We start from the raw sequence: 72,089 nt of genomic DNA, 5'->3' as shown, positions 1-72,089 counted from the left end.
GACCAGATTTGGGAAATGCCTCTGAGTTTCATAAACTCATTCGCGTTGATGTTCTTGGAGAACCTCCGTCCAGAAATCTGTGTTGCAGTTAGCATGGTGAGATCATATTTGGTTGAGCCTCACTAGATTGGTGCCAAGAATCTTCTAAGATATCTTCAGGGCACAATCTCTCAGGAATTGAGATACACTGCCGGAAATATGAAACCATGATTATTCGAATGATGAGTGGGCAGGCTGTGTGGAGGATCACTAGAGCACTTTTCAGTGTTGGTTCTCTTTGGATTCTGCTTCGATGTAGGAATCAGAAGTCGATCACTATAAGCTCCGCCAAGACCGAATACATGGCTACGAGTATGATCTCGTATGAAGCTGCATGGTTGCGGAATTTCTTATGTTAGCTGTTTTTCTCTGTGACAACCAGAGGTGTGATTCGATAATTGAGGAATCTTGTATTCGACAATTGCTCCAGCAGACAGACATTAGATACTGCCTTATCTGGTATATGGAAAGTCAATGAGCAAGGAGGCTCCATCGCACTAAGATGATATACAGGTCGCTAAAGCCCTGGGGGAAAGATCAAATTTGTGATTTTCCCAAATGACTTGGAGTCATCTAGAGACCTTTGTAAAAGGGTCCTACATGTTGCATACATTGATCTCTGGGAGCTCTGGGGGGCTTGCAGTTCTATTGGAGCAACATACGACCACAGGGTGACTCACCCTCCCCTGGTGGTGCGCACTGAAACAAGATGATTCGCTCTCTTGTGGGACAAGATGATTCGCTCTCTTGTGTAGCAGGATGATTAGTTCTCCTGTGAGGCCTAGATTGATGTGTTCTCCATGGTGATTGTAGCAGGATTGATGTGTTCTCCTGTGAGGCTTGGATTGATGTGTTCTCCATGGCGATTGTAGCAGGATTGATGTGTTCTCCTGTGAGGCCTGGATTGATGTGTTCTCCATGGCAGCCTGGATTGATGTGTTCTCCATGGCGATTGTAGCAGGATTGATGTGTTCTCCTATGAGGACAGGATTGATTAAGTTCTCCTATCGAGGCATTCTACCCATGCAGTTTGGGACTCATGGGAAGTACCTCTCATTTGATCAATGAGCAGGGAAATGAAGTTAGGGACCATAGTAGTACCGATGGACGCATCGTTGTATCTACCATACTCCCTACACTAGGATGTCCTCCATTGATCTGGGATCAATGATACTGGTCTGGGACCAGTGGTAGGAGTTGTGCATGCTATGACGCTGACTTCGGATCGCTGAGATTGGTCTGGGACCAGTGGTACATACTCCGAGACTGACTTCGTGTCAGTGCAGTACTGGTCTGGGACCAGTGAGAGTGGTACATACTATGACGCTAACTTCGGGTCGGTTGAGACTGGTCTGGGACCAATGGTACACTCTCTGAGACTGCGATACTGGTCTGGGACCAGTGGTAGGAGTGGTACTTACTATGAAGCTGACTTCGGCTCAGTTGAGACTGGTTTGGGACTAGTGGTATTCACTCTGAGACTGACTTCAGGTCAGTGGAGAATGATATGACTCAGTCTCAATCAATTCTTCTTCTTCATAGTTCAGCGGAGATGAGCAGAGCCAGCAGAGTAAAGCTAGCAAAGCTGAGCTGAGCTGAGCAGAGCCTGTAGAGATGAGCAGAGCAGAGCCAGCAGCGCTGAGCAGAGCAGAGCCAGCAGAGCTGAGCAGAGCCAACAGAGCTGAGCAAAGCAGAGCAGAGCTAGCAGAGCCAACAGAGCTGAGCAGAGCAGAGCTAGCAGAGCCAGCAGAGTTGAATAGAGCAAAGCAAAGCCAGCAGAGCTGAGAAGAGTAGAGCAGAGCCAGCAGGGCTTAGCAGAGTTGGGCAGAACAGTGCAGGGCACTGATGGCAGAGATAGTACAGTCGGACTTATGGATCAATGGATGGAGTTCTCCCTGGTTGAGAGGGAGTGTTAAATTGGAAACTAGGGCCAAACTCCATGTGGGTCGGCTTATTTATGGCAGCTGATATTTTCATTGGATCCCTCTCGTCGAGAGGTATAGGATTGATCCAAAGATCATCCGATTCCGATAAGTATTTATGGAGATATGAATTTATTTTGTTTATGTAATTATAGTCAAGCCGGCCAGCTCTTATGTAGGCTCTAGAAGCCCAACCGACGTGTCTATTCATCATCCTCATTTTGGTATAAATAGATGAGGATTTGATATCATTTGCACACACGTATTCTTGAGGTGATCTCCTCTCCACGTCTGGGTTTTTGGAGAAGGAGAGAACCAAAAGAATACGCTGGCCTAAGAAGGAGCCCTAGCTGCAGATGATGCCCTAGCTGATCCAATGCAGTCAATTACTTATACGCTGTTCAGGAGGAGACCTTATATGCTGTACACAGAGACTTGTTGACGTAGCTTAAGAAGATAAGGAAAAACTCGCATTCCTCTCTGAATTTTCATGTGATTGAAGGAGCAGAGATCTGCATAAATGGAGAAATAAATCTAGGGTTCAACTGCTACCTCGGATGGGTATAAGGAGCAGAAGAACCCAAGCTAATCTACACTCAGCATACCTGTGATTTGAAGGTGAAGTTATCAAATGGATAGAGCAGAGAAACCTACGGATATAGATACAGTATTGACATGTGTTTTGGCATAGATACTCTCGGCATAGTCATGGCCAGATCTTGATACATTAATAATGACGCAAAATTGATCTAAGTTCTGGAGCAGAGATCTCACCTTGGGATACGTATGAATTGAAGGCACAAAACTCAGATCGATGAGACAGATCTCGGATAAGAATACTGTATTGGCATAAGATCTAAGTGATATTCCTGTAGCAGTCTCGGTATACATTCTCGGCATAATCATGACAACCTCGACATTACAATGAAGGGTATTCAATCTCAGAAGCAACTGCGGATAAAGGTTTGGATTTGCCGCTGATAACCTCGACATTCTCTCCAAACATAACTTTGGTATCGACATATCTTTGGCATAAGTAGATCTAAGTGATATTCCTGTAGCAGTCTTGGTATACATTCTCGGCATCATCATAACAAGTACAGTAGTACAGGAATCTTGAATATCTCTGAAACTTCGGGGTAATTAAAATCACACAGAACTAGGATTCATCTAATATTCTTCAGAGGAAATTACAGTGGTTCAGGACTTCGGACAAGTGTAGTGGTTCAGTACTTCGGATGAGTACAGTGGTCCTATATTTCTCGGATGGGTAACTCAGAAGTAAAGCCTCTCAATGATCCTTGTCTTGGCATAATGAACGATCTCATGAAGATCTCGGTGTAGGAAGAAAACACAGTCATGGTCTCAGTATATATGTAATGATGTTATCCAACAGAGAACACTCTATCTTGGCATACCTCCAGATGCAGTCAAGATCTCAATTATGGTCTCGGTATAGCATATATTGTCTTGACATATTTCAAGGTACAGTAATGATCTAAGCATAGTTATGATCTCGATCTTAAAGGAAAAATAGTCACAAGGAGAAGATCGATGTAAAGGAGCAGCATGGAAATCGTTGTAACAACGTGTTAAATACTATTGTTCTAAGGCATGGATAAGCATAGTGATATACGCAGCATGGTTGGATGCAGCATGGTGAATCAGTTGAAGTATGAGGACTGAGAAGTGTGCCTTCACCTAAGTTCAGATCTATAGTCCTTGTCATCAGAACTATCCTGTCATCTTCATGATGAAATATCTCTGATGTCTGATCTCTTATTTTGGCAAGTCAAAGTGTTGACTTCAAATGTATTTGTACCATCTCTCTCTCTGCTGAACTTTGAAGATAAAAGAATAATTGATCAAGGGTTTCCCCACACATTGTGGGGTTTGTCCCTGGCTTGCGCCATATCTTGTGTCCTCTTGTCTTGGCTTGTCTTCTGCATATTATATTTATGTTCTATCTGCAGTTTATAGTAATGCTGATGTGATTGCTAACTGTGAAAATTTAAATAAATTGCTCTAGCATAGAACATACCTAATCTTAACATGGTATCGGAGCTGAGGTGAAGACAATGCCCAAGCAAGAGTGAAAGAGCAATCACCGAAGACAGTTGGGACAAGACAAAAGGATCAATGGGTTCCTCATAATTCCCCTAGGGTGAAGTCAAAGCAGAGAATGTTATCAGAATGGCGCAGCGGAAGATTCTGATGGTCCATCTTAAGATCACTTCATTCGGAAGTTTGGATGTAAGGGTGGAAGGAAAGGCAGATGCCTTGTTGAAATAAGTTCGGTCGTTATGTGAAGGAGTGTCCGAATGGCAGAGACACATCTCTTGATGAAGATAACAATCATTCCTAGGACATCTTCCATGATCAAAAGAATGACTGGTAATGCAGGTCATCAAGGAAATGGTCGACTCTTCCACGAAAGCAAGGAACCCTAAAATCTCTTTTATGTACATGATCGAACCTGATGTCCATCTCGGAAATGGAAGTCAAAGGTTACAGGGTGGCGCTTATCGATGGAAAGGTACGTGTTTGAAAATAGATCTTCTAAAGATGTTTTTGAGTTCAGGGTTGTATCAAGTTGCAGGAAGTCCACTGGGGACCATGTCCATTGACTCAGCACCGGAGGTTTGTGAGTCAGATGGTGACTAGGATGCCTGAATTCAAAAAGAAGCATGAAGGTACGTGTTTGAAATGCACCGAAGGAAAATATTATAAGGGGACCATTCCCCTCATGCAGCAGGTTCACAGGTTTGGAACAACCCGAGGAGTTTGAGAATCATGATCAAGGAATCTCATGTATACAGGTGGAAGAAAGCCTTCTATGGCTTGAAGAAAAACACCTCGGGCATAGTATGAGAGGATTGATAGCTGTCTAATGCAGCTAAGATTCACTAGGAGTGAAACCGATCCAAACCATTACTCAAAGTTTGTGGATGATAAACCTCTCGTACCGGCACCTATGTTGTTGTATATCTGATCAAATAATATATGATAACAAAAATAAACCCAAGAATAATAAGATTGAAATAGATAGAAATGCTTCTTTATTGATCAAAACCCTTAAGGTAGGGCAACACCATACATTCACTCCTTAAGGAAGGAGAGCACTCCACAAGCCATATGCCTATTCATACAATAATTCTTCACTTCATATCCCTCCATGTGGAGTCTCTAGCCTCTATATAAGCCTCATACATACAATACCATGCATCATTACCATGGTTTCCTCATACCATCAACTAATACCATGGGCCCCTTACATTATTATTAACTACTTGTGGTCCCTTACATGACATGGGTTAACCACCTTATTTATTACTATGGCCCATCCCATTATTACATTATTACCTTGGGTACCTCCCTTGGTACCCCATATTATCCCCCCTAGGTATATAACATATGTCTGACAGATGCAGACCCTCTCATTTATAGGAGACAAAGGGAGTTGGATTCTGAATGTGGGAAGATAAGATGCAAGCTTGTGACTGCCTCGAGGATCTTAACTTTCAGAAGTTATCTGGTAATGATGTCAGACCAGATTTGGGAAATGCCTCTGAGTTTCATAAACTCATTCGCGTTGATGTTCTTGTAGAACCTCCGTCCAGACATCTGTGTTGCAGTTAGAATGGTGAGCTCATATTTGGTTGAGCCTCACTAGATTGGTGCCAAGAATCTTCTAAGGTATCTTCAGGGCACAATCTCTCAGGAATTGAGATACACTGCCGGAAATATGAAACCATGATTATTTGAATGATGAGTGGGCAGGCTGTGTGGAGGATCACTAGAGCACTTTTCAGTGTTGGTTCTCTTTGGATTCTGCTTCGATGTAGGAAGCAGAAGTCGATCACTATAAGCTCCGCCAAGACCAAATACATGGCTATGAGTATGATCTCGTATGAAGCTGCATGGTTGCGGAATTTCTTATGTTAGCTGTTTTTCTCTGTGACAACCAGAGGTGTGATTCGATAATTGAGGAATCTTGTATTCGACAATTGCTCCAGCAGACAGACATCAGATACTGCCTTATCTGGTATATGGAAAGTCGATGAGCAAGGAGGCTCCATCGCACTAAGATGATATACAGGTCGCTAAAGCCCCGGGGGAAAGATCAAATTTGTAATTTTCCCAAATGACTTGGAGTCATCTAGAGACCTTTGTAAAAGGGTCCTACATCTTGCATACATTGAGCTCTGGGAGCTCTGGGGAGCTTGCAGTTCTATTGGAGCAACATACGACCACAGGGTGACTCACTCTCCCCTGGTGGTGCGCACTGAAACAAGATGATTCGCTCTCTTGTGTAGCAGGATGATTAGTTCTCCTGTGAGGCCTGGATTGATGTGTTCTCCATGGGGATTGTAGCAGGATTGATGTGTTCTCCTGTGAGGCCTGGATTGATGTGTTCTCCATGGCGATTGTAGCAGGATTGATGTGTTCTCCTGTGAGGCCTGGATTGGTGTGTTCTCCATGGCAGCCTGGATTGATGTGTTCTCCATGGCGATTGTAGCAGGATTGATGTGTTCTCCTGTGAGGACAGGATTGATTAAGTTCTCCTGTCGAGGCATTCTACCCATGCAGTCTGGGACTCATGGGAAGTACCTCTCATCTGATCAATGAGCAGGGAAATGAAGTTAGGGACCATAGTAGTACCGATGGACGCATCGTTGTATCTACCGTACTCCCTACGCTAGGATGTCCTCCATTGATCTGGGATCAATGATACTGGTCTGGGACCAGTGGTAGGAGTTTTACATGCTATGACGCTGACTTCGAGTCGCCTGAGACTGGTCTGGGACCAGTGGTACATACTCCGAGACTGACTTTGTGTCAGTGCAGTATTGGTCTGGGACCAGTGAGAGTGGTACATACAATGACGCTGACTTCGGGTCGGTTGAGACTGGTCTGGGACCAATGGTACACTCTCTTAGACTGTGATACTGGTCTGGGACCAGTGGTAGGAGTGGTACTTACTATGAAGCTGACTTCGGGTCAGTTGAGACTGGTCTGGGACTAGTGGTATGCACTCTGAGACTGACTTCAGGTCAGTGGAGAATGATATGACTCATTCTCGATCAATTCTTCTTCTTCATAGTTCAGCGGAGATGAGCAGAGCAGAGCAGAGCCGGCAGAGCAAAGCTAGCAGAGCTGAGCTGAGCTGAGCTGAGCCTGTAGGGTTGAGCTGAGCTGAGCCAGCAGTGCTGAGCATAGCAGAGCTAGCAGAGCCAACAGAGCTTAGCAGAGCAGAGCTAGCAGAGCCAGCAGAGCTGAGCAGAGCAGAGCAGAGCCAACAGAGCTGAGCAAAGCAGAGCAGAGCTAGCAGAGCCAACAGAGCTAAGCAGAGCAGAGCTAGCAGAGCCAACAGAGTTGAATAGAGCAAAGCAAAGCCAGCAGAGTAGAGCAGAGCCAGCAGGGCTGAGCAGAGTTGGGCAGAACAGTGCAGGGCACTGATGGCAGAGATAGTACAGTTGGACTTATGGATCAATGGATGGAGTTCTCCCTAGTTGAGAGGGAGTGTTAAATTGGAAACTAGGGCCAAACTCCATGTGGGTCAGCTTATTTATGGCAGCTGATATTTTCATTGGATCCCTCTCGTCGAGAGGTGTAGGATTGATCCAAAGATCATCCGATTCCGATAAGTATTTATGGAGATATGAATTTATTTTGTTTATGTAATTATAGTCAAGCCGACCAGCTCTTATGTAGGCTCTAGAAGCCCAACCGACGTGTCTATTCATCATCCTCATTTTGGTATAAATAGATGAGGATTTGATATCGTTTGCACACACGTATTCTTGAGGTGATCTCCTCTCCACATCTGGGTTTTTGGAGAAGGAGAGAACCAAAAGAATACGCTAGCCTACAAGGAGCCCTAGCTGCAGATGATGCCCTAGTTGATCCAACGCAGTCGATTACTTATACGTTGTTCAGGAGGAGACCTTATACGCTGTACATAGAGACTTGTTGACGTTGCTTAAGAAGATAATGAAAAACTTGCATTCCTCTCTGAATTTTCAGGTGATTGAAGGAGCAGAGATCTGCATAAATGGAGAAATAAATCTAGGGTTCAACTGCTACCTCGGATGGGTATAAGGAGCAGAAGAACCCAAGCTAATCTACACTCGGCATACCTGTGATTTGAAGGTGAAGTTATCAAATGGATAGAGCAGAGAAACCTGCGGATATAGATACAGTATTGACATGCCTTTTGGGATAGATACTCTCGGCATAGTCATGGCCAGATCTTGATACATTAATAATGACACAAAATTGATCTAAGTTCTGGAGCAGAGATATCACCTTGGGATACCTATGAATTGAAGGCACAAAACTCTGATCGATGAGACAGATCTCATATAAGAATATTGTATTGGCATAAGATCTAAGTGATATTCCTGTAGCAGTCTCGATATACATTCTCGGCATAATCATGACAACCTCGACATTACAATGAAGGGTATTCAATCTCAGAAGCAACTGCGGATAAAGGTTTGGATTTGCCGCTGATAACCTCGACATTCTCTCCAAACATAACTTTGGTATCGACATATCTTTGGCATAAGTAGATCTAAGTGATATTCCTATCGCAGTCACGGTATACATTCTCGGCATAATCATAACAAGTACAGTAGTACAGGAATCTCGAATATCTCTGAAACTTCGGGTTAATTACAATCACACAGAACTAGGATTCATCTTATATTCTTCAGAGGAAATTACAGTGGTTCAAGACTTCGTACAAGTGTAGTGGTTCAGTACTTCGGATGAGTACAGTGGTCCTATATTTCTCGGATGGGTAACTCAGAAGTAAAGCCTCTCAATGATCCTTGTCTTGGCATAATGAACGATCTCATGAAGATCTCGGTGTAGGAAGAAAACACAGTCATGGTCTCAGTATATATGTAATGATGTTATCCAACAGAGAACACTCTGTCTTGGCATACCTCCAGATGCAGTCAAGATCTCAATTATGGTCTCGGTATAGCATATACTGTCTTGACATATTTCAAGGTACAGTAATGATCTTAGCATAGTTATGATCTCGATCTTAAAGGAAAAATAGTCACAAGGAGAAGATCGATGTAAAGGAGCAGCATGGAAATCGCTGTAACAACGTGTTAAATATTGTTGTTCTAAGGCATGGATAAGCATAGTGATGGACGCAGCATGGTTGGATGCAGCATGGTGAATCAGTTGAAGTATGAGGACTGAGAAGTGTGCCTTCACCTGAGTTCAGATCTGTAGTCCTTGTCATCAGAACTATCATGTCATCTTCATGATGAAATATCTATGATGTCTAATCTCTTATTTTGGCAAGTCAAAGTGTTGACTTCAAATGTATTTGTACCATCTCTCTCTCTGCTGAACTTTGAAGATAAAAGAAGAATTGATCAAGGGTTTCCCCACACATTGTGGGGTTTGTCCGTGGCTTGTGCCATATCTTGTGTCCTCTTGTCTTGGCTTGTCTTCTGCATATTATATTTATGTTCTATCTGCAGTTTATAGTAATGCTGATGTGATTGCTAACTGTGAAAATTTAAATTAATTGCTCTAGCATAGAACATACCTAATCTTAACAACTGCAAGGCCCGTGCTTCTCTATGTCTGTTACATATCTTTTAGCCTGCTCTAAATGGTCTATGAAAATTGTCTTGCCTCGTCGACCCATGGTTGCATCCTTTAGAAAATAATAGAGGCCTTTTAACGTAGCTCATCAATCTAGGTTTGTATGAATTTCCCTTCTTGGAGTCTGTTCAACCTCTGCATAAGATCTAAGGTCTGTGTTGTCGCCCTCATCTCATCAAACTGCAATTTGTTTCCACGAATTTCTTCTTTGATCATCTACAAGTGTGCATCCTCCTGCAGTGAGGTCCACATCTCCATTGTCTGATCAAAAAATTGGTTGCAGTCCTTGACTGCAGCGGCTAGAGTGGTCATATCTGCTTTAATAACAACCTTGCATTGCTCTCTGACTTGCAAAGGTGTGGTTGGTTGCAGCTTAAGTTGAAGCTCTGAAATCTACAACTACAACTCAAACCGTACCATGTTAATTTCTTCCTTGGATTCTTTCACCGCAGCAGCTAATTTGTGAATTTTCTTTGTTGAGGCCACCTCTGCTAGAATTTGGAGCTTAGGGAGCTTGTTGCATACTTGGGTAAGGGATGACTCTAGTTGTTGATTGCATTGTATCACCTCATCGTGGGCCTGCAAGGCCTGTGCTTTCTTTGCAAAAATCTCTTGATTGTTAGTTTTTACCTCGTCGATAATCAATAGTGCTCATTTCTCCCGGACACGGAGCTCATCTGAAACTCCATGGTGCAGCTCATGCAACATTTGGATAGGCAGTGCTGCAAGGTTGATACTTAGATTTTTCCAGTATTGTGCACGCTCCTTGTCGTCAGTGATCTCAAAATGGAGATAGCCCCCTGGTAGTTTCACCGCTTGGAGCTCGAATGTGATTTCCGCAACGATACTAAATTTTGGCATGCTCATTTGCACCACACTCGCCTGGATCACTCCTGTCTGGATCTGCAATTCCTTCAGGCCATATTCTAACTTGTCCAATACTTGGTGGTACTGGTCCTTGATGTGTCCCCATATGTTTTTAGTGGTGGAGCGAACAACATCACCTAGCTCACCTAGGTCCCCCTCCGTGAGGACCAATGGTGTCATACTCGTAGACTTATCAGACTTCTACTTCTTGCGAGGTCTTGTCAAACTTCGCTTCTACCTCTTCCTGATCCTAAAGGGGGACTCTAAGTCCTCTGATCTGAGATAGGAGTCTGAGCCCTCTTCTTCTGTCTCAAGTTCTTCAAGGTCAATGGTGACTTACGATGTTGATGCTTGCATAGCTTTTTCCTTCTACAGTTCCTTCTCTTTTGTAGAATCCTATTCATTTTACGCTTCCTTCTCCTTTGTAGAAGCCTTTTGTGCTTCTTTCTCTTTGTCTTTCTTGGCTACTGTTGCAGTTGTGTTCTCCCTGTTTCTCCCTCTACGCCCTTACTTGTACCTACAGCTTCACCATATGGGGTTAGCCAATCGCTCGACCATTTGCTGATGACCCCCATAATGTCATCCTTCGTGACTAAATATAGTACCTTGTGCCATGTTCTTGTGGCATCCTTCTTCGCGTGTATGGACAGATTGTGAAAATTTGCTTTGAAATCTGCGATATTTGTGTACTGTGCATGTAGACTAGGTGACAATTGCGTTTTTTGGTTGATCACCACATGTAATTCTTAATCAAACAGGACCCAGAACATCTTGGCTTCAATGATGAGTTCGGCATCCTTTGTTTCCCATAGTGAGGAAAATTTCGCAGCCTCACACAAGTCTGGATCTGGCATTGGGAACTGGCTATCCTCGGGCATCCTCCAGGCTGCCAACGCAATCAATAGCACTAACCACGCATAGTGGAATGCCTTCCCATACTCCTGGGCTTCATAGAAATCCTCCAGGAATTCATGGCATAGGTACTTAGCCCAATTGAATTGGACCCCTTAGTGACATTGCGCAGCTAAAGATACCACTGGTGTCGGTATTTAATCAAAACGACACTTCCACATTATTTTTCCTGCCAAAATCTATGCAGTAAATTGTACAGCTCCATCCAAGATAGAGCTTTGGCCTCGGTGACCTAGGCGTTGTGGTAGGGACTAGTGGTGTTGCAGTCATTTTGTCAATGCTCTCCCAAAAGAGTTTCTTCTTCCACTCAGACAAATCTGCCTCAAACCTAAGCCCCTTCTGCGAAAACTCCTCCTCTACCTCTTGCCAATCTCATCTAGACATGCAGCAATCGTCTCGGCTCAAACTTAGGTGCAAAATCTCAAGGAAAGCTCTCTAGAATCAAAGTGTTCGAATGTGGAGCGGGATGTTGTATTTATAGCCCTTTTTGAATTCAAATCCATTGACTCCCTCCATATCTCCTTCATTAATGCTCTTTTCGCGGCAGACTGCCAATGATATTCTTCTTAAATGCTTTCCACCTACTCCCTTTAATGGAAAAATAGCCATCCGATCATCGATAGTGCTTTCAATGGTCACTTTCTGGCCAGGCTGTGTGGGACCCATCTTTCTAGCGCAGCTCCTTTGTCGCAGCTCCCATCTGTGTCTTTCTCCTAACCATTGCACACCGTAATCTCTTTGCCAAACTTTTCTCCTGGCAGTGTAGTTTACAGTCCCGCACTTCCTTGAAATTTCCTGAAGTACTAATATTGTCCTGCATCCATATAGTTATTGTGCAAGGGCAGTATTTCCCCTGTACAACTTCAATCGACTCCCATTGATTCTTCCTAGAAATAGCTCCCTATTCAGCTTAACGAGTTTAATTGTACCTCCATCAGTAATCTCCTTGACGATGTATGGTCCCATCCAATGCATCTGAAAATTTCCTGGAAACTTAGTAAACTTTCTATCATACATCAGTACTAAATCTCCACTTTTAAAGGTGCGCTACTTAATGTGGCGATCACGCCACACCTTTTCTCGAGCCTTCTGCATCTATTGATGAAATCCTACTAAGAATCAATCTTCTTCTAACTCAAGTATCTCTATGAGGCATTCTTCCATTATGTATGGATCTTCCATCTCTTTGATTGCAGCAATCCTCAAACTGGGCATTATGTACTCCATTGGCATCACCGCTTCTTGTCCATAAACCAGTCGAAATGGTGAATGTCCAGTCAACTTCTTACAAGTAGTTCTATATGCCCAATGAACAGCTAATATCTGCACATCCCAATCGTTCCTATTCGCATTACAGATATTTGTCAAATAATTCCCCAAGATCTTATTGAAAGCTTCCACGGTTCCATTTTCTTAAGGATGGTATGGCGTTCTCTTCTGGTGATACATCTGGAATTCTTCTAGCAGAGCAGCAATCATGTCATTCAGGAATTGTGACCCCCTGTCGCTCATCAAAATCTTAGGACAACCAAACCTAGACAGAATGTACTCAAATATAAAATTCACAATTGTAGTTTCACTACAATCCTTCACAGGCTACACCTCAGCCCACCTGGTCAAGTATTATGTTGCTATGATGATGTAGTGTGCTCCTTTCTTCCTTCCTGGTGGCTAAATAGGTCCCAAAAAATATATTTCCCATTTAGCGAACACCTGTAACGAGACTTGTGGATTCAAAGGAAATTCATCCCTTCACGACAGCTTCTCGGTCCTCTGACAGATATCGCATGCCCTACAATACTCCTTGGAATCTTTGTGCACAATTGGCCACCACAACCTAGCTCGTAGGATCTTTTGCGCATTCGCTCTTCCAGCATAATTCCTCCAGCAACTCCTACATGTGCTTTAGCGAGGATACTTTGTCTTTCATAATCCGGTACATAGCTGCGTAGAACTTCAGCTAACCCCATTTTATACAAGTTCCCTGCAATTACGGAGAAGTTTACGGCCCTAACCACCAATTCCTTCTTCTGCTATGTCATATATCCTTCAGGAGCTACACCTGTAGACAGGAATTGGATTATATCTGCAAAATGTTCGTCTGCAACACGCACAGCAAAGAGTTACACGTCAGGAAATCCTTCATCAAAACTTGTGGGTTCTTCAGGTGATCAGGTCCAGCATTTAGTCTTCCTAGCTTTAAAATTACTTTCAAATCATACTCCTAAAATAACAATAACCACCTATAAATTTCCCCCCCAACACAAGCTTGTTGACCAGGTACTTCAAATCTTAATGGTTTGTATACATTTTGAATTGTGCAGCCAACAGATAATGACTAACTTCTGGAGTGCATATACCATTTCCAACCCTTCACACTCCATGGTTGAATAATTCTTCTTTGGCTTAGACATTTTTCAGCTCGCACATGCAATCGCATGGTCGATATCTCCTGCATCTTGTTGGGTTAATACTGCTCCTAATGCTATGTAGGACACATCCACATGTACATGGAATTCTTCTTCCAATCTGGTAACACTAGAATAAATGTGGTAACCATCTTTTCCTTCAAAACATCTAAACTTTTTTGGAAATTGTCATCCCAACAAAATGCTGCATATTTCTTCAATAATTTCTCCATGGACGCAGTGATTTGCGCATAGGCCTTAATGAACTTTCTCTAGTTTGATGTATGGCCCAATGTTGTGTGCAGCTTTTTTACATTCCTTGGGGGCTTCAAATTGGTAATAATTGCAATTTTAGTAGGGTCCACCATCAACCCTTGCTTACAAACAACGTGGCCCAAAAGTATCCCATATGGTACACAAAATATACACTTCTTTAGATTTAGGGAGATCTGATACTTCCTACAAGTATCCAGCATTAGGCGAAGACTTGAAACATGTTTTTTAACTAACCTGAACACTGTCCAATCATCAAAGTGGACCTCCAAAAACTTTTGAATAAATTCCTTAAAGGTTGCGGCTACCACCCTAGAAAAGATCGCAGGGACATTCTTAAGTCCAAAGGGCATAATTGTATACTGAAAAGAGCCCCATTCTGTGGCAAAGGTAGTATTACTTCGATCTTCTGGCATGATCTTGATCTGGTGATATCCTGAGAATCCATTTGTAAAAGAGTAGGCTTCTTGACCACCGACGTTCTCCAAGACTTCATCTGCGAACGGCGTAGGGAATGGGTCATGTACACAAGCATTGTTCACTTCCTTAGATCTATGTAGATCCTTATTTCGTTGTTTATATTCTTCTCCTGAACCACCATAGGGCTAACCCAGTCTGATTCTTCGACAAGCTCAATAATCCCTGCTACGAGCATCTTATCCAGATCTTCAAGCACCTTTTCTTTGTATTTAGGATTCAATCACTATGGGTGCTGCTTTACCAGATTCATATATGGCTTCATATTGATTTTCATAACACTCAGATCACCTACTGTCCCCTTTAGATCAGAGAACTTTGTTGGAAACAAGTCCTAATATTCCCTCAATAACTCCGCGACCTTTTCAACTATGTCCTCATCCCAGTAATCGCCTATATTCACGAACTTCCGTTGCGCTTCCGATCCAATGTTCACTTGCTTGGTCTTTAATGGTTTTGAAATATCAGGAACCACTATATTAGACCAAACGACTTCGTGATGTCCTTCTAACTCACAGATACTGATATTTTGGGGTCTTCCTCTCCTTCTATTGTGGTAACATTGTATCATTCCAGAGCATGGCGCAGTTGTGTACTCCAGTCATGTTTTACCCATGTGATAGGCTCTACAGGAATTCTGAATATCGCAGCCTTGATTTCTTGTCATGCTTCATCAATACATTCGAATATGTCCTCAAAAATGAATCTTAACAAAAAGATTTCCTTCAGAAAATCCCACCCCACAATTCCATGTCGTAGCTCTGTTCCCAAATACCAAATCACCATAATAGTATCCAAAGTATGGAAGAATATATGTACCCATTTAGGTTGTGGTTCCTCTCCCCATGCTTTCTTCCAATGATCCAGATGCTCGCATGGATCATCCTTCCTTGTATATTTTTTAGTAATGCGGTTATTAACATAGCCAAATTGCAACTTCATCCTCTTTCAGTACTCCTTCCAGTCTGCAAAATTGTTCTTATGTGTACCCCACCATCTTGCAGGTGTAGCTTAGCATGGTGTCCAATTCTTGGAACCTATGCTCCTCTGATACATCCCTTTCAAATTTATCAAAAAACAAATTTACATCTTCTAAGCCATCATAATATGGTAAATTGTGTACCTCATTGGATATACACCAGAGTGATTTAGTAAGTATGTTGCATCACGACATTGATACTTCATGAATAGATAATTCATGCAATATATTCTGCCAATGCTCAAGCTCCTCATCTGAATCCGAGTTGAAGGAGTTGTATTTTTCCCAAGTAATTCTTCCATCCACCGTAGGATGATCCAATCCTCATTCCACGCAGTAAGATTATAGATATGTTCAATATCATCCTCCTAATAGTAATCCTGGACTGGTTCATTATATCGCGCACCCTCAGTTGGATCTAATGGAACAATTACTATTCCTTCTTCTCGAATGTCGTGTTGTGCTTCTTAAGGTTGTTGACCACATTCATGTTGAATGCCCAATCGATTCCAAGCAACACCCGGTATGGATTACTATCATCCACTATTTTGATTACCTCAAAATTAGCTATAGTGTGCACCCCTTCAATGTCTACCGTTACTCCATGTAATCGTCCCATAGGAATAATCTTATGTTGGCTCGCCATTCGTACCTGAATTTGGGACCATTGTAGCGTCGACTTCCCCATTCTTTCCCAGGTCTGTTTAGGCAAAATATTTGCATCATATCCCAAATCTAGGATCACCTAGTCCATTTCAAATTCTTTGATTTGTGCAGTCAATCTCATCTCTCAACCAGTCCTTTTCTTACTTTTGCCTACTTTATGCATTGCACATTGTATAAGCAATGGCTTACCCTTGTCAGTGTAGTTGTCTATTAACTCTTGCAGTCCCTGCACTGCTTTTTGGTCCCTTAAGAGCTTCATGTAGGCCTGTAAGAAGGATGTCAATACTGAGGGAGTTGATTCCTGCGCAGCAATGACCTCTTTAGGCTTCTCCATTCGTGCACTCTGATTCTTTGACGTGAAAGCTCCTGAATCCACAAAGCCCATTTTTTCCTCCATAAATGTTTATTTTTCCTTATGCAAATAAAATTCAGTATCTTTGTCAGCATCTTTGCACACCCATGGATTCTCTTCTGGTTGTCTCCCCGTAGCTTTATCTTCCCCGATATCTATACCCCTTCAAGTAACTATATTAATGTTATGCCCATCTTCACGTGGTTCTGACCTCATCATCTAGATGTTTTGATTGGGTTTTCGGTTATTCTTCTCTTGTATCTTTGTGATGAGTACAGGGCAATATTCTATTACGTGGTAAAATTGTCGGCAACACTGACAAGATGGGTGTGTTGGGTTCTGAAAATCTCGTGCATAGTGGCCTGGTTCCCCACAATTGTAATGAATAACCTGTCTACGACTTCTTCCAACTCCTCCCCCTCGTCCTCTTCCTCGTCCCTGGAATCTGCCGCGTGTTACAGGTGAACCTTAATCCTATTGTGGGTGTGTCTCAGGTTGTACTCTATATGTCGGAGTTTAGCTGGGGTCACATTTTTTACAAACTTGGATTCTCTGTACAACCTCCTTTGCTCACCTCTAAAAGTGGGAATAGTGGCATAAGTCAGATCTAACTTAATATAGCTCGCCACCTTGGAACTCCAAGATCTAGATAAGAGCATGCCAAACCGAGGAGGCATATCGGCCACCACTATGTCCATTACCACACTCTTCATAGGGATTTAAGCCAGGTTTACCACCAGATCCTTTATCATCCATAACCACTTTACTCTCTTAGAGTCAAAGGAGTATAGGTCCTTGTATGGTCTGGTGATCACCAAGCCCAGTTGTTCCATCACTGGTAATGGAATGAGGTTGTGTGAGGCTTCGGAATCCAACATGCAATTATGCAGTAAAACGTCGTGGATTACTAGGGTCATGTAGAAGGGTGCAGTAGAAGGATCCAACTCTTCCACATGTGGCCCAAAAACAACCATTGGTCTCTCCTCTTGGAGATTTAAACTATCATGAGTTGGCGTTGAGGTAGGTGGATGCATGAATTGAGAGACTTGAGCTTTATAATTAGGATGCTTTAGAAGCTCTGTTAGAGGAACATGAATGTTTAACTTTTCAATCTCCTTCTGGAGATTGAATGTGGGTTGGACTTTTTCTGTACCTCCTAGGTATGTTCCTTCTCCCTTCTCACTGGAAGTTTTCAGTAGAACATGTGCCTCCTTTTTTGTGTGTCCCTCCGAACTATTGCTTTCCTTATTTGCAGAGACTTTTATCTTGGAAGGATCAGGATTTAGCTTACCTTTCCCTTTGTTTGGTACTGGGGGAATAACTTGGGGGGCAGTTCCCTCTTGTTTCTCTGGTTCTCTTGACCTCTTCTTAGAAGATCTTAGATCATACTTACATTATGGATGTGCTTGCATGAAATTTGTAAACTGTTTGCAATAATAATCTATATCTTCCTCATCTGCTACTACTTCTCTATCGTTACTAGCCTCCTGGTGAACCATATTCTCATGTTCTTCTTCGAAAAAAGTAGAAAACAAATTTCTTTGCATCTCTTATGTATCTAATGGTTACTCATTGGGATACTCTTCTACATATAGAGGATGAGGGATCTGATTGAGTTGTTCCTTCCTTTCCCTTAGAAGTATTTGCAATGGAGGTATTCTATACTGCGGGTTGTAACCCCAGTTATTGACTTGAGAAATCTATTTGGAGAGGCTCTTGTTCTCTATTTCAAGCTTTCCAACCTTCTATGATAAAATCCTTATGAGTTTGTCCAGTTCGTCCCACTTCAGGTCTGATTATTCTCTATCTCGGCTAGAAGAGGATGCTTCTTCTTTCCCTATTTTATTCTCAATGGGTTCTTGCTTTCCTCTTGATTTTCTTGCTAAAGCGAAATTTGCTTCCACCTCAAGTGCATCGATTTGGAGTTGATCTAGAGTGAGAGACTTCCTTTTCCTTAGAGTAAAGCCAAATTCATATTCAAAGGCTCCCAAAAAAGCTACTCAAGCAGCAGCTAGAGGATACTTTATCTCAGCTAGCAAGTTATTGTACTACTTGTTGAACCTTCTTATAAATTCTAAGATATCCTCTTTTGGCTTCTTCTTTATGGCGTTAAACTCTATGAGGAGGTACTCATGGTTTCTCTTTTCACCCCATTTCTATGTGAAAGAGTTTTCAAGTTCCTCCCAGGTAGTGATGGAGGAATTGGGTAGGGATTTGAAACACTTTCTAGCCTCTCCATGACTACATCCAGTTGTTCCATGTTTAGGTTCTCAGCAAAGGCACAGAAGGTTTCGATGTGTCTCTTTTCAGTGTTATCATCTTCCCCATTGAACCTAGGCAGAAGCTTTAGGTAGTCTTGGGGCATAGCACTTAGAGGCTAAGGTAAATTAAGAGGTGAATATTTATTTAGAAAAAAACATGGAAGAGCCATATGGATTAATGGAGGGGGATTGAGACTTGTCTTAGGAACTTGGCCCAAAAACATAGTGGTAGGAGTGGCTAGACTGAAAGCAGGGTATGTAAGGGTTTTAGGATTAATTCCTGAGTAGTGTGTAACAGCAGGTTGAGAGTCGGATGAGGAGGCTTCAAAGACAGATGGGACGTTAGTGCAGGTAGAAGAAGTTTTCTCCTTCCAGACTTTTTTGAAAATTATTTTCTCTGGGTCAGATACAAATGGGGCTTTCTACTGAGAGGTATCTGAGCGAGTGTGAGGCTTCTTAAAATATAGGATGATGAATGATGATGGGGTTTGTGTGGACACGTCAAGGTGAAGTGGATGCAATCAGAACTTCTTCGCTCACCTACACAAAGAGTGTTCAGTTTGTCATATCCAAAGGGGAAAATCCTTCAATACATTCCCCAGGAACGGCGCCAAAAAATGTTGTAGCTCCCAGAGACAGTCTTGGATTGCTTACAAGACCAGTGCCTAGGCAGATCTAGATTCTATGTGTCTCATATGATTTTCTAGAAATGGAGACATCACATATAGTGTATGTATATATATATATATATATATATATATATATAGACATATGTATATATATATATATACATATGTATATATATATATATATATATACATATATATATATATATATATATATATATCTATATATATATATATACATATATATATATATATATCTATATATATATATATACATATGTATATATATATATATATATGTATATATATATATATATATATATATACATATATACATATATATATATATATATATACATACATACATACATATATATATATATATATATACATACATATAATGGGTTGGTTCATTCACCTAAAGGCATAAGACATGAATTTTTGGTACTTCTTCACATGTACAAATCTCATAAATATGCATAAAACAGTGGAGGCCGAGTGGTTCAAGGACTTATAGTTTAATAAGATTTTGTAGGGCAAATGAGAGAGGATAAGGGAAAGAGAAACTCACCACATAGAGCATAAATATTCAAGAATTCTATAGTTAACACAAAGAGCTTGAGGCATTAAGAATTTCTATACTTATTTGAGCTACAGCTAGATATAATGGATGAAAGAAGGACTGAATGTTATGATTCATGTAGCACATATTTAAAGATATAATTTCAATAATCCATATAGAAACATGCATTTACAATGTCGATACAAATGAATATGTGAAGAAGTTAGAGGCATATCCATTAACATATAGATACAAATGAATCTGTAAGGGAGTTCGAAATATTTCTAGCAGCTATGATTGCATGAATTCAGAGAAGAAACATGAACATAATTGGTTTTAACAGAGGAGTAACATACTGTAATACTTGAAGGGGGAATCACCACCATTTCCTTGATATTCTAAAAGATCTGTATTATAAATCCATACAATCTGAAAATTACATGTAGAGTTTTCTTTAGAATTTATGAACCTTTGTCAAGTGTTTCTCCCCTCTATTTAATATCTGGAGAGGGGAGCATGGAAATTCATTACAAGAAAAATATCTTTGGCCGAGTCTCATTTGTCAAGTTGACTAGCTGTCTCGGCCAAAAATGGCTTTGTGGCCCAAAAACATTACAGAATTAATTACCTCATTGAAGGGAGGCACACTACAGGACAAAAAACAAGTCAAAATCAAATGAACATGATAATAAGATATCTTCGCGCACATCCCTGTGATCATCATTGTTTTAGTTTGGATTGTGCTTGCGGTCTGGCCTCCTATGTTACTCATCTAAATCTCGTCGCTTCAGCCTTTACTGCTTGAACTATTCATCTTTTAAAGCTAGGAGTGGGCGCCATCAGGGTCATGTAGCAGTACCGAAACAGGAGACCATTGGGCAGTACTTCGTCTTCCCTCTGTATGGGACACCATGCCTAATAACTAAATCCTCCTGATCTACTAAGTCCCTTAGTCCCTTTTCACTCCTGTCAGCGTCGACCCTAATTTTGTGTCACAATGGGCCTTTCTAGATTAGCCTATATTGGCTTTGAATGCACCACATGTTTTCTTAAAAGCCACGGTTTCCGACCCGTCACACCTTTAAATCTCTACAAAACACTATTGGTGCCATGATATGCCTGATAATGCACTCACAATGTAATACGAAGGAATTTCTTGTGCTGGCCCTTCTTACTAAAACCTCATGAAACAGACGAGTTATGACCCCCCTTGGCCCCTTTTGATTCGGCCCCTTTTACTTCATGTGACCAAGTGCTTATTCCTTTGGCGTTAGGGCCATTGAACTACCTATTGGGGGGCTTTTTCCTTTGTTATATGAAATCCCACATACCAGCGATTTATGATGTTTTCCATTTATATTTCCTCTAGACCCCTGCAATTGTCGATTTGCGGGGTCGAGCCCCCCAAAGGCATCGCAATCACAATACGGGAGAGATAGACCCCTTCACCTCTTTTCATAGTGCAGGCCGAATTTTCGAACGTGAAGTCTTCATAAGATACGATAAATAAAATATCGCATCTGGGAGGATCCCCCGCATATCGCAATCGGAAGCCTGGAGGGACTACAGTGGAGGAGGGCCATGAATTGTGCGATCGTCGATATGCGATTTGCAATATGTGATGTCATCACTACCACGTGTCACCCCATGAGTGGTGACATGTGTCACCCAAAAATGCCCCCATAGGACCCCCAAAATGTTGAATCTGCATGACACGTGTCTTCCGTAGAGCCATGTGGCCCCCCCACCGGAGGAGAGAGAAAGGGGTCGCCTGCCTTTGGTTTTTCCTTGCTTTTCTTTGTTAATCTTTTTCTCAGCCCTTTCCACATTTTACACTATTATCGCAAAATCATGATATTGCAAGGTTTTTAGAGTGGTACCCCCGTTGATCCGTCGATACGCCAATTGTGATGAACTCCTGGGGCCCGCTGATTGGCAATAAGCCTAGTCCTGGCAATATGCCCGATTTGTGGTTTCGTTAATTAGCTGAGAACTGATTTCGCTACATGCCCTGTTGCTACTTCATAAAAACCGCCGATTTGTAATTGCTATGAACTCCCAGACCTCCGATATGCAATTCTCCTTTCCTTTAAAGACAACATGACCTCTGAATTTTAACACGCCATATCTTTTTATCCAGAAGTCCATTTTCAGACTTCCTTATACCATTGGAAAGATTGTTCCAGACACTATGCAATGGAGAGGTTTGAATTTGACTTTGAGTGCTCATATGGCCTGGAATATGGCTTCAAACTTCACTGCTCTTTGGAAACTTTGATCAACTAAAAACTCATAATGCAGTGAGTGACAACATTGGCTCCAACTAGGGACAGTGCCTTGCTAGCAAGGTGCTGAGAACATGCAGAGCAGTAGATTTCCTTCCATTGGGCATGGATTCATTTCTAAACAAACTATAATTTTGAGAATTTGGACTTTTCAACATAAACTGAAAATTTCATATAATAATTACAAAACTCACACGGGTATTTACAATGAGTGCAAGACATGTACCTATAGCTTTGGAAATAAAGTTTGAGGAACTCACCATTTAATGGCAGCTCAAGAGATTCACCATCCATATTTTCAAGCATGTATGTGTTATTTCCTCTTTATTTTGCAATCTTGAAAGGGTTGAACCATAACGGGTCGAATTTTCCATGTTTGCCTTTATCTTCCCGTCGGACATCCCACTGGAGAACTAAATCAACTGATTGAAGCGGTCGATCCTTGGCCTTCTTGTTAAACAGGGATTTCATATTTTGTTGGTAATTTGATAATTTGGCCCCCACCTATTCTCTATTCTCATGAAGCTTGACTAGCTGATTTATCCTTCTTGTCGGGGGACTTGGCTCTTCCTCAACTTCTTGTAGTAACTTCGCAACCGACATCGCTAATTGGATCGAGAAGACTACAGCCATACCATACACTAGCTAAAAAGGCGATTTCCCCATGGATATTTTAGGAGTTACCTAGTTGGCCCATAGGGAAAACTTCAGTTGGGAGTGCTAGTTCCTTTGATTCTCGGTAATGGTCTTCTTCAGCACCCTCACCACAGTTTTGTTTGAGGACTCATCCAAGCCATTACCTTGAGGGTAGTATGTTGTGGAGTGCCCAATGATGATATTGAATATATGGCAGAAGCATGGTGAACTTGGCTTATTTGAAGACCTGAGCATTATGAGTGATAATTTTGAAGGGACAACCAAAGCGAGATAGTATGTTCTCCTCCATAAATTTGATTACCACTGAGTCTGTAGCATTTCTATTTGGGATGGCCTCTACCCACTTGGTGAAATAATCCATGGTCGTCAATATCCACTTGTGTTGGCTACTTGATGGTGGGTTTATTTCTCATATGAAATGTAGTCCCCACTGCCTGAAAGGTTCTTCCACATGTACTAGAATCAAGGGGAGAGGAGAAAGCTTTTGCCTCTTAGCAAACACTTGGCACTTCTGGCATGACCTGACCTAGGAATGAACATTCCCAAATAGTGTAGGCTAGTAGAATCTTGCCTTGAGGATTTTATTTACTGTGGTCTTCCATATGTAGTGCCCTCCACAAACTCCTTCGTGAAAATCCTCAATCACCTTATGGGTTTCTTCCTCCACCAAACATGGCAGCAACACTCCCACCGGGGCCTTCCAGTAGAGTAGACCATTGGATATGATGTATTTTTGCGCTTGCAATCTCAAACTTCAGTATTTGGATTTATATAGCTTCAACGGGAACCTCGGGAATAAGAGATAATGAACGATGTTCTTATACCAGTCTGATCCCTCATATTTGGCGTAGATTTTTTGCTCAGATGTTTTGATCCCGTTTTGGTGATCCTCTAGTCTGCCTTCCTCTTTGATCAGATTTATCCCTAAAGCTTGGCAGTTAGATTCGAATAAAACCTTGGCTAACCCCTGGCCTTTTATGAGCCTGGTAGGCTTTATTTCTAGCTCATATTCGTGTATCTTAGCTATCCGCCTACCCCTTTTTCCTTTGTTGTATCCTTGCACCAAGATGTCCTTAACTACTGTCATTGGGACAAACGCTGTGATTTTTTATTGCAGCACATACATACGAAATGCCTACAAAGCCTTAACTAGTGCATAGGCTTGTTTCTCCAATATGTTATATTTTAGCTCAGCGTCCCTTAGGACTTCGCTGAAGAAGGCGATGGGTTGTTCATAACCATCTTTATTTTCCTATAGCAGCACTGCAGCAATAGTATGTGGAGAGGTGAAAGAAAAGATGTAGAAGGCACCGAATATTCGGGGTTGACTAGTACTAGGGCTTCATCCAAAGCTTCTTTAATTCTAATGAAAGAATCTTTGGGGGCAGGACTCCACCTGACTTCATTTTCCTTCTTGATCATGTCTGTAATACCCTTGACAATTTCTGCGTAGTTGGGTATGAACCTCCTCAAGAAATTTATTCTCCCCAGAAAGGCTTGAACCTATTTCTTATTTCTGGGCAGAGGAATATGGTTGATGGATTCAACTCGTTTAGGATCGATCTTCACACCCTCATGCGCTACTATGTGTCCTAGTAGCTTCCACTCACTCAGGGGGGACTAGAATTTCTTAGGATTCAGAGAAAGACCATACCTTCTGCATTTCTCAAGGGTGAGCTTTAAGTGGAGGATGTGCTCTTCATCAGTCTTAGAAAACACTGATATCATCTAAATAAACCACCACAAATTTGTCTTGCTCCCCTACGAAAGTTATGTCCATGGCTCTCTGAAATGTGGCCCTGCATTAATAAGGTCGAAAGGCATGCGAGCGTACATGAATGTTCCCATGGGGTCATGAAATCAGTTTTCTTTTGATCCTATGGGTACACTGCCACCTGGTTCTAGCCAAAAAACCCATCCATCATGGACATTCTGGCTGAGCCAACCACCCTCTGCAACATATAATCCATCTTTGGCAGCCAGTAGTTGTCTTTCAGTAATGCCCTGTTTAGATTTTGGAAATCAACACACAACCTTATTTCTTCGTTCTTTTTCCAGACAAGGACTAGGTTGGCCACCCATTCAAAGTACCTTAAAGGCACTATGATCTTTTCCTGTAGCATCTTTCTCACCTCTTTTTCAATGGAGGGGAGTAAGAGTGGATTTATCTGCCTGATTTTCTATTTGCATGCCTTTATTCCACTCTTCAAAGGAATCTTATGTTGAATTATGTTAGTATCAAATGCTTTCAAATCCTCATAAGACCAAGCAAATACATCCTTGTAAATTTTGAATAGATTTAAATACCTTTGTCTGTATTGCAAAGGGATTCCTTTCGATAACTTGATCATCTGGGGTTCCTCCTCTTATCCAATGTTGCAGTCTTCTACTTGATCATCTATCTCCGAGGCCATTGGTTTGGAGACTATGTCGTCCTTATTAAAAATCCTTTCCAATGGGACCAGTCTGCAAGGGATGGTATTCCCTTTTAGTTGCAAAATTTTGCGCCCAGCCACTGTGTCTTTCCACACAGTGGCTTCTTGATTTGTTTCTTTTTCTTATTGATTGATTGTGGAGTGGGTGAACTCCCCAACAACTTCTATGAATCTTTTTACCTACTCGTCATCCTCGAATACCTACCAGTGCTTGACATTATCAGGTATTGAGGGTTTGTATATGACTTCTACCTCATCTATGAGGAGTGGATTTTGAGGGGGCCTGAAGCTGCTTGCTGCTACAGCAAGGGAATCAGCCATCTTGTTTCCTTCCCTGGGCAAAAATTGGATATTAAAGGCCAGGAAGAAATTATCAATTAGATCCCACACTTCATTCTGGTACGTCCTCAGTCTGGGGTGTTTGGCCTAGCATTGATTTCTGATCTACCTTACGACCAGCTCAGAGTCTCCATAGACCGTTAGGAATTCAATATTCATATTTTTTGTTGTTTGTAACCCAAGGAGCAATGCTTCGTACTCTGCCACGTTGTTGGTCACCTCAAATTCCAACTTGAATGAGAGGGGTATCAGGCTTCCCTCCGGAGATACCAACAATACTCTAGCTCCATTTCCCTCTTTTGAGTTTTCTCTGTCAAAGTATAATTTCCATACTTCATTTTCATTTGCGCGTTGGTGCTCTAACTACCTTGTTAGGTGTACTGATGTTTCCTCTAAGAAGGCCTCATATTCTTCTAGGAATAGGCAGGAGAGGTCACTTTCTTTCCCATGCACTGGGGAATTTTCTGAGCCTTTAGCTGGGGTCACAGTTTTTACAAACCTAGATTCTCTGTATAGCCTCCTTTGTTCACCTCCAAACGTGGGAATAGTGGAATAAGTCAGATCTAACTTGATAAATCCCCCCACCTTGGAACCCCAAGATCTAGATAAGAGCATGCCGAACCGAGGAGGAATATCGACCACCACTATGTCCATTACCACACTCTTCACAGGGATCTGAGCCAGGTTTACCACCAGATCCTTTATCATCCCTAAGCACTTGACTCTCTTAGAGTCAAAGGAGTACAGGTCCTTGTATGGTCTGGTGATCTCCAAGCCCAGTTGTTCCATCACTGTTAATGGCATGAGGTTGTGTGAGGCTCCAGAATCCAACATGCAATTATGCAGTAAGAGGTCGTGGATTACTAGGGTCACGTAGAAGGGTGCAGTAGAAGGATCCAACTCTTCCACATGCGGCCCAAAAACAACCATTGGTCTCTCCTCTTGGAGGTTTAAACTATCATGAGTTGGTGCTGAGGTAGGTGGATGCATGAATTGAGAGACTTGAGCTTTATAATTAGGCTACTTTAGAAGCTCAGTTAGAGGAACATGAATTTTTACCTTTTCAAGCTCCTTCTAGAGATTGAATGTGGGTTGGAATTTTTCTGTACCTCTTGGCTCTATTTTGTCTCCCTTCCCACTAGCAGTTTTCAACAGAACAGGTGCCTCCTTTTCTGTGTTCCCCTCAGAACTATTGCTTTCCTTATTTGCAGAGACTTTTATCTTGGAAGGGTCAGGATTTAGCTTACCTTTCCCTGTTTCTAGCACTGGAGGAATAACTTGGGGAGCAGTTCCCTCTTGCTTCTATGGTTCTCTTGACCTCTTATTAGAATATCTTATATCATACTTACGTTGTAGTTGTGCTTGCATGAAATCTGCAAATTGTTTGCAATAATAATCTATATCTTCCCCATCTACTGCTACTTCTCTATCATGACTAGACTCCTGGTGAGCCATATTCTCATGTTCTTCTTTGGAAAAAGCAGAAAACAAATTTCCTTGCATCTCCTGTGTATCCAACGATTTCTCATCGGGATCCTCTTCTAAATATAGAGGACAAGGGATCTGATCGAGTTGTTCCTTCCTTTCCCTTGGAAGTATTTGCAATGGAGATCTTCTATACTGCGGGTTGTAACCCCGGTTATTGACTTGAGAATTCTGTTTGGAGAGGCCCTTTTTCTCAATTTCAAGCTTTCCAACCTTCTATAATAAACTCCTCATGAGTTTGTCCAGTTCGTCCCACTTCAAGTCTAACTATTCTCTATCTCGACCAAAGGAGGATGCTTCTTCTCTCCCTCTTTTATTCTCAATAGGTTCTTTCTTTCCTCTTGACTTTCCTACTGAGGCGAATTTTCTTCCACCTCCGGTGCATCAATTTGGAGTTGATCTAGAGTGAGAGGCTTCCTTTCCATTATAGTAAAGCCAAAGTCACGTTCAAAGGCTCCCAAAAAATCTACTCGAGCAGTAGCTAGAGGAGGCTTTATCTCAACTGGAAAGTTATTCTACTACTTGTTGAATCTTCTTATAAATTCTGAGATATCCTCTTTTGGCTTCTTCTTCATGGCGTTAAATGATGTGAGGAGGTACTCATGGTTTCTCTTTTCACCCCATTTCAGTGTGAAATAGTTTTCAAGTTCCTCCCAGGTAGTGATGCAGGCATTGGGTAGGGCTTTGAAACACTTTCTAGCCTCTCCATCGAGGGATTGTACAAAAATTCTCATGACCACATCCAGTTGTTCCACGTTTAGGTTCTCAGCAAAGGCACAGAAGGTTTTGATGTGTCTCTGTGTAGTGTTATCATCTTCCCCATTGAACCTAGGCAGAAGCTTTAGATAGTCTTGGGGCATAGCACTTAGAGGCTGAGGTAAATTAAGAGATGCATATTTATTTAGCAAAAAACCTGGAAGAGCGATCTGGATTAATGGAGGGGGATTGAGACTTGTCTAAGGAACTTGGCCCAAAAACACAGTGGTTGGAGTGGCTAGACTGAAAGCAGGGTATGTAAGGGTTTTAGAAGTAATTCCTGAGTAGTGAGTAAAAGGGGTTTTCTCTGATGGGACGATGGTGCAGGTAGTAGGAGTTTTCTCCTTCCAGACTTTTCTGAAAATTATTTTCTCTAGGTCAGATACAAGTGGGGCATTCTGTTGAGAGGTATCTGAGCGAGCGTGAGGCTTCTTAAAAGCCAAGATGATGAATGATGATGGGGTTTGTGTGGAGTCGCCAAGTTGAAGTGGATGAAATCATAACTTCTTTTCTCACCTATGCAAAGAGTGCTCGTTTTGTCGTATCCCAGGAGAAAAATCCTTCAATATGTTCCCCGACAACGGTGCTAGAAGATGTTGTAGCTCCCAGAGACAACCTTGGATTGCTTACAAGACCAGTGCCTAGGCACATCTAGATTATGTGTGTCTCGTATGATTTTCTAGAAATGGATACATTATATATATATATATATATATATATATATATATATATATATATATATATATAATGGGTTGGTTCATTCACCTAAAGGAGTAAGACATGAATTTCTAGTACTTCTTCACATGTACAAATCTTAGAAATATGCATAAAATAGTGGAGGCCGAGTAGTTCAAGGACATACAGTTTAATAATATTTTGTAGAGAAAATGGGAGAGGATAAGGAGAAAGAAAAACTCATCACATAGAGCATAAAGCTTCAAGAATTCTACACTTAACACATAGAGCTTGAGGCATTAAGAATTTCTATACTTATTTGAGTTATAGGTAGATATAATGGATGAAAGAGGGATTGAATGCTATGATTCATGTAGCACATATTTAAAGATATAATTTCAATAATCCATATAGGCACATGCATTAACAATGTCAATACAAATGAATCTGTGAGGAAGTTACAGGCATATGCATTAACATATCGATACAAATGAATCTGTAAGGGAGTTTGAAATATTTCTAGCAGCTATGATTGCATGAATTCATAGAAGAAACATGAACATAATGGGTTTTAATAGAGGAATAACATATTGTAATACTTGAAGGGGGAATCACCGCCATTTCCTTGATATTTTGAAAGATTGTATTACATAGCCATACAATCTGAAAATTACATGTAGAGTTTTCTTTAGAATTTCTGAACCTTTGTCAAGTGTTGCTTCCCTCTATTTATCTGGAGAGGGGAGCATGGAATTTCATTACAACAAAAATATCTTTGGCCGAGTCTCAGCTATCAGGTTGACTAGCTATCTCGGCTAGGAATGGCTCTGTGGCCCAAAAACATTACATAATTAATTGCCTCATTTAAGGGAGGCACGCTACAGGACAAAAAACAAGTCAAAATCAAATGAACATGATAAGAAGATGTCTCCGCGCCCATCTCTATGATCGTCGTTACTTCAAGTTGGATTGTGTTTGCAGTCTGGCCTCCTATGTTACTCAGCTCACTCTCTTCGCTTCAACCTTCACTTCTTGAACTATTCATCTTTTAAAGCTGGGAGTGGGCGCCATCAATTTCATGCAGAAGTACCGAAACAGGGGACCCTTGGGTGGTACTTCTTCTTCCTTCTGTATGGGACACCATGCCTAGTAATTAAATCCTCCCGATCTACTAAGTCCCACTTCACTCCTAACAGTGCCAATCCTGATTCTGTGTCATAATGGGCCTTTCTAGATCAGTCCATGTTGGGTTTGAATGCACCACATGTTTTCTTAAAAGCCACAGCTTCCAACCCGTCACGCCTTTAAAGCTCTGCAAAACACTATTGGTACCCTAATATGCTTGATAATTCACTCACGGTGTAATACAGAGGACTTTCTTGTGCTGGCCCTTCTCATTAAAACCTCACAAAACAAGGGAGTTTTGATCCCCCTTGGCCCCTTATGATTCAGCCCCTTTTATTTCATGTGATTGGGAGCTAGGACCAAGTGCTTAGTCCTCAGGTGCTAGGGCCGTTTAACTACATGTCAAGGGGATTTTTCCTTTGTTATATTAAATCCTGCATACTAGTTATTTCCGATGTTTTTCCTCTAGACCCCTGCGATTGTCGATATGCGGGGTCAGGCCCAGTGAAGGCATCGCAATCGCAATATGGGAGAGATAGACCCCTCCACCTCTTTTCATAAAGCAGGCCAACTGTCTGGATGTGAAGTCTTCATAAGATATGACAAACAAAGTATCACATACGGGAGGATCCCCCGCATATCGCAATTGCAAGCCTGGAAGGACTATGGTGGAGGAGGGCCTTGAATTGTGTGATCGCCAATATGCGATTTGTAATGGGTGACGTCATCACTGCCACGTGTCACCCCATCAGTGGTGACATGTGTCACCCATAAATGCCCCCATAGGATCCCCAAAATGTTGAATCTACTTGACATGTGTCTTCCATACCGCCACGTGCCCCCCCCCCACTAGAGGAGAGAGAAAGGGGTTGTCTGCCCTTAGTTTTTCCTTGATTTTCTTTGTTAATATTTTTCTCATCCCTTTCGGCGTTTTACACTATTATCACAAAATCGCGATATTGAAAGGTTTTTAAAGTGGTGCCCCCGTTGATCCATCGATTCACCAATTGCGATGAACTCATGTGGCCCGCTGATCGCCAATAAGCTTGGTCCCGCCGATATGCCTGATTTGTGATTTCGGCGATTGGTTGATTGTTGATTTCGCTGCGTGCCCTATTTCTACTTCAGAAAATCTGCTGATTTGCAATTTCTATGAACTTCTGGACCTCTGATATGCGATTCCCCTTTTCTTTAAAGGAAACAAGACCTCTGTATTTTAACAGGCCATATCTTTTGATCCAAAAGTCCATTTTCAGACTTCCTTATACCGTTGGAAATCTTGTTTTGGGAACTATGCATTGGAGTGGTTGAGATTTGGATTTGAGGGCTCCTATGGCCTAGAATATGGCTTCATACTTCACTTCTCTTTGGCAACTTTGATCAACTGAAAACTCATAATGCAATGAGTGACAACACCAACCCTGCGCACACAGCTGCAGGGGTCACACACTCATCTGCGGACTTACCAAGGTATCCGTGCACATAGTTGTAGGAGCCTTCCCCTTCGCCCAAGTACAGAATAAATAAAATCAGACCCAAATCATGTACTATTCTTACTTAGCTATCTTATGACTCTTCTATGACTTCCTTTTATATTCTTCTTCATTACAATACCATGGTCCGCGAACCATGGGTGGGTCTCAAAACATCTTGACTCTAAAAAACTAAGGGTATTTGACCTTCCTAAAGCTCTTTTGACTCCTATCGACCTGCGCTACTAACGCTTTGCTCCTCAAAATGTGGAGACTTTACAATAAATTTACAAAACTTAACAAAATTTGACCCAAGGGACCCCATCCCAACAATCAGTTCATCACAGAAGATCACCGTGAGGAGGTTACCAAGTTGGTCTTCCCCCAAGACCCCGAGTGATGTTGTTTGTCTTGTCAGGCTAACTCAAGCCTATTTTGTCCCACATGGGTATATGTTGGAATTGTATGATTGTAAATGTATTTTAAGTGAAGTTCCAAGTGTCATTAGTGGAATGTGAACAATCACTATTGTAATGTGAAGATTCATGAGGGTAGTCCAAGAGTCAAAGGGGAATGTCAAGGGTCACCCCACCCTTTACTATATATAGAACCTCATAACTCATAGAATAAGCTTTTGGGATCCAAGCTTTTGGCTAGGCATTGCTTAGAGAAGGCTTGGAGAGTATTGTGACGAGCCTTGGCTTCTCCATAGCATAGAGCAAGTACATCTCTTTGGAGGAGCAGGTGCTTTTGACTGTAATGTTCCACTATTGGGACTAGTGGTTGTCAATGGTGTATGTATGGATGAAACATTCACTCTATACATATATATATAACAGAGCCAACACATTTTCATGCATATCTTGTTATTGTATTTGGACTATTCTGGTTGATTTAGCAATGTATGTTATATAACTTACGCATTTGTGTATGAACTATTTTTTATATGATTGTATGAATCTTTTTGAAATCATGTTGTTGGTTTAACCTATCACTTTGGATTGTGGACTATTTTTCTTTTTAGGTCATGATGTCATTCAACTCTTGTGTTCCTTTCAAGTTGCGTACTATTACATATTTCTAAGGGACACACTTCCTTTCCCCTAAGTGTGTTAGAACCAACCCCCATGCATCTCCCCTGACTTGCTGCAAGGTCACACACTAGCTTCCGACAAAAATATCACATTTACCTCTGCGCGTTATCGCAGTCAAGACATTACTTTACTACCCACTACTGGGACTCCTACTCCAAACGGTTTGAGGTCTAGTTGGGACTTCTTACTGGGGAGATCCCCTTGACATGTTGGTGGGTCCAACACCATCAACAGAATCTTGACCTCAATTTCAACTACATACCCTATACCTTTTCCTCTTACATGTCCATCATGACAGTGCTAATGTAAAAGGATGAGGAAGGACACGAGAAACTGATACCTTAATTTGTAGGCACCATATTGAATTGCCCACCTATAGATAAACAAGTTGTCACAATTTTTAAGGTTGTAAAACACTTTAGGATTTATCTCCTTAGGAATCACTCTAAGTTCGCAGTCCCCCATCCTATAGTGAGAAAATTTTTCACATTAAAATATTCATAGGAACAGAAAGAAAATTGGATGTTTATCATCTAAGGGTATGAAATCAAGTTCAAATTGGCTAAGATAGTCAGGGGTCAAGGCATGTGCCAACCGGAAACCAAATCCAACAAAAAAGAACCCATTAGACAAACTTGGGTAGGAAAATGAGATATCCATGTTGGCTAGTGAAATACCATCCACACCCTCCAAAGAGGCCTCGTGGTACTAGGACCTTAAATATTTCATGATCACAGATCATGCCCGGATCACCTAAGTGCCTAAGAGAGAAGAGCTTTATGACTAAAGTCCACTCAATATCACTTTATTAATAGAGTCTTGTTCAAAAGGAATGTCGATGGAGTTTTGTTGCAATGTATATAGAAAAATGATGTAGATATGGTTTTGAAGGACATCGAAGAAACAATGGCACAAAATATCATGAGATCCAAATACCATTGATCTATTGTTTAAGGATTCTCATTCATATGTAAGGAAATGAAAAACATGTCATTCTAGAAGTGGGAGAGGAAAAAAATCCTTCATACCCTTTATATTTAATCAAGATTGATAGACCTTTTCAACAATGGGGACTGGATTGTAATCAAAGAAGTCAATCCTCATTCATTCATCTAAACAGTATAAGCACTTTAACGGCCATGGATTACTTCATACATTGGGTTGAGTTTATTCCTCTCACAAAGATAAAAGAAACACTAATGCTTCAATTCCCAAAGCAACATATCATTATCATATTTGGAGTGCGTTCAATGAATGTGTTGGACAATGTGTCTTATTTTTCATCTTATATCAATTTGTGTTAAAAAGAGGAATTATTTTCAAATACTCAGACAATTATTACCCTCAAGGGAATGGTGTTGCAGATTCTTCCAATAAGAACTTAATCCATTTTCTAAATAAAAACATGGTTTCTCGTCAAAAAAACTAGCATAATACCATTTTCAATGCATTATGCATTAAAAGGGTAACCCCCAAAATGGTGTTAGGTACTTCACATTTTTACTTGGTTTATGTCCACGAAGTTATTCTCCCCTCCAACCTTTTCTTTCCTTCTCTTAAGCTACCCCAATTTCTCCAAGGCATTAAATCCTCAACGATGAAACTACCAAATTGATACTATACTTTAGCTTAAAGAAGAGACAAAGTGAAAAGGAGATTTGTTTCCCATCAACACATAGTGAAGAGATGGTTTGATAGGCATAAGATTGATAACAAAAAATTCAGCGTAGGAGAGCCAGTGCTCAAGTGGAATATAGCCAATTACCAAAAGGAGAAACATTCAAAATCCAACACATGTAGTTAGGCCCATGATAGATTTTTGAACCTGAGAAACAAGATGTATAACCTACAAAACCTAGAAATAAATTGACATCCTCTCTCTGTGAGTGGACAGGTTTTAAAGAAGTGCTTTGCCTAGAAAAGCATGTTGTCCATCCTATATTATAGTTTCTTTATGTTCTTTTATAATTATTTTCATTATTTTTGTTTTTCTCTACAAATTTTGCATTTTTTTCTTTTCATTTTCCTCTCCTACACCTCTTGTACAAATTTAGCTTGTTTATCAATTTTTGCTTGATCTTTTCACTTAAAAATTGCCTTGTTGCATGAGTTAGTGAAATAATTAACAATAGAGTTGACTGACTAGATCCTAAATGTATGTTATGACTCTTTCAAATCACGGCAATGAAAATTAGGTGTGGGAAGGTAATATGGGTTTTGTTTTCGTGTTCAAGTTGGATAAGTAGTTATCTCCTGCGTATTATTGGGGATTCTTGAAGTGGCCTTTTCACTTTGCATAAATAACCCTAAATGTTTCCCATAAACGTGTTCCTTTACATAGTGGTCATCTCACCACACACAAAATGCGTGTCTACCACACTTATCTACCTAATCATATTCTCATCTAATAGACATCATCTTTATGGTTTCTAAATGCTACCATCCCGTGTTAGTTAAACCAGACAAATAAAATATCTCTCTCCTAAAAGGATCTACACGTAAATGAGAGAAGAAAAATGAGGGAATGATGTAAACGCTTAAGTTACAAGGAAATGCAGATATCTTATCTAGAGCTACAAAATCTTGTTGATAGTAAAGCAAGGTATATCATGTCAGGGTGCCTCCATCAGGGATACAGACACAAAAAGGCAATGGAGAAACACCAAGATATGGGAAAATATGGAAATTAGAACTAATATAATCCTCCTTAGGGAGTGATCTTAGTTATATTTAACAACTAGTCCGAGGGAGTCACTCACAATTCATGCAAAGTACATTAGTAGGAATTTTTTTCGAATTCCCAATAATCACCCGGTAAAGAAAGGCCAAAGTCAATATATATGTTGGTTCATACCCTCTAATTCTCACAATGGTATCATGCTAATATGAACTCAAGAAAGAATGAAATCAATTTGGATATAGGATTTTTTGTGCATAGAAAATCAAGGATCCATCCAGTGAAATCGCTAACTATTGAAGCCTCAATAAACAGCAAAAAAAATTTGCACGATCCCAATTTTCTCGAGTACCGCATCCTTGCTTTTTTTGTTGAAGTATCAATTTAATTTGAAACCATTTCTTTCTAGTTTTAAACTTTCTATAATATTTTGACCTCTTTTTTCCTCCTCCTTAACCTTTGGCTTTCAAACCCTTAACAATAAATCATTGTTTCCCATTGATTGTTTTGTGCCACAATTATATGGCATCCACATGTTACAATAGTGGGCCTTTGTTGTCAGGATGATCCCAAATTATCTCAAGAAATCATATCCCAACACCTTGACAATTCATTGTCCCACTAACTGACCACGTGTATGGCTAGTGAGCTCTGACTATCGAACACCCTTCCAATCCTTCAATCAAATTTGTTCACTACCCGAGTCCCTGACTTCACATTGGGCATCCACATGTATGCTCAATGAACTTTCATTGTTGATTCATCCACTATTGTCCCAAATGACCATCGTCTAATGCAAATCCCTTGATTCGTCATTAATCGTCTGTGTATGGATGGAAGCCTCCTAATACCAGCGCACACCTTTCATCCCAACACCATAATGCTATACTCACCACCACACTGATATGTATCCTAAGCACATGGTATGTTGTTCGTCTCTCTTCCATAAGCCTTCTCCATGAATATTTCTCACTAGCAAGCCAAAGCTCTTGCACTCCCACTATCCCATTAATCATCCATGTGTAGGGCTAACAAGCTTCCATTGTCTAGTCACACACCAATTACTTGGATCACTCCTTCCTGATGCCCTAACACATGATTTACCCCTATGACAACACATGTCATTTGAATATAACTCATGAACGAACTATAGGGTTTCAAAGTGTTCCTCACATTGACAAATGAAATATTTTCCCACAAGCTCACTTCTCGATCAACATGACAAGTGTCTAGTACATGTGATAAGTCGGAATTGCATCCTTAACTAGTCACTTCTTCACAACCCTTCCTTGAATGGTATTCCCTTCTTTCCGCACAGTATCATGATGCATTTTATACCATTTTTGTTAATGGACATTTCTCCCTTCACATTTCTCAACGAACAAACTAATGACTAAGATCTAATAAGACCTAAGCATTATTATATTAGAAGATACACTGACGTAGTGTTGAAAAATGTAGCTATGGTCAGTCTTCATAGTTGTTATTTGTTCATCTATTTTGTAGCATGATTCTTCATGCTTGTATTGATCAAAATATATTTTATAAGTAATGTTATTTAGGACATTAAATTACTATTTTATTTGTAATTCAAGTAGCCTCCACAGCGCTAAGTCAGCCTCCAAAGTGTTTAGGTAGGCTTGCCCTTATGTGACACCAATTCAGACCCCCATATGACTATAAAAGGAGATCCATTCGTTCTCCTAAGGTGGAAATTCGATCTAAAACAATATAGATCACAATTTCTCTATGGAAGATATTAGGATACGCCTGCTCTACCATACGAAGATCATCAAAGAAGAATTTGAGGGCTTAAACAAATATTTTCCCTATTGCTATGGTCTATATAGATTCGAATTCTAAAATTCATCTGAAGTTTGTCTTGAAGCACATCAACAATTGTTGAAGATTCAAATCCTTAAGCTCATCCAACTATCCTAAAAGTATATATGAAGTCTACTAAAGAAATTTGAAGCCTATGATTAAAGATCAGGGTTTTTTGGAAGTCTGAAAGTATGCATTTTTTTAAGTCAAGTTCAGTGATCCTAAGGAAAGGACTGAAGTTTGCTCTATGGTTCTATGGAAGTTTGAAAGTCTGCATTTTGTGAAAAAGTATGAAGCTTGTGATCCTATCCATAATCTGGAACATATACGAAATTTTTGATGCATCCTTAGTCTGAATATCATAAGGATCTGAGCTCTGTAGTAAGAGAATTTGCAGAGACTTTAGAATAGCAGAGACTTCGTGAAAAAGGAACAGAAAATTTGTAAACAGGAGCTAAGATCTTAGCAATTGTGGAAGGCCAATGTGACTTTGATTTCTTCTATTAATTTGAATGATTTCTCTAAGAAGAAGGTTGTTGGGTTTTTCCCTCTTGAGGGTTTTCCCAAGATAAATTTTTGTCTCTTGTTTTTTTTGCACTGTGATCTTGCTTCATTTATTGTATAATTGCTTGATGAAGAAAAAGTGAAGATAATAAAATAAGGTCATAATATTCACAAGTAATTATCAAGATAAGGAATTGCTTATTACTTTGGAGTTTCTAACATGGTGTTAAATCTTTGGTGAAGGAAGTGATAGAAGAAGCTCACTTTTTGAGATTAAGACTCTATTGAAAAGAGACATATTCTAATTTGATCTATATCTATGGCATCCATAATAAAATCTGAGAACAAGTTACAAAGAGCTTCAAATTTTAGACCCTGGAAGACAAGGATTGATCTTGTCCCTGCAAAAAAACAAAGTTTTGGATATCATGAAAGGCAAAATCAAAGAACCGTCAGATGAAGAAGGGAAAGAAAATTTCAAGGAGAATTACATAATTTCCATGAGCCTCATTGTGGATTCAGTCAAAGACAATCTAATTCCTTATATTTCCAACCTAGATACCTCAAAGAAGATGTATGATGCTCTCTCTAAATTGTTTACAATCAGCAATATTGGTCAAGTAGCAAGCTTGAAGAATGAGCTTTGAAATGTCAAGATGACAAAAGATGACACTATGTCTTCATATTTCGTAAGGATCTCTCGTCTAAGAGATGAACTTCAAGTAATTGATGAAATCATCCCTGATAAAGAACTTGTAATTTCAGCTCTTTTAGGGTTACCTAGATCCTAGAATGCTTTCACAACCAATATCAATAGAAAAAAAGAGGCTCCATATTTTGAAGAGATGTGGACAGCTTGCTCTCAAGAATAAACTAGACCCATATGAATGGAAGGAAACCAAGAAGAAGAAAATTCTATCTCTAATGCTTATGCATCTCACTTCAAGAAGAAAGGAGAAAGTAAGAAATTTGGTTTTCAAAACAAATGCTCAAGTAAAAATCCTTCTCAACAAAGGAAGAAAGACTTATCAAAAGTTTAATGTTTCCATTGTCACAGATTTGGTCATTATAGAAACCAATGTCCTAAGAAATTAAATGATTGGAGGAAAAGAGAAAGAGATCAAGTTGCTATTGCAGATGAACAATCAAAGAAGGCCAAAACAAAAGGTTCTGATGTTAGAGATTTACACTACTGAACAAGAGAAGTTTTAGGGGTTTTAGGGGTTTTTGACAAAACCTCCGTGTAATCTATCCCATGTGTAAAAATATATTTTTAGGTTTTTGACTTTAGGTTTTCTGAGCATAACCATAATATGGATCATGGCTTATGCATAATTGACTTTAGATTTTTTTGGACAAAAACCCTAGATTAAGTCCTTTTATGTGCAACAAGGTTTTTGATTTCTAGGGTTTGTGAACCTAGAAAGGCTTGAAACAAAGAAAAACTCTAATGATTTCTAGATCAATGACGTTGAGGAGTACCCTATGATGTAAGGATCCTTTCTGGTTTCAAGATATGGTGTGAAGAGTTGAATATCCTCTAGGGTTTCACCAACCCTGTGCAGTTGGAACACAAATGTTTCTAGAGGTTTGACCTTGGTGATGGAAAAACTAAACTATTTTGTATATGTGATATCCCTTAGCTTAATTATGTTTTTTGTAAATAAGTGTGCACAAGCTTATTTCTTATTTTATTTAGTTAAGTATGCTACATGGAAACAGATCAGACATTTTAATTATCAACAATTCATCACTGATAATACTTGTTTGAAAATATGTAATTATATTTTATTGTTGGCAATATTGTCATTGATGGAAAATGTGCAGAAAACAAAGGAGTAGCAAAGGAGTAGCAAGGGATGCAGGAGCAGCAGTGCAATGAACAGCAGCAAGCAATAAGAGAAGGCAAAGAAGCAGAAGGAGGAGGAAGAGTTACGATACATTAAATGTTTTGGTAATATTGCAAAGGTTACTATATTACATAATATGTTGTGATGTAAAACTGTTTATTAAGCTTAATTGTTATGACGCAAAGGCAAGACTCCAAGGCAAAGGCAAAGGTTTGTGTGATGCATTAATGAGAAAGAGATTGGTATTTGATGTTGGCATGATTCACCTAATGATTACATGTGGTTGAAATGAATATTGGATGAATTATTTATTTTTTGTTCTAATATTCAAGATACGAAGATTTTGGAAACAAATGAGTGGAAGGCAAAAAGAGTGTCAAGCCTATTCACTTCATGTTCCTATGTGGGATACGAACAGCCAAAAAAATTATCTCAATAAAATGTGATTTTGGAAGGCATAAAAAAGGTTATAGAATGGATGAATGTGGGGGAGCTTATTGAACTATTATGCATTAGTTACTTGGAACTTATGAATTTGATGTGAAGCAGATTTGAAGGGAAGAAGATGCAGAAATGAAGATGGAGATATGTAAAGTTTATGACCATGTAAACCAGTACATTGTTATTCCCTGTTTGCATAAGGGGATGATAGTTTCCTTTCAAGTTGAAGCTTGACAAATATCTAGTTTGAGTTGGTTGAGGTAGGAGCCTCCTGTGAGTTGTAGCCTACAGAAAACATATAGGAGTTGGAGCTTCCTTCCTTGCATGTTACAGCTTGCAGAAAATGGAGGTAGCAACCTCATGTAGGTTGGGGCCTACAGAAAATCAGATGTCATAAGGAGTAGAAGCTTGTCTTTACATCACAACAATAATAAAACCATGGTTTTCTCCCTTTATGGGTTTCGACATATATCTGGTGTCAATGTGTGTTGTTATTATGTGTTCATGTATCTGGTTTGGTTTTCTTATTACTTGTTGATCACATATTCATATGTTGGTTATTATTTGTTAATTTGTTCACATTATGTAACAGTTAATGATATTAATGAAAAGAAAATAATGTCCATGTATATACAAAACTGATTCACCCCCCGCACCCCAGTTTAGTCAATTTTTCAATATTTATTTTGTATAAAAAGATAAAAACTTGGGAAATTAATAGCCAAGTACAGATGGCTGAAAGAAGGGAAATGTTACAATTTAATTATTAAAAATTATTATTTGTCCATTAGCAAGTCCTAAGCATCTAATTTGGTTGATTAAATTTAATTCTGAAATTATGATATTGGCCAATTAAATGTTTCTTAGAAGACACGAAGTTGTCCTCAAGAGTGGGAAACAAGAGCTCATTAATGAGCAATTAACTACTTTGCCACTTGTTGATGAGGTGGAGGCAATTAATAACCACCCAAAAAGTGGTAGATAGATAATAACTCTGTGATTTTACTTTCTTTTGTCTCACAATTTCTAAGAGCAAAATTGGAGAGACTTAAGAGAAGCAGTAAGTAATAGACAGAAGAGGAATTGCAAGCCTAGTTTGCTCAGGAGGACCAACAGATGTTGTGTCAAGGTTGGAAGGATCCAAATACTTGACTCTTAATTTCCCAGGAAAACTATTCAAGTCGATGCTTCTAACTCTTGTATTTTCTTATTAGTATTCAAACGGAAATTGTTTACTATGTTTCTGTCTAGTTTACTATTTTCTCGGTTAGAATGAAGAATGGAAAAGTAGAATTAATATGATGCTAAGACTAAGCATTGAGTATCTTTACGTTTTACCTTCATATGATGTTAGTAATTAAGAAAGAAAAATCACATGAGAGAAGGAACAATTTTCAATATAAAGACACAGTTTCAACTCGGTAGAGTATAGAGGTTACTAATAGTGGAATATATCATATATCTATGTATACTATAATTGAATGTTGTATGAACACAAAAAAATAACCGGACTGAACCTATAGTAAAAATTCATTACAAAGAAAGAATTGTAAAAGTATAAGAAGATATTTTGAAGATATTGTGAAAATATATGAGATTCCTTTATACACTCGAATAAAGCCAATTATGTCAAATCTCATTTTATTTATGCACGCACAAACATACATTTAATTGTATCCATGAAGAGTGTCATTGATGAAAAACTTAAAAGAAAGTGTATAGTTGTATGAACATCCAAACAAAACAAAACAATAACAAAAAAATATACATATATATATATAGAAAAATATTAGAATCGAAAGTGTGTATTAGAAAGTGCAGATACAGTTATTAATCACAATAAGAACCCTTAATGAAGAGAAAAGAGGGAATGATTTGGAAACACGATAAACTAATGATATATACATATATATATACTAAACCAAATTTTAAAATAACTCTGAAGATTTTCTGTATGGAATTTCCCCAAAAAATTACTAAATGTTTCCCCATTCGGTCAAAACATTAAAATACACAGATAACACCTTAGATTAATATTCAGAACTAATAATGTTCTCTTTAGAAAATTAAAAAGACCTTTAAAACAGTACACAACTTTTGAATGAGTAGAAACCCTGTCATAAAACAAATATTCCCTCAGTTTGGGAAATCGTATTCTCTTGACAAATGAAAAAAATAAGTTTAAAAACAAACTAACAAAAGCTATAATTATTGTCTTTATATATATAATTATTGTCTTTATATATATATAACTCTCCCTTCCCATTGAGGAGCTAGTGGGTTTGAAGGGTTTTCCAACCAGGGGAAGGCACAATTCAAATATTAAAATTAAAAACCTAGAAAAAGAATCCAATTCCCATTAACGTTGTTGTACTAGCTTACTCTGGAGCAAATCAAATAGTGAATCCCTATCACAAACAAAACAAAAAATCGTATATGTTACAGTTGGGTCTGTAAAAATAATGAATGTACGAACTGAAGATTCTATTCAATTGTTGAAAAGAACATTACCTTGTATGGTCTATGGGACATCTCCGAAAAAAATTATCTGCATAGCAAAGAGGAGAAGAATGGTTAAAGGGGAAAAACGAGAAATCAAATAAATATATAAGGGATTATTTAGGGTTATAAACATAAAAATAAGCAAGAAAAGAATGAGGAAAAGAATATTTTATTATGGCACATAGATATTAAGCCTATAATATTTGCAACTATTGGGAATGAGAATTAAAGAGAGGAAAGTAAAAGTAAAAGAAAAATTCTACATAACAAGCTCAGTACATTTCAAATAGATAAAAAGGAAAAGAATGATTTGGTATATAAAACCTAGAATCACCATGAAATGAATTTTGACACAAATACAATAAATGAATAGTACCCTTCTTGTAGCAGGGTAAACCCTAGGGTTTGAAGCAGAAGAAAAGCCCTCCCTCGTAACCCTAGCAGCTTTAGAAATATTCTAAAAAAATTAAACGATAACCGAACAAGAGTAAAAGTAATTTTACGACCAAATGTCTTCGAATGCAAAGAAAAATGTTTCCACAACTAAAATACTTGAAACTAGTTACCTGATTTTGGGTTCCAGGAATGAATTGGAGGAATCACTCACAATTCCTCCTCAAGAATTTATGTGAATGCAAAGATTTGTTATCTCAAGACTTAGGAAACCTCCCTGGAAAACCTGCAAGAACACAAACGGTAGCACTTGACATGTATTTATACTATTTTAACTATAATTTCATCTTTAAGAAAAAATGGAGTACACAACCACTGTGAGTATCAATTCTTACCTTTGAAAAGAATGTTGACACATATCAGACAGAAACAATTTCCACTCGACATAACGTAGATTCAATTGCCATTGTGTGACAAATGGAGACAACATGCCTAAGGAAGGTAACTTGAATACACTTGTTGGTATAGTGCCGACGAAAATGGTGGACGCTATAAAAAACCATAGTTGTCGAAGCAGCATAACCAAAGAAGGGCGAATGAGAAATGAAATGGCACAAGAAGGACCAAGCAAGGTCATTAACCAATGTTGAAACCCTAATTGAAATTTGGTCGTTTATTCAACAGCTATCCATCTGAATCGTTGGTTGAGTCAATAAAGTATTATACACGTGGCAAGTAGGACGATCTTCACGCTTGAATATAGAACAATCTAGAAGCATTTTGATAGCAAATATAATTCAGACAATATTTGAATAATACCACATTGAAAAGGAAACAATGAAACCAATGTATATATATATATATAAGTCAAGAAAATTCCTCAAGGAGAACTTGTTGCATACATTGGTGAACCATTAAAGTATTACAAATATTAAGATGGTTGATGTTTAGTAGAAAATTCATGAATAAGTGTCCATGTCAACATTGTAAACATACCCAATAATGTGGATCAGACTATGGTCCATCTTTCACAAGAGAACTTTATGATAGACCAAGAAGCAATATACCACATGTATTATCTAAACGTTAAGAAATCCATATAAATATTTACAAGTTTAGTTCTTTGTAAAAGAAAAAAAGTCTAATTATGATAGACCAAGAAGCAATATACCACATGTATTATCTAAACGTTAAGAAATCCATATAAATATTTACAAGTTTAGTTCTTTGTAAAAGAAAAAAAAGTCTAATATTAAGATAGTGTGATAGTTTAAATGGGGCATTGTGGTGTAGATAAGCATTGTATTATTATGTGGTATTGTTATTTAGATTCATTTAAGATAGTGTGATAGTTTAAATGGGGCATTGTGGTGTAGATAAGCATTGTATTATTATGTGGTATTGTTATTTAGATTCATTTACATATGAATAGAACCATTGTCTTGATAGAATTTTGTGAACAAAAATTACATTTTGGACTATATAGTTAGTATGTGAATAAAAGATTTTTGGTAGAAATTTCAAAAAGTTGGTTCTGTAGAAATTTTGAATAATATGACACTTATTCACAGAGATTATCCTGATTATACACTATTTGCGGAATGCATGCATAATACATAACCTCCTTTACGTTGATCATCAATTTGCGGAATCAAAAACAATCACATGCGCACATTGAAACATCAATCACACATATCAACACAGTATGTACTGGGGAAAGCATACAGCCGAAAACCCCCAACTATCGATATATTATAACGATAGAGAACATGTAACAATACATAGTACAATACTCCTCACAAGTACTCAATATTATCTCCACCTGCTACACACAAACTAGCTCAGATCTGAATCAAGTCACAGGTTCAAATCTCCTCCACTGTTTCCCTGCCTCTACTGCGCAATCCAATGTGTGAATAGGAATGATCCAAGCTCGTTGTCCCTTAGCTTGTACTGCGCAATCCTCATTGGCAATCTCAATCATTGATTGTGCAAATCTCATGCACAGCTATAGTCACAACTGATAGTAGTCTCCACCTCTAACACCTATCTCCACTGAACTGTCCATGCACTGAGCTAACTGATGTATTCTTTAGTTGCTTTATGAGTTAATAATTAGTGAATTAATTAATAATTAATTCACATCACTCATCACTAGTGTATTTGCAGTTAGACTAAATACAACTAGTTCAACTAAGTCAAACTAAACACAACTCCATCAACTCCTCAATCAACTCCACCAAACTCAATCACTTGAGTTCTAACTGAAGTCCATCATGCAATAGCTCAACTAACCCATAAGAAAAGCATATTTCCTTCTGGCAGTTGCATGTGCCACATCCGTAGCTCGAACTGAAGTGCTCCAAGAGGATAAGATAATGTTTATAGTCCAAATATTATTAAGAGCTAATAATATTCGACTGTTCTATTTTTAGACTGGCAGTTTAAAAATAGACTCCGCCCATATGTCTAAAAATAAAAGTCCATCTATTTTTACCAACATGACCAATCATCCACAAATAGCATCCTGCAACTCATAGACCATGATCCATATGTCTAAAAATAGACTTTGCGCCAAAAATAGCCTGCGGGCCCACTTAGTGAAGGCAACTCCTCTCCACTAAGCTCCATCATCTTGTTGCATTTTCAACAGGTTTTCAATACAAATTTTTCAAATACTAGCATAAGAGTGATAAGGAAATGACTTCTATAATAATTGTATTATTACACAATGAATTTTGGAATTGCTAAGACTAACTATCGATCCATAGACTGATAACTATTAAAAGTGAAGATTTAGTGATAAGTTGATCTTAAACAAAAAATAGTATGGAAAATGAGGGTCTTTACAAGTGGTATCAGAGCTATTGTAACAAAATTGGGCCTCTTTTGGGCCCTGAAACTGAAATAGTTACTTGTCATGAACAGATTACATAAAGAACTAAAAAGTTGAAAGATGGCGAAAGACAAAATCATGTAAGATCACCAAGGGTTGATGCAGAACATGACATTGAATTAGGAATGGTTGGGGGAGGAACCAGCAACGCAGAAAGATAAGGTTGAATTATTGGAAGTGATAAGGACTTTAAAAACAGATCTAGATGATATTAAGGAAAACCATGAAAGGTTGGTCAATGCTAGAGAGGAGCAAGAGGAGATCAATGGGTGCCTATTAAGGAAATTGGAAAATGAGAAAATCAATAAAAAGACTCTGGAAAAGATCAAGGAGTAAATCTATTAGCACCTCAAGCAGAACCAACTCAATAACTTCTAGTGACAGCCAAAAAAACGGGTCTAGTGATGAGGAAGAATAGAAATCCAATAGCAACACCTCTTTACTCAAGAAAATGAGATCATCCTCTCAATTACATGGAGATTTTAATAAAATCAAACCTCCCGAGTTTGATGGTGAACCTGAGGAAGGAGCAGAAGCATGGCTCCTCAATATGTCTAAATACTTCGAAATATATCATTATCCAAGTAACATTAAGGCAAGACTAGCAACTTACCAGTTGACCAGTAAGGTAGCCTAAACGTGGTAATAAAATAAGGTTGTCAAAATAATCTGAAGCGAGAATTTAACTTGGAAATTGTTCAAGAAAAAAATTAAAAAGAAATACTTCACTGAGAGGTATTTTGATGAAAAAGCTAGGGAGTTTCATGAGTTGAAACTAAGACAACTTAACATGGATGAGTTTGTTAACAAATTCATGAGTCTATTAAGATATGTTCCCTACTTGAAAGAGGAGAAAGAAAAAATCCAAAGATCTGTTAGATGCCTACCTTTCTCTTATAGAGAAATATTTGAGTTTGATCAACCAAAAATAATGGATGAAACCATTAGAAAATCTAAACTATGTTTTAATCACAGTAAGCAAAAGGGGGAAAGTTATAAATGATGGGTGACAAAGAAACTTGATCAATTTAACATCAAGAGAAAGGGGTTTAAAAATCCCACTTTTACGAAAAGTGTGCAAGGGAACTACAACAGAAATTTTAATCATCATAAAAGTGTTAGGTATAAAGGAGGATCTGTTACAAGAAACAAAAATTTCAGTGAGTCGGTAAAACCGCCTATTAAATGTTGGAGTTGTGATGAAAACCATATGTGGAGAGATTGTCCACAAAATCCATTAAAGAAGAATAACATCAAATAATGTTCAGGGAGCATCCACTGTAAATGATGTTGCCTATAACATACCCAAAATCAACGTTGCATTTGATGGGAGGCAAGCAGATCATCAATCAACCATGGTTGAAGTTCAAGCTAAAATCTCTGATAAAAATTGTGTTTGTACTCATAGATCCCTTATCTACATTAAGTTATGTTTCCCCTGAAATCTCTGATAAAAATTGTGTTTGTACTCATAGATCCCTTATCTACATTAAGTTATGTTTCCCCTGTTGTAGTTGAAAAGTGTAAACTTAGAAAAGAAAAACAATCCAAGCCCTGGTTAGTCTAGTTGGCCATAGGAACTAAGAGAAAAGTGACTGAAATTAGTAAGAACTACACAATAAATTTGAATGGAATGCAAACTACCCTCAATTTAAACATCTTACCATTGGAATCTTATGATATCCTTCTAGGAACGGACTAGTCAGAAGCACATAAAGTGATATTAAACTACTTGGAAAAGTATTTTACCTATTCTTTTTAAGAAGGAAAAGTTTATATGGTTCAAGGGATTCCAAGAAAAAAATTGTTAAACAAATTTTTCCTATACATATGAAAAAATATGTCAAAAAAGGGTGTCATATGTTTACAGTCCAGGTAACAAGATTTGTCTGAAAATAAATAACAACCATTATTAGAACAATATATTGCATTAGAACAGTTCAAGGATGTATTTCCAGAAGAAATACCAAGACTTCATCCAAGGAGGGATATTGACTTTACCATTGATCATATACCTAGTGTTGTTCCAGTGTCCAAGGCCCCATACAAGATGAGTGTTCCTGAACAAATGGAGTTGAAGATTCAATTACTGGAATTATTGGAAAAAAAGTACATAAGACCAAGTGTGTCTCCTTGGGAAGCACCAGTGTTATTTGTGAAAAAGAAAGATGAAACATTGAAGTTGTGCACAGGTTATAGATGGTTGAATAAGATGACTATTAAAAATAAATACCCCTTGCAAAGAATGGATGAGTGATTTGATCAAGTTAGAGGAGCTTCCATATTCTCTAAAATTGAGCGAAGATCGGAATATCATCAAATCAAGATTAGGGATGAAGACATACACAAGACAATGTTTCGCACACATTATGGACATTATGAATTTGTAGTGTTCCATTTGGGTTGATTAATGCACTTTCTACATTCATGTCTCTCATGAACAATGTACAAAGGTCATTTCTAAATAAGTTTGTAAGTTTCTTTATAGACAATATTGTGGTATACTCAAGGAGTAAGGAGTAGCATGACCAAGATTTGAAGATGGTCCTTCAAACTCTAAGAGACACTGAAGTATATGCAAAGTTCAACGAATGTTCATTTTACCAGCAACAAATTCATATCTAAGACGTATAATATCATAAGGAATTGTTGTAGATCTTGAGAAGATAAAGCAATAATGGAATGGCCAGCACCTAAGAATGTGAAAAAAGTTAGGTCTTCTATGGAAATCAGAGGCCACTATAGGAGATAATGGAAGGGTTTTCTAAACTTGCATACTGAGTCACTAGTATACAAAAGAAGTGGATCAAATTTGAGTGGAGTTGGAAGTGTCAATATAGTTTTGAAAATCTTAAACAACTTTTGACCTTAGCTCCAATTTTAAAATTGGTTGATCCCAACAAGGGATTTGTGGTGTGCAAAGATGCAAGTAAAGAAGGTTTAGGGGGAGTTTTGATGCAAGATGGTCATGTTTTCTGTTATGAGTCTACAAAACTAAAAGAACATGAGAAAAAATATGCTACTCATGATCTAGAGTTAATAGCAATTATTCATTCATTGAAGATGTAGAGACATTATCTAATAGGGAGAAGATTTCAATTAAGGACAGATAATGTTAGTCTCAAATACTTATTTAATCAGCGAAATTTAAATGTTAGACAAGCCAGATGGTTAGCATTTATTAGTGAGTATTCATATCAAAGAAAAGGAAAACAAAATTGAAAATGCCTTAAGCAGAAAACTTAATCATATTTTTGCTACATCAGCAATTAGTTGGTTAACAAATTTGGTAGAAAAAGTCAAAATGGGGATTGTCATTCCTTCTATCTAGCCCAGGTAATAACATTCCTTCCCATGGTTCTGTAGCGATAGAGGTTGAGGTATCTGATTATTCTGTAGAGGGAGAATCCTCCGACCTTTGAAACAATTGCAAACTTCAATTTAGAATATCTGAAAATTAAAGAAAAGGTGCAAAAAACTGATAAACTAGAGGGAAAGATGATTTTTCAGTTAAAAACCAAGATTTATTATTGTTTAAAATCATAATTTACATACCTAATGACATAAATCTGAGAAATTTTCTTAGATTAGCGGCATAAAAGACCAACAGTTGGTCATCTTGGTTACAAAATGTTGATCATTGTACTAAGAAAGGATTTTTATTGGCTAAATATGAAAAATGAAATAGTTGAATATGTAGCAAGATGTCTTGAATGCCAGCAAGTTGAAGCATCGCATCAATATGATGTTGGTTTGTTGGAACCACTATCCATTCCATAATGAAAATGGGAAACCATTTCAATGGATTTCATCACCAGGTTGCCAAAAATAAGGAAACAACATGATTCCATTATGGTTGTGATTGACGAACTTATTACAACAACACATCTCATTCCAATTAAATCCACTTCTAAGGCCATAATTATTGCAGATATTTTCATGAGGGAAATTTTTAGGCTTCATGGGGTACTTAAGGTTATGATTTCAAATAGAGATGCAAAGTTCACCTCCAAGTTTTGGAAGGGATTATTTGAAAATATGGGAACTAAGTTAAACTTTAGTACATCTTATCATCCTCAAAATAATGGTCAAATAGAAAGGACCAATCAGCTAATAAAAGACATGCTAAGGATGTATGTGAAAGACAAACAAACTAAATGGGAGGACTATTTGCATTTAGCTAAATTTGCCTATAACAATGAATATCAAACTTCTATAAAAGTGAGTCCTTTTGAAGTCATGTATAGAAGAAGATGCAAGGTACCATTAAGTTGGGATCATCCTAAAGACAAATTGGTATTAGGACCAATGTTAAGGGAAATGGAAGAGATAGTCAAGAAAGTTAAACAAAATTTGAAAATAGTCCAAGATTGCCAGAAAAGCTATGCAAGCTTGAAAAGAACTCAGAAGGAATTTAATGTGGAAGATCATGTGTACTTGAAGGTCGAGCCTAAGAAGACTTGGGAGTTGTGCTAAGTTATCTCCTAGATATTGTGGGCCCTTTGAGGTGTTAGCTAGAGTTGGACCTGTTACTTATCAACTAGCCTTACCAGTCAATATTAAGATTCATAAAGTAATTCATGTTTCATTATTGAAGAAGTATGTACATGATCCATCTCATGTGATTAATTGGCATGTTGTACAGGTGGAACCAGAGGGAGAGTTCCTAGCAAAACCACTGTGTATTCTAGACCTCAGGGTGGTTACACTCCGTAATAGAGATCTAGTGCAGTTGAAGGTTCAATGGAAACATTTCACTCGAGAGGAAGGAACTTGGGAGTTAGAGGATGCTTTCAAGGAATTTTATCCTTCTATGTTTTGAAAAGAATTTTGAAATGATTTCCAGGAAGAAAGTATTGATTGGGACATTGGGATGGTGTCAAATTTAATCAGGGGAGGATGTGATATTGGTCAGCGTAATGATGTGTTTTGTAAATAAGTGTGCACAAGTTTATTTTTTCTTTTATTTAGTTAAGTATGCTACATGAAATAGTAAGACATTTTAATTATGAGTGATTCATTATTGATACTAGTTGTTTGAAAATTTGTATTTATATTTTATTTTGTAAATAAAGACAAAAAATTAGGAAATTAATGACCAAGTATATATGGCTGAAAGAGGAAAAATTTTGCACTTTAATTATGAAAAATTATCATTTATCCATCAGCAAGTCCTAGGCATCTATTATGGGTGATTAGATTTAACTTTGAATTTATGATATTGGCTAATTAAATGTTTCCTAGAAGACATAAAATTGTCGTCAAGAGTGGGAAACACGAGCTCATTAATGAGAAATTAACTACTTTCCACTTGTTGATGAGGTGGAGACAATTAATAACCACCCAAAAAGTGGTGGATAGATAATATCTCTGTGATTTTACTTTCTTTTGTCTCACAATTTCTAAGAGCAGAATTGAAGAGACTTAAGAGAAGCAGTAAGTAATAGACATAAGGGGAATTGCAAGCCTAGTTTGCTCAGGAGGACCAATAAATGTTGTGTAAAAGTTGGGAGGATCCAAATACTTGATTCTTAATTTCCCAGGAAAAATATTCAAGTCGATGCTTCTAACTCTTGTATTTTCTTATTAGTATTCAAACGGAAATTGTTTACTCTTTTTCTGTCTAGTTTACTATTTTCTCAATTAGAATGAAGAATGGAAACGTAGAATTAATATGATGCCAATATTGCGCATTGAGTATCTTTATGTTTTACGTTTGTATGAGTTAGTAATTAAGAAAGAGAAATTATATGACAGAAGGAACAATTTTCAACATAAAGACACAGTTTTAACTTAGTAGAGGAGTATATTGTATATGTATGTATACAATAATTGTATGTTGTATGAAAATAAAAAAAATAATTGGAATAAACCTGTAGTCAAAAATAATTACAAAGAAATAATCGTAAAAGTATAAGAGATCGTGAAAATATACGAGTTTCCTTTATACACTAGAATAAACCCAATTATGTCAAATCTCGTTATAAGTATGCACCCATAAACATACATTTCACTGTGTCCATGAACAATGTCATAGAGGAAAAACTTAAAAGATAGCGTATATTTATATTGAACATCCAGAGAAAAAAAAAAAATATATATATATATATATATATATAAAAAGAGATACTATAATCACTATAATCATATGTGTGTATTAGAAAGTGCATATACAATGATTAATCACAATAAGAACCCTTTGATGTAGAGACAATAAAGAGATACTATAATCGTATGTGTGTATCAGAAAGTGCATATACAATTATTAATCACAATAAGGACCCTTGATGTAGAGACAAAAGGGAATGATTTGGAAACACAATGAAATATATATATATTAAACCATAGTTTAAAAAAACTTGGAATATTTTCTCTTTGAGATGTTCGCTCAGAAAAAATAATGAATATTTCCTAACAAAATAAATGGTGAAGCTATTCAGTCAAAACATTAAAATACATATATAACACCGTAGAGAAATATTCAGAACTAATGATGTTTTCTTTAGAAAATTAAAAAGATCTTATAAAACAGTGCATAATTTTGAATGAGTAGAAAGTGTGTCATAAAACAAATATTCCGTCAATTTGGGAAATTGTATTCTCTTGACAGGAGACGAAATAAGATTAAAAACAAACTAACATACGCTCTATATATATATATTCCCTCGATTTGGGAAATTGTATTCTCTTGATAGGTGACGAAATAAGATTAAAAACAAATTAACAGGAGCTCTATATATGTGTGCGTGTGTGCGTAACTCGACATTTTCACATTGAGAAGTAACAGGTTCGAAGGGTTTTCCAACCCGGAGAAGGCACAATTCGAATATTAAAACTAAAAACCCAGAAAAAGACTCTAATTCCCAGTAACGTTGTTGTAATAGCACACTTTGGAGCAAATTAAATAGTGAATACCTATCACAAATAGAATAGAACATTGTATATGTTATTGTTGGGTCTGTAAAACTGATTAATGTACGAACTAAATATTTTATTCAAATGTGGAAACAGAACGTTACCTTGTATGGTCTCTGAGACATCTCTAGAAAAACTCCTTTGCATAACGAAGAGGAGAACGATTAAAGGGAAAAATGAAAAATCAAATAAATATATAAGGTAATATTAAGGGTTATAACCAGAAAATAAGAAAACAATGAGGAAAAGAATGTTTTATTATGGCACATAGACATTAAGCTTAGAATCTTTGCAACTATCTGGAATGAGAATTGAAGAGATGAAAGTAACAGTAAAAGAAAATATCTACATAATAGCCTCAGTCCATTTCGAGTAGCTAAAAAGGAAAAGAATGATTTGGTAGATAAAACCTGGAATCACCATGAATGGATTTTGACACAAATACAATAAATGAATAGTACCCTTCTTGTAGCAAGGTAAACCCTAGGGTTTGAAGCGAAGAAAAAACCCTTCCTTGTAACCCTATCAGCTTTAGAAATATTCTGAAAAATTTAAACGATAATCGAACGAGGGTAAAAGTAATTTTACATCCAAATGTCTTCAAAGCAAAGAACTTTTCCATAACGAAAATAATTGAAATTAGTTACCTAGTTTTGGGTTCCAAGAACGAACTAGAGGAATCACTTACACTTCCTCTCAGAGAATTTATGTGAATGCAAAGATTTGTTACCTCAAGACTTAGGAAACATCCCTAGAAAACCTACGAGAAGACAAATGATAGCGTCATACATGTATTTATACTATTTAAATTATAACTTCATCTTTAAAAAAATTGGGGTACACAACTACGGTGAGAGTTAATTCTTACCTTCGAAAAGGATGTTGGCGCATCTCGAGCAGAAACAATTTCCACTTAACAGAATGCAGTGTCAACTGCCACTATGTGACAAATGGAGGCAGCGTGGCTACGGAAGGTAACTTGAATACACCAATTCGTATGGTGCCGAGGAAAATGGTAGATGTCGTTGCAAACGAGAATGAAAACCCTAGCTACAGAAGCCTCATAACCAAAGAAGGGCGAATGAGAAATGAAATGGCATAATAGTAACCAAGCAAGGTCATTAACCAACCTTGAAACCCTAATTGCAATTTGGTTGTTTATTCAACAGTGGTCAATCTGAGTCGTTGGTTGAGTCAACATAGTACTGTACACGTGGCAAGTGGATGATCTTCTCGCTTGACTGTAGAGCAATCTAGAAGAATTATGATAGCACATATAATTCAGATAATATTTGAATAATACCACATCGAAAAGGAAACAATGAAACCAATACATTACATAGGTCTATTATCATAATTCAAAGTCAAGAAATTTCCTCAAGGAGGACGTGTTGCATACATTGGTGAACCATTAAAGTATTAAAATGTTAAGATGGTTGATGTATAGTAGAAAATTCACAAATAAGCATCCATGTCAACATTGTAAACATACCCAATAATGTGGATCGGACTATGGTCCATATTTTTTAATAAAGGTCGCAAGAGAACCTTATGATAAACCAAGAAGCAATATACCACATGTATTATCCAAATGTTAAGAAAGTCGTATAAATATTTATATGTTGAGAACCTTATGATAAACCAAGAAACAATATACCACATGTATTATCCAAATGTTAAGAAAACCATATAAACTTTATGATAAACGAAGAAACAATATACCACATGTATTATCCAAATCTTAAGAAAGCCATATAAATATTTATATGTTCTTTTGTTTGAAAAGAAAATTAGTCTAATATTAAGATGGTGTGATAGTTTAAATGGGGTATTGTGGTGTAGAAGCAGTGTGATAGTTTAAATGGGGTATTGTGGTGTAGATAAGCAGTGTGATAGTTTAAATGGGGTATTGTGGTGTAGATAAGCATTGTATTGTTATGTGGTATTATTATTTAGATTCATTTATATATGAATTTATATATATTAATGTTGAGTGTGGTATTATTATTTAGATTCATTTATATATGAATTTATATATATTAATGTTGAGTGGAGAACCATTGCTTTTGATAGAATTTTGTAAAAAAAATAACATAAAAGGGTATTGGACTATATAGTTGGTATGTGAATAAGTAGAAATTTCAAAAAGTTGGTTCTCAATACAAATTTTTCAAATACTAGCATAAGAGTGATAAGGAAATGACTTCTATAATAATTGTATTATTACACAATGATTATTGGAATACCACACTCCTATAGACAATCCTAAGATTAACTGTCCATCCATAAACTGATAATTATTGAAAGTGAATATTTAGTGATCAGTGGATCTTAAAAAAAAAATTGGTAAAATGAGGGTCTTTAGAGTATACCATGAGGTTGAGACGTCAACCAAATCATGGTGACTAGTTGTTGTACCTTAGGCTAGGTAGCCTGTATGATGGTACATAGAGTTGTGGTACCTTAGGTTGAATACTATGTATAATGGTACATAGGGTTGGTACCTTGGCAGTAGCCTAGATGGTACCTATATCCCTTTAAGATGTTGGGTTGATAACTTGGAAGTGGCCTAGATGTTATCTAGATCCTTTGAACATTATTTAATTGGGTTGATAACTTGGCAGTAGCCTAGATGGTATCTAGATCCCTAGAACAGTGTTTGATTGGGTTAATATCTTGAAAATATCTTAGATGGTACCTAGATTCCTAGAAAGGCATGTCTTTTGGGTTGGCACCTTGGCTATCGAAAATGAGTTATTATCATTGTGACCTTGGTTGAAGAATAGTCCTAGAGGAAACTCAAATGAGTAGGTTCCCCCAGCATCTTGCTTAGATCTCTTTCAAGTGAGCTTGTTCGGTATTAGGCCTAAGATGAGGCCTTTGGAGTTTCACCTAGTCTATGTATGGAGATTAGTTGTTTGATGGTGAACCATGATCATGTTATAGGATCAGAGAATAATGGTACTATGAAATGTATAACCTTAAAGAAATATCTCAATAGGAATATCTAGATAGTCATTATGAATACCTCCCTAGCTAAGAGGGAGTGTTGGAAAATTTAGCTATGGTTAGTGTTCATAATTGTTATTTTTTTCATGCTTGTAGTGGTCAAAATATATTTAAGTCATGTTCTTCATGACATTAAATTGCTATTTTATTTATAATTCAAGTAGCCTCCTCGTGCTAAGTTAGCCTCCAAAGTGTTCAGATCGGCTTACCCTTATGTGACACTAGTTCGGACCCCAAGATGACTATAAAAGGAGCTACATTCATTCTCCTGAGTTGGCAATTCGATCTGAAACAATATAGCTCGCATTTTCTCTATGGAAGATACTAGGATATGTCTACTCTGCCATAAGATCATCAAAAAGGAATTTGAGGGCTTAAACAATTTTTTCCCTATTGCTATGGTTTATACATATCTAAGTTCTAAAATTCTTCTGAAGTTTGTCCTAGAGCACATCAACAACTATTGAAGATTCAAATCCTTAAGTTCATCCAAAGATCCTATAAGTATATTTGAAGTTTTCTAAAGAAATTCGAAGTTTGTGATTAAAGGTCAGAGTTCTGTGCGAAAATCTGCATTTTGTGAAGTTCGTTCAAGTTCAGTGATCCTAAGGAAAGGACCGAAGTCTGCTATATAGTTTTGCGGAAGTCTGAAAGTCTGCATTTTGTGAAAAGGTCTGAAGCCTATAATCCTATCCATAATCTAGAACATATACGAAATTGTTGAGGCATCCTTAGTCCGAAGATCATAAGGGTCTAACCTCTGTAGTAAGAGAGACTTTAGAAGAGCAGAGGCTTTGCGAAAATGGAACAAAAACTTTGTAAAGAGGAGCTAAGATCTTAGCACTTGTGGAAGACCAATTTGACTTTGATTTCTTTTGTTGATTTGAAGAATTTCTCTAAGAAGAAGGTTGTTGGGTTTTTCCCTCTTGAGGGTTTTCCTAGGATAAAAAAAAATTCTCGTGTTTCTTCTGCACTGTGATCCTGCTTCATTTATTCTATAATTGCTTAATGAAGAAAAAGTGAAGATAATAAAAGAAGAACATAATATCCACAAGTAATTGTCAAGATAAGGAAATTCTCATTACTTTGGAGTTTCTAACACATAGGACATGATCCACCTCATATCCAATCAAGTTATCTCTCACACACACTTCCTGTGCAGCAACAACCTTGAAAATGTTTAGTCAAGTAGGGTAATGATAAGGAAAACATTTGTATGTCTCGTAATTACATGATCAAATTCTCTTGTCATACCAAACATGAGATTTGGAAAATTAGGAGCACCAAGAAGAATAAAGTGTGAAATGTATCAAGATTAGTAGCTTCAAACAGGGGCATGCTCACAAAAAAAATACCTTAGGCTTAAGGCACTCTTTAGCCCCTATAATGATGCATCCCCTGTTTTGATGATTTCCCAGATAGAATAGTTACTTATTATTATGGCCACCTTCACTAAGTCCATAGAGTCCAACATCAAGATGCAAAGTCACCATAGACAATATTCGTCAAGTGAGAAGCTCATATTGGGAAAACCCAAGAACAAGCTCAATTTATGACAATGACATTTTTGGAAAGATAAGAGGGTATAGGAAGAAGCAGAAGGCCAAATATGCTCTTAAATTTAGAAATAGAGAAAGGAATATTGACAACAACAAACAAGCCAAAATTTCCACCGTCGTATCCGGGTTATGAGGAAACCCACGTCCCAACTTAGGAGTCAAGGCCACTATATTAAGGAGAGATATGTTGGTTTTAGGTTCAACACATCTTTCATAAGAAAAAAGGCATGCACCATGCCATGAAGCTTTCTATTGAAGAGTGCAGTTATACTTGAGACATCTCATGGGACCAACCACGAATGGCGGAAAATAAGCTTCAACATTATTTGTCTTGCTAAAAAGAAAATTTTGAAGCAATGACAATCATACAATTCCTACAAATAGATGACATATCTAATGTTAATGATTATCCTATTTGATGTTTTGATAAATCGCAATCATATTCTATAGTTACCAGGTAAACTATGGGGATATTTTATAAGCTTATGAAGTCATCAATATTCATACATGTTTTCACCGAGAGGACCAAATTCCCTTGACATGAAATGTGTCCACTCCACATGGCACGTTGTTGATCTTTCGTCTCCTCAAACTTCCTTATCGGACCCCTTAGGGAAGGTCAATCCAAGGATTGTACTAATACTCCAACCCACTAGTCACCCACATGTCATTTTTGCGAACCATCTCGTGGCGAGTGCCCAATTAACATTTCCTAGCATGATTCCCTAACAACCCAATACCTCATTAACCCACTTCACCACCTATGTTATAAATGTTACTAACAAGCTCACCATTAATTCAATATCTTGGATTTGCATTCCCCACCAAGTGATCTACATGTAGATTATAACGCTAGGATATTTAAATACCATTATTAAAATTGAACATCATTGTTCAATCCCAACAGTTGATATGTTACGTTTTTGTGCATGCTCCATTACCACAACGTAACAATACACCTAAAGTTGATACCTCACTCCCTTTGTGATCTTAGCAATAAAGTCCAAGCATATAGATGATTTAAAACATTTTTTTTAGAGCATGAAACAGCAGTGCTCAAGCAACTTGAAGTAGAAAATCCATCCTTTTAGGAGCTTTACCAGCAAGAAGCTTTCACAGGTTTAATAAGTTGTATTTGACTTCAAATTGGCCTCAGAGAATCCATTTGCTTATCATTGCATTCCAATTACTCAATGGTGTCATTAAGCCTTCATCTTGGTTACTTGTGATTTATCTAGTTTGCAGGAATTCAAAAAGCACTGTACCAAAATCTGCTTCCAAACAAGTAAAATTTGTTAAAGGAGGATCATCTCAAGGCCCAATGATAGACAAAAGCAAGAATCCCAACACAAGAATGCTCTTACACACATCCCTGACCAACGAAGACACCAATTAGCCAAATTGGTTCGCAATTTATCAAATGCTCCAATAGGTCAAGCACCCTAAGAAGAAAGAGCTTGCTAAGGTCCTCAACTTGAAAGAAGAATCCGAAGAAGCACTTCAAAGAGAAAAATGGATAACAATGCCTACGAGATCATCACAAAATATGGTGTCCAATTCTTAGAGCTAGGCATCCCCTACTTCCCTATCAAGAGATGGTTAAATGGGTCCCTAACCATTCGAATATGAGAACCCACACCATCATTGGTGAAGGTGGGTAGGAATTGGGCAACAACAAGCAACATAAAATTTCTAGGATATATAAGCTCAACCATATAGAACTGAAACTATATAACATTTTTATGGCTACCTATACAAAGACCATCCCTCATTAGATGAATTTTTGAAAGAGTGGTGGAGTGACTAAAAAGTATTCATTAAATAGGGCATGATAATTTATCCAACCATACAATTTCGTCTAACTAATTGAATCACCGCAACACTAGCCTCTCTTGAAGAATATATCCACTCTAAGCAATAGCTTAGTATTCCTAGGAGATCAAGGAAGTAGAGGAAGACACCCCCATAGAGTTGGGTATGGGGAATGAAGTATTAATTTTTTCCCTATTAGCTACAAACCCCAAACGGAGGAACGCAAAGATAGCTTCAACTATGGGAGCATTCACTCAAGCGAACACCTCCTCAATTGAAGTATTAATTTCCTATATAGAACAACAGCGCAACATGGCCACCTCCCTAGAGGGTCGGAATAAACAATTGGACTCCTCACAAGCTGAGGAACTCAAGTAGAAAGCCATTGTCTTAAGTTAGGAGCATGCAGCACAGGTACAACATATTTATGACACCCATAAGAATCAAGCTACCATGAGCGAAGAAATAACATAACGAGAAAAGGAGTTGGAGGAAATGCGCAACAGGAGGTTATAGGAGGTAGTAGGACAACATCAGTGAGAACTATCCATGGTCAAAGAATGGTTGGATCTACAAGAGAGAGCAAACAAGACTAAAAGAATTCCAATCACCAACCTTGAAAGCATTCAAGAATCTGAGGGAAGCCTAAGAAAAACTTGTTAGCCACCTGAAGAATGTTCAAGTCTGCCATAAGGAGGTTATAGAACTTCAAAGTAGAGGAGAATCCTAGAAATCTTACTAGCTAAGGTTCAAGAATACCTAAACAACATCATAGAATATCAGTTAGGGTCTGAGAAGATCCCATGTTGCACCCCCAAGTTGAACATAATGGATATGATGAAATATCAGACCTTGATTAGCTCATGGAAAGAAGCCACACCTAGTTTAGACACAAACTTGAAGCCACTAAACAAGAAGTGTGTCGGGCTTTGGGAAGGTCTCACAGTTCACCTCCGAAACTGATGTGTATGGCACAGTTGCATTAGATACAACTCAACCCCGAGAGTCGTTCAATGAATCCAATTGGAGATTGGAAGAGAAAGCCAGCACCATGCACTAGCTAAATAATTTGAACCAAGAGTCTCTTATATTTCATTATCCCCTTCTAAAGAGGTCCTCCCCCTAACCTATAGCTAAAGATTTATTGGAAAGGAACTTGAGGCTATCAACCGAGCCATTGTAGAATATGAGTTGACAACGGATCAAATGTTCCCTATCCAAACTAAGCAAATCAAACAGATCCATAGTGAGTGGAAAGTCCATATAGCTAGTAAAGCTAGAATGTCTTCGACACCGCCTCTAATCAACCAAGTAATACTCAATTCCTATCCATGTTAGAAGCCAATACGGTTTCATATTTGGACCTCACTTCACCTTAGTAGGGGGGGGGATATTGTAATTTTATAAATAAGAGAAATACCCAAATGTTTAGGTGTTGGGAATTTTGGAACTAAGGGAACATTTAGAGAACACTACAAAAACTACTTCTACTAATTTCCTTAATACTTGGAAGTCATTCCTAGCCCAAATTTTGCAGTGGAAATTCACATGTTTGGACTATTTTGTGCACTATGTTTTTTTGTTATGAATTAGATTAAATTTGTTTGTTTATGCAGACTATTTGCATGACTAGTTATACTCCAAGTTTTCACGTAAGGACTATTCCAAGTTGTGATCTTTATGTTGGAAATAATACTGAGAGGGGGGTGAATCAGTATTATTAAGTCAATTAATTTTCATTTCACACCCAGATCATATACACTACTTCAGTTAGAGAAAACCGCGTATATACGCAACTACAAATAAGGAAACCAGCGTATACCATGTAGACTTATAATTTAGTTTATTCTACAGATGTTGATCATTAATCTGTGCATCAGAATCATATAAACAGTAACCAGGAACAGTAAAACAGAGCAGAAGATAATCACACACAAGAACACAAGATATAAGGTGGAAACCCAATGTGGGTGAAAACCACCTGCTGCAATTCGTCTCTATCTTCCTTTAATTAGAAACTTCTTTTTACAATGTTTCTGTACTGGTGCAGACTTATACCAGTACGCAGGTTTCTACCTGCAGAAGGCTACAACCTTCTCTCGTTCTCCAGCCTCTCCTAGAAGGGAGCTACAACCCCCTTAGCTCTTGTACTAGTTCAGGTACTAGTACGTAGGTGCTGACCTACAGAAGGCTACAACCTTCGCTTTCTTCCAAGGACCACCTTTCATAAATTTCCAGAATGGATCCATGAATAACATCAATCAAACATCAAGAATTTATGCATCAATCAATCTCCTTTTCACCAATCAAAACTGAATCAAATAAACACTTCTCTGACAGTTGTACCCAGAACACAGTAACAGTAACCATACACCAATTCTGAACCCAAATCACTGCAGTTATCAACAGAAGCAGCTAGAACATAATTTACGAGACGTACGCTACTTCAATATTCAGAAACATGCGTGCATACGCTTCTATGTTAAGACCAACCTGCGTATACGCACTTTTGACTTACAGAAACAGCGTGTATACGCGCCTTCGCTTCACTGAACCTGCGTACAGATCTATAAAGATAGTTCACTCCTTCAAATATTCAGACATTAATTAACCTAGATTATCAGATTTATAGATCAAGCGTGCGCCACATATAACAGATCAAAATCATACAAAGATACTATTACTCAAGCCTTAAGATTTTGACTCATCAATAGAACTTATCCTTCTCCTTGCGCTCAGGTTCCTCCTTCATTCAGATCCAGATCTGCACCATAACCCCAATCACCAGTATTCCAGATCTAGCACTTTATCAGATATTCAATGATTCAGATGTTGTTGCCAAATGATCTCCTTCCTCTTTTATAGTCTTAGGCCTTTCACAATACCACGGTCCAAAACCATAACAAATCAATACCATGGACCCAATACTTGGGATCAACACTTCGGACGAGATACCATGGTCCAAAACCATAGGTTCAAATACCAAGGACTAAATACCACGGACCAAACATAAGTTCTCCCACATGTACGCGCTTTTCCTTGCGTGAAAGTGCGTGTATACACATACGCGTCTTTGGAACGTCTAACCCGTGTGTATACGTGGCTTGGTCACGATGAACCTGCATATATATATTTTTCCTTCATTCTAAGAGCCTGAACTGAGATCTGTCACCAGAGTGAGTTGCCATCAAGGACAACACCTGTGCCATAGCGCCAAACCTGTGTCATGATGCCAACAATCTCCCCCTTTGGACTTGATGGAAATCCCAAGATTCTCAAAGTCATTCTCCCCCTTTGTCATCAAGGGAAAAGGGTTATGCTCCCCATAAGTACATGCTGAAATCTCTGCTCTGTTGTGCTGGCCATGCTCCCCCTGACTGTAGACAAGATCTGAAAAAAGATGTTCTTCAAGAAGAACCATGACTCATATATCATAACTGACCTTCCTATCATCAAAGACTCTATACATACATCGATCACCCAACCAAGTGGGGATCATCCACCCAACCAAGTGGGGATACATCAGAAACTTACATATGATAACCAAGTACATTACATCATTCATCCCAGGCATAGTGGGGAAACCAAAATAGGTCATTACATGACCTTGATAATAATAAAAGATATACATGACATAGAGACAAAATATCTAGAGCAAGACTATGAAAGTCACCAATAACTAATATCAGCAACACTATTCAGATCAGCAACCATGTTCTCCTTATGTTCTCCTTCTGCAGCTGATCCACCTGAACCCAAAACAGCTTGTGTACTCGAACCAAGAGCTTCTAATGTAATGCCAACAATGCATTATTAGAAGTTTATCTGCTCCCCCTGAACCTGTGCCAGATGGTCTCTGTCAGACCCATATCAGACTCTCTTCAACCAGAGTCTGTCCCCACTGATTTCCTTCAAACCACCATATACGCGATTGTATCTGCATAAATCGGCGTATGTACGCGGATCCTCCTCATGCAACTCGCGTACAACCACATTTCTCTGAAACAAACAGGTTTCAACAGCAAGATGATGCATCAACTACTCCCAGCTTCTGTCTGAGGTATTCAAATGTTTCCTTGGGCAGTGGTTTGGTGAGTATATCAGCAACTTGTTCCTTAGAGGGAACATACTCCAACTTGACCTTTTGTTCAAGCACTTGTTCCCGAAGAAAATGATATTTGATAGGTATGTGCTTGGTCTTTGAATGCATGACAGGATTCTTTGAAATACTGATAGCTCTTGTATTATCACAAAAAATGGAGATAGGTGGAGTACAAGTGATTTGAAGATCTTGTAATGTTTGCATCATCCAAAGGAGTTGTGTGCAGCAAGATGCAGCAGCTGCATATTCTGCTTCAGCTGTAGATAAAGCAATAGAACTTTGTTTCTTGCTGAACCAAGATACTAATCTAGGACCCGTGAAGAATGCACCACCACTAGTGCTTTTTCTGTCATCCACACTTCCTGCCCAATCCGAATCTGTATATGCATGAAGTGTGAGATCTGTATCTCCAGGATACCATAAGCCATAGTTTTCAGTTCCTTGAAGATACTTGAAAATTCTCTTAACTGCCTGAAGATGAGTTTCCTTTGGATTTGCCTGAAACCTTCCAACTATTCCCACTGCATGCATAATGTCTGGTCGGGTACCTGTTAGATAGAGTAGACTACCAATCATGGATCTATAGGTTGGTTGATGCACTGCTGTCGATTCATCATTTGCGTTGAGGTTGCATCCTGTCACCATAGGGGTACATACTGGTTTCGAATCCTCCATCCCATATTTCTTCAATATCTGCTTGAGATACTTGGTTTGTGATAGAAAGATGCCATCTTTGTTTTGTTGGACTTGTAAACCAAGAAAATATGTGAGCTCACCAAGCATAGACATTTCAAACTCTTTCTGCATTACTAAGGCAAAATTTTGACTCATGTCTTCTTCATTGCTACCAAAGATGATATCATCAACATACACAACAAGTATTAGCAACTTATCATTGTCAATTTTTATATAAAGATTGCTATCAGTTGATCCTTTTATAAAACCTTGTTGACGGAGGTATTTATCCAAGCGATAATACCAAGCCCTTGGAGCCTGTTTAAGGCCATAGAGAGCCTTTTTGAGTCTACATACAAGCTTTGGATCATTTCCAAGGATAAACCCATCTGGTTGCTCAATATACACTTCTTCATCCAAGTCTCCATTTAGAAAAGCAGATTTCACGTCCATTTGAAATACTTTGAACTTCTGAAAACTAGAGAGAGCAAGGAATATTCTAATGGCCTCAAGTCTAGCAATGGGAGCAAAAGTTTCTTCAAAGTCGATTCTTTCTTGTTGAGCATACCCTTTACAAAGAAGTATGGCTTTGTTTCTAATAACTTCCCCATTTTCATTCAACTTGTTTTTGAATATCCATTTTGTCCCGATGACATTCTTATCTTTTGGTCTAGGAACCAACTCCCAAGTGTTATTCTTTTCAATCTGCTCAAGTTCTTCATCCATTGCCTTGACCCAGCATTCATCTTTGCATGCCTCTTTTACATTTTGTGGTTCGGTGGAGGAGAGCAATGCTAGATAGCTTGAAGCTTCAGAAATGGTTCTCCTTATTTGTACACCTACCTCTTTCTGCCCCAAAATTTGAGATTCTGGATGATTCTTCTGAACGTATCTGGATGGAGTCTTTTCTTCTATTCTTATTTGTTCTTCTGGTGCCTCATGGGTTTCTTCTTCATCGTGAATCTGATTTGACGTTGAGGAATAGTCCTCGTCATCTTCAAAAACTTCAGATCTTTCCTGCCTAGGGTTATTTCCTTCTTCATCAATCACTACATCAATACTTTCAATAATTTTTCCAAGTCTTTTATTGTAACACTTATATGCTTTGTTGTGGGGAGAGTAACCAAGGAGAATGCCTTCATCTGCTCTAGGTTCAAACTTGCCAAGATTTTCATCAGTCCTTTTAATGTAGCATTTGCTTCCAAAAATTTTGAAGTATTTTACCGTGGGAGTCTTACCATACCAAAGTTCATGAGGAGTCTGAGTGCTGTTTACCCGGACATTTGTCTTGTTAAGAATAGTTACTGCAGCAAATGCAGCTTCACCCCAGAAGGTTGCGGGAGTTCCAGATTCATCGAGCATAGCACAAGCCATTTGTTGAACCGTTCTGTTCATCCTTTCCACTACTCCATTTTGTTGAGGTGTCCTTGCAGCAGAAAATTCCCTTCTTATGCCATGTTCTTCACAAAAATCGAAAAATTAAACTGAGGTAAATTCTCCTCGATCAAATCTGAGGCATTTGATTCTGCGATCTGATTCGTTTTCAACCAAGGCTTTGAATGATTTGAACTTTTCGAAAGCTTCATCTTTATACTTCATGAGTCCTATCCAACACATCCTTGAAAAGTCGTCAATGAACAATATGAAGTACTCTTCACCTCGAGGTGACCTCTTCCTAGTTGGACCACATATATCAGTATGGACAAGTTCAAGTGGCCTGCTAGCTGATCCTTCCTTCTCAAGGAAATTAGTTCTGGTTTGCTTACCAAACTGACATGATTTGCATATTATATTGTGTGGAATTCTAATGTCAGGAAGATCACGAACCGCCTGATATTTGCATGCTTTCCTTATCTGAGAGAAGCTAAGATGCCCCAATCTTTTGTGCCATAGCCAGTGTTCATCATTCTTGCTTAAATAGCATTGATGTTGTCCTTCTTTGAATATGTATAAATTATTTGGGGTTTTTATGCCTTTGATCACTGTTTTTCCTGTATCAAGATCACGAACACTACATCCATTTGATCGAAATATTACCTCAGTTCCTTGATCGCACATCTCACTGACACTCAATAGATTATGCTTTAAGCCATCAACATACTTAACATTTCCAGCTTTGACCTTTTCTTTCAACTGAACAGAACCTTTACCTTTTATGAACGCAGGGGTTGTAATAACCATAATAAACTGAAATGCAGAAATAATACAAATTAAAAGCAGGTACCTACCTGGACTGCTATCTGATCTGGTGTAGTTGATGATGCTACCACTGCTCTGCTCCAATTATCGGGAGACCAATTCCACCCAGCCAGACTGAGCAGAGCCTGGCTGCTCAATCCAGTAAGCTTCTCACAGGAGCTCACTGTCCCCCGTGCCCAGAACCTCAGAATGCCTAAAGCTCTTCCAATGGTCAATTTGCTTCCTCTGGTTTGCCCTCCTGGTTCTCTCCTGATTTTCTCCTCCTCCTTTTTCCTCCGTCTTTTTCCCCACCGTGCCCGGCTCAGATCTGTGGTTTTATAATTGCGGCTTGGCGGTGGCCGCCCTCCCCCTGCAGCCACCACTCTTTCTCCTCCCGCCACGCCTTCGCATGCATTTCAGACCCGCAGATATTATCGATCTAATCTATTTTGTTTATACATGTACTTTGTTTATATCACCAGGTTTGGTTTATGCGTCACCTTTTATATAAGGTTTTAAATTTTATTTTTATTATAAAGTTTAATTTTATATATTTTATAAAGTTTAAATTTATATTTATTATAAAGTTTAATTCATATTTATTTTAAAGTTTAACTCATATTTATTTTTAATATGAAGTTTATCATATCAGTTTTAATATAAAGTTTAGAACTTTATATTAGTTAATTAGTTTAGATGGGTCGTTACATACACTCCCCCTTCAGAAAACTTCGTCCCGAAGTTAGAGTTTTTATCTTATCTGATTACTTATGATAGTAATTAGTACCCCCTTCTTAGATTTTAAAATTTTTGTTTTAATATCAAGAGACTATAAAATTAGAGTTTTAGGTTTATGATTTTAATGGATAAATCTTACCCTACCCAGGTTCCCAAGCTATTCTAAAATCATCCTATCCTTCTTAATCTCTTCCGCTCCCATTCTATCTGTCCTCTACTGGAGTATGCCATGGCGTCAGTTTTACTGACCTAACCATTCATAAACTCTAAGGTGACAGCGTCGGTTATACCGACCTGATTCCCAGTAGGCATCCGGCAGTCATCATCACACGTCTAGGGGAGCGTGATTCACACAGTCCTCCCATGACTCCAGGGTTCGGAGGATAAACGGTGGGTAACACCTCCACCCCTCCCAGTAGAATTAGGGCTAAGACCCTATCATAAGATCACTTTGAGCTTTAATTGTTCTGAGGTTCTGTCATCACGTGGTCATCCCGATAACTGTTTATTACCTGCAATCATACACTTATCCATGCATTCGTAAAATGTGCATCGGCATATTCAAAATAACTCGTGTATTATTCACCTAGGAGACTATAGTACAACATATTTTGCGATATTCCATGCATGTCTTTTGATTTTTATCTAGAATGTATTCACTTCCTGATTTCTATCCCATTGATCATATTGACATGTATAAATAAATCAGATTTACAATATCTTAATTTCTATCAGAAGTAAAATCATTCAACTGTCTTAACTTTACTTTGACAACTATAATTTAGTAAAATGAACCACATATATCGTTTTGGTATCCACGTACCAGCAGAAGTTAAACATATATTATGTCACAAAATTTCACGTTTATCTATAATCATTCAAAATGTTTCTGAGTCTCTGATTGTAGTAAAGTAAATATATACTAAACATAGTTTAAAGTTTTTCAAAATTGACATAGATTAGGGTATCTTTGACATATGTCCTCTGTATTTTCCCAAGTTGCTGATCCAGGACTATACTTGTCCCATTGGACCTTAACTTGGTCCACCAGGCGGTTCCTCAGCTGTCGAACCCTACGTTCCAGTATACGTAACGGTTCGACCGTTACGACTCCCTCGCTCGATACCTGCAATTCCTTCCATTGAAGGTTATGAGATAGATAAGCTATATAATGCCTTAATACAGAAACATGAAATACATTATGAATTCTATGCAGGTGAGGTGGCAGGGCAAGACGATAGGAAACAGGTCCAACTCTTTCCACGACTTTAAATGGTCCAATAAATCGGGGTAACAACTTTGTCCCTTTTCCAAATCGAATAGTACTTTTATTTGGTTTGATGCGGATGAAACCCTGATCCCCTACTTCATACCTCCTATCAGTTATGTGAGCATCAGCATAACTCTTTTGTCTATCCTGTGCTTCCTTTAATCGTTGTCTAATTTGTCTTATCTGCGCTTCCATTTCATGGATTAATTCTGGTCCTATTATCATTCGATCTTCTAACATGTCCCAACTTAACGGTGTTCTGTAAGGTCTACCATATAAAGCTTCAAATGGAGGCATCCCAATCGAACTGTGGTAACTGTTGTTGTATGCGAATTCGACTAAGGGTAAGTACTTTTCCCAGAGTGATTGCTGATCCATCACATACATTCGCAACATGTCTTCAAGTACTTGATTTACTCTTTCAGATTGCCCATCAGTCTCAGGATGGTAAGCAGTGCTTAAATTTAGCTGAGTACCTAAGGTTGTTTGCATGCAAGTCTAGAATCTGGAAGTGAATTGCGAATCTCTATCGGATATAATCTTCTTAGGTACTCCATGAAATCTAATAACTTCATTTATGAATACTCGAGCTACATCAGCAACATCGTAAGTATCTCTTACGGGAATGAAATGGGTGATTTTTGTTAATTTATCCACCACTACCAAAATGGCATTGTGTCTTTGAGAAGTAAGAGGTATTCCAGTGATAAAATCCATAGAAATGGTCTCCCATTTAGACATAGGAATGTTGTGGGGTTGTAAGAGGCCCACTGGGTGACAATGATCTGCCTTTACTTGCTGACATTCCAAACATTTTGCAACAAATTGAGTGATATCACGCTTCATGCCTACCCAAAAGAAGAGTTTCTTGGTATCTGCATACATTTTCCCTACTCCAGGATGAACACAATATACTACTCTGTGGGCTTTCCCAAGGATGGTGTCTCGAAGATCTTTATCCTCAGGAATATACATCCTTCCATGGAATCGTAAGATCCCATCTTTTTCTAGATCATATCCCTCAAATTTAGATTCTTTTACCCTCAAAACTTGCTCTCACCTTTAAATACCAGCTGTCTTTTATAAGATGATCCAGTACTCGTTGTCTTAAGTCTACTTTAATGGGTATGAGAGAAAATATCCAAGGTCTTCTGCTTAAATCATCTGCTACTACATTTTCTTTTCCCTTAATGTATGATATTTCGAAGTCATATTCACTTAGGAATTCACTTCATCACCTTTGCCTGGCATTTAAGTCTCTTTGGGTGAACAAATATTGTAGACTTTGATGGTCGCTTTTAAGTGTAAAACTTCGTCCCACTAGATAGTGTCTCCAAATCTTTAAAGCTAGCACTACAGCGGCTAATTCTAAATCGTGAGTAGCATAGAATTCTTCATGAGGTTTTAACTTTCTGGAAGCATATGCTATCACTTCTCTATCTTGCATCAACACTGCACCCAGTCCCTGTTTGGATGCATCAGTACATACCGTAAAATCTTTGTCCATGTCAGGGACTCTTAGGATTGGTGTACTAGTGAGTAGTCTCTTGAGTTCAGAGAATGCTTTATTACATTCCTCGGTCCATTCATACTTAACACCTTTACGCTGAAGGGTTGTAATTGGCTTTGCGATTTTGGAGAATCCCTCCACAAATCTTCGGTAATAACCAGCTAAACCCATAAAGCTTCGTATCTCATGTGCATTTTTCGGTATTGGCCAATCCATGATCGCTTTTACCTTCTCAGGATCTACTGAAATCCCTTCACCTGATATGATGTGTCCCAAATAATGAATCCTTTCCTGAAAGAATGAACACTTGGATAGTTTTCCATACAACTGGCGTTCTCTAAGGCAGGACAATACTATCCGCAAATGATCTTCATGCTCTTTCTTATTCTTGGAATAGATGAGAATATCATCTAAAAAGACTTGCACAAATTGATCAAGATATTCACGGAAAACATTGTTCATAAGATTCATGAATATGGCTGGCGCATTTGTTAACCCAAATGGTACCACAGTAAATTCATAATGTCCAAAACGTGTCCAGAACACAGTCTTAGAAATATCATTTTCAGAAATCCTTAGCTGATGATAGCATGATCGAAGATCAATTTTTGAAAAGATAGCAGCTCCTTTCATTTGATCGAAAAGATCGTCGATTCGAGGCATAGGGTATTGATTCTTTATTGTAGCTCGATTCAAGTCTCGATAATCTATACATAATCTTAAAGATCCATCTTTCTTCTTCACAAAAATTACAGGAGCGCCCCAAGGTGATGTACTGGGCCGAATGTGCCCTATATTCAGTAGTTCTTTTAATTGAATTTGTAATTCCTAAAGTTCTGGAGCTGACATTCTATAAGGCGTTTTAGAGATCTGTTGGGTACCTGGTTTTAATTCAATAGTGATATCTAATTCTCTTACCAGGGGTAATCCAGGTAGTTCTTTTGGAAATACATCCGGGAATTCGGCTAACACCGGATATTGTCCTAAGGATGGTCCTTTTCCTTCGCTTACTTCTTGAATTACATAAGCCTGACAACCTTTCCTTAAACAACGCTTCATCTGCGTTGCTGAAATGTAGCATAAAGATACTTCCCTCTTGATTCCTTGAATTTGGATTACTTCTCCTTCATCATTTATGCCTAGAATTCTTTTCCCATAACAATCTACCCAAGCTTGGTGAGCTTCTAGCCAATCCATACCTTTGATAAGATCATACGTTTCTAAGGCTATGACATAAACTTTCAGTTTAGTCGAACAGACCCCTAGGTCAATTTTGCATTGATCCACACTCAAGCCCACGGTTTGGAGTTCTCCTGAGGCCATTTCCACTTGATGGAAATCATTTTGTCTACGTGCTGCCAACCCACATTTGTTTAATGCATATGACGAAATGAAACTATCTGTGGCACCAGTATCAAATAAGATTTTGAGTTTTATACCATTGATAATACCTCAAGATTCCACTACAGTGGATTGATGTGCTGCTTGGTCGTTGCTGACTACTGCATGAATTCTATGATTACCTCGATTGTTTGATATCGGTTCCTTTCCAGTTCTATGCAATATACTCGACGAAGCTTCTGGACAATCACGTTGAAAATGCGGTCCCCCACATCCCCAACAATTAAGCTGCGTTGATCCTCTTGAATCAGGACATGAATTTCTAGAGAACGAGCTTCGTCCCCTCATGTTGATTCCTCTCGAATTTCTTCCTCTACTGGCAGTCCCTCGAGATGTCCATGGACTGGTGTTTGATGATTCCGCGGCTATAGTATTTACTGCCATGGGAGCACTTGTCCCCACATTTCTTGGGGTAACCCTGTTACCATAAGGTGACCTCGAGCTACCTCCTCTGAAGAAGTTTTTGGGAGTCTTTCCTGGAAATCCTGATTGGAAAGGCCCTGCTGGCCCCATATCTTTTTTGATTCCAAGGTGCTCTTCTGCATAACGGCCACATTCCACTGCCTCGGCTATTGATGATGGTTCCCACATGCTCACCAAGGCTCTGATGCGAAGATTTAACCCTAATATGAAACCTTCAGCTTGACGTTCGTCAGAATCTAAGTAATGAATGTATTTTACAAGCTCCATAAACCTTATCTCATACTCTTCCACCGTTTTAGTTCCTTGAATTATGTATGAAAGGCACTGGCTTGCTGTTGTTGAAAGTATGGAGGTAAATACTTTGCGCGGAACCTTTCCTCAAATAATTCCCAAGGGGCATTATCCGATGTAAAGTGCAGCTGCTTCTCCAGATTTCCCCACCAAATCAAGGCATTTTCCTTTAATTGAAACACGACAATTTTTGTTTTTGCAGAAGAAGAATATTCTCTTAGCCTAAAGCATCTGTTCATTCCTCCTAACCATCGCGTTCACCTGCTCGACCTCCTGAGAATTCTGGGAGTCTAATTTTCTGAAGCTCCCTAGAAATATCTTCTTTCAATCCTCTTGGCTCAAGATTATTTGGTTCCAGTGAACTGGTGGCTACATGTTGAAATTCCTCTTTGGTCTTAGCCTTAGTTGATTCTTTCAATGTCTCCAATAAGGCTTCCAAAGAGTTCATTATCACAGTCAACTATGGCGCTGGGGCGATTGATGGGGATGATGATGGCGACGGTGGCGGCATTAATGGTGGTGATGCTGCCTGATCACGTTGTTGTCGCTCATACATCCTTACCATTGTAATGGTTCCTGAACACATAATAAAATTCTATAAAAAAATTTGAGGTAGACAACTGAATTTAACACATAATTTTCTTTTGCAACTTCACATTCATAAACGGATATAGTTTTGCTATTTTTATACGCTAGGCAGATCTTACTGGTACCGAGGTCAAGGAGGGTGGTCTCGCGACCTCCTTGTCCTAATGTAGGGTATTCTACCCTAATATGAATAATGCAGAAGTGTATGGTTATTAGCTCCTAAGGTAAG

General features: G+C 38.3%; 1 long non-coding RNA gene across 5 annotated transcripts; it reads right to left on the bottom strand.

Moving 5' to 3' along the window:
* Positions 1-41,718: 41,718 nt before the first annotated feature.
* On the bottom strand, positions 41,719-53,487 carry LOC149167887 (uncharacterized). Of its 5 annotated transcripts, none has more exons than XR_016260973.1 (6): positions 53,173-53,487; positions 42,889-53,064; positions 42,667-42,779; positions 42,477-42,544; positions 42,110-42,146; positions 41,719-42,006 (listed from the first exon to the last, which is right to left on the bottom strand). It is a non-coding gene; the product is annotated as an uncharacterized LOC149167887 (long non-coding RNA). The 5 variants fall into 5 exon arrangements; XR_016260974.1 differs by having other exon boundaries at positions 42,667-43,262; positions 52,952-53,064; positions 53,173-53,472; XR_016260975.1 differs by having other exon boundaries at positions 42,461-42,544; positions 42,667-53,064.
* Between the last annotated feature and the right edge of the window lie 18,602 nt (positions 53,488-72,089).

Source organism: Pinus tabuliformis, chromosome 5_1 (genome assembly GCF_031772625.1).
Source record: "Pinus tabuliformis cultivar Carrire ecotype Pingquan chromosome 5_1, CPIR1, whole genome shotgun sequence".
Lineage (NCBI taxonomy): Eukaryota > Viridiplantae > Streptophyta > Pinopsida > Pinales > Pinaceae > Pinus > Pinus tabuliformis.
This window is presented reverse-complemented; position numbering and strand designations above follow the sequence as displayed.